The 72,089-nt window shown below is 40.1% G+C and overlaps 2 protein-coding genes across 2 annotated transcripts; one reads left to right on the top strand and one right to left on the bottom strand.

Moving 5' to 3' along the window:
• The first annotated feature begins 1,882 nt into the window (after positions 1-1,882).
• On the top strand, positions 1,883-2,683 carry LOC147630972 (photosystem II reaction center W protein, chloroplastic-like). Its single transcript, XM_086809322.1, has 2 exons — positions 1,883-2,076; positions 2,191-2,683. The coding sequence occupies exons 1-2, from the start codon at positions 1,974-1,976 to the stop codon at positions 2,490-2,492; spliced, it is 405 nt and encodes a 134-aa protein (XP_086665448.1). The 5' UTR covers positions 1,883-1,973; the 3' UTR covers positions 2,493-2,683.
• Positions 2,684-30,779: 28,096 nt separating this feature from the next.
• Positions 30,780-33,721, bottom strand: LOC147630973 (uncharacterized). The gene is made up of 6 exons (XM_086809323.1): positions 33,465-33,721; positions 32,196-32,670; positions 31,743-31,843; positions 31,574-31,657; positions 31,387-31,497; positions 30,780-31,300 (listed from the first exon to the last, which is right to left on the bottom strand). Exons 1-6 carry the CDS (start codon positions 33,645-33,647, stop codon positions 31,256-31,258), a joined length of 999 nt encoding a protein of 332 aa, XP_086665449.1. The 5' UTR covers positions 33,648-33,721; the 3' UTR covers positions 30,780-31,255.
• Positions 33,722-72,089: the final 38,368 nt, after the last annotated feature.

Raw genomic sequence — 72,089 nt, forward strand, 5'->3', positions numbered from 1 at the left:
GGTTGTCCTTGGATAATGATTGGAATGAGTTACATAAGCATTTTTTACACTTCAATCACATCAATGGTGCATACAATCAACATTTGCAAGTTTCACAACCTATGAGCTTCCATAGCCTCAATGTTGCTTTGCAAATCTTTCCCACTTGCTCAAAACTTGTCTCAATGGCTTGCCAATACATCTCTACTCATCTCCAATAAAATTTACACCAAATACATCAATCCCACAATGCCATACATTCACATAATCCTCTTCACAACTTCCATGGAAAGCTTGCAAAAATCTATTTTCACTTGCTTTGAGCAGTCCACTCTTAGCTCAAACTTTGTCAAATCACCTACAATCCGCTTAAGGGTGTTTAGCTATTCTTACCCGCCGATAGACCAAGCTCTCAAATTTCTTGATTTGGTGCGCTCCACAGCTTCTCTTTGCTCCACGGCTTCAATAGAAAGCTCCAAAACCTGAATTTGTTTCTCTTATTTCATCAACACACAAGGTAGAGAAGCACCATAGCTTTCCTTCATTGCACTCCACAAAACACGGCACATTATCCTAATGATAAGTTCACACTGAAATAACCTAAGTCTAATGTCCACACACTTAGCCAGTTGGACGCAGCCATTATTGTCCACACACACGCTACTAGACTAGTGTCCATGCGCTACCGCTATCCACCATATCCCGATGAGCTTGCATTCTCAATAATATACACATATAATTTTAATTAATTAAATTTTAATCTAAATTAAATTTTAATAATTGGGGATGCGTGCTCACTCTTAAATAAGTGTATCTTACATATAATGTCTTTTGTCTTTTCTTTACAATGAGAGAGAGAAAGAGAGGGACACCTACACGTCGAAGTTATTATCATGCCACTCAACTTTTTATCATGAGAGAGAGGATGAGAGAGACACCTACACTTTGAAGTTTTTATCATGACACTCACCTTTTAAGAGGGAGGTCCCTATTTTCTCCCTGAAGGAAATCATTAGGTAAGAAGGGATAGCTCTCCTTTCAAAAATTGAAATGATATGCGATGAGAAAATTCAAATTTAAGAAAGGGACAGTGTAAATCTCTCCCATTTATCCCTTGCCCCTCTCCCTTCTCTCCTTTAACCACGTGGAAGGGGATTAGCTTGTGTTTAATAAAAGTAACTGGTGGGGACCCGCTGTGATGGGGCTGCAACTGTCTGCCCTCCTTGTACACTCCTGCCACATAGCAAAATGAGATGGCATAGACAGTGACACGTGGTGGGTGAATGTTGTGGCAAAGGCCAAAATAGTGAGAATAATAGTGTAGAGATGATAGAGAAAATTACATAGGCATTTAGAGCAAGGGGATATACAACCATCGAACAAGTATAGCAAAAATTTGATACAAATAAAATTTAGCATTGCCTAACCTTGCATTAATAAACAAGCAATATTATTAGAGATGCCATATCAAATGGGACTCTACACCAACAAAGAAATTTATTACTACTTGAAGAAATAAATTTATAGAAAATTTTAGTACATTGGCATGACAGAATTGATTAAGTTTTCCACGCTTGATTTGCATAACATAATAATTTTTTGTCATCACAACTAGTAGATTAGTTGTGCATCCATCTTCATAGCAAAATTTTCAAATTTCTATATAGCCAAAGAGCTACTAAATCTCATCCTAACAAATTGACACCGAACCACTTCGTAAACTTTGTGTGGCCCTCAAACTCCACGGACACGACACCATCCCTAGGGGCTTCACCTTTGTGTGGAGGACAAAAAAGGAAACGGATTGGCTTGTGTTGTCCAACAAATCAAGGCATACATATTTTGCAAAATTACACTATTTTACCATTTTTCTATAGTTGTTATTCAACGAGTGTGATTGGCTAGGAACGAGATTGCACCCTATCTTGCTCACTGTTTCCTCTATCCCTACTACTATTAGCGACCGATTCTGCGTGCCTCTCGCGAGCACAGTTATGGCTACTGCGACAGCCACCTCTGCGTCCGCGGTTCCTACTGCCTTTGTTGGCCAACCCCTCGATTCAACCAGACTGAGGGCCGCAGTAGTGCCAGTTGCCGGTAAGTTTTCATACTCTTCCAGCCGCCTTTCTTAGCTGTTCAACGCTGTGTAATACATACCGATCTAGGAGGGCCTCACAGTGTATGCTGATACGAGCTGGATGCTCTGTGTAGGTCTGTCTTCGCTTTCCAAATGCCGCATCACGGTCTCTGCAGAGAGACCGGAGGTTAAAAGGAGTAGCAATGGGCTGATAGCATTGGCGTCCACATTGGCTTCTGCAGCTTCACACGGCGGATCGGCGCTGGCCTTGGTTGACGACCGGTTGTCCACTGAAGGGACGGGCCTGGGCCTGGGCATTAGCAACCCCTTGCTGGTGTGGATTTTACTTGGCGTGGCCACTCTCATTTGGGCCCTCTTCTTCGTCTACGCGTCCAGCCTCCCCAGTGGCGATGATGACTCTGGCTTGTCCCTGTAATTTCAAGCCTGTAGCACGAACCTCTCCCTGGCTTGTCCCTGTAATTTCAAGCTTGTAGCACGAACCTCTCCTCGTATTCCTGTCTTGGCTTTTGCTGGATTTGTACCCGTAACCTTTGAATACGTGCGACATATAGGTTCAGTTTGTAAACGAAGTTATTTCAATTCCAGTCAACTATATATTGGGACCAATTGGTTGTGGCGATATTAAGCCTGCTTCTGAGCTGCAGATCCCAAACCAGTTGCAGATGGGTAGGTCATCATGATCAATAGACTGTGTTGTTAACGCCTTTCTGCAGAGAATCTGACTTGTCTCCTTGTTGTCTCCCTGCCCATGACTAGCAAGCAATGGGAATGTGCCACTGTTTTTGCCTGTCGACGCCTCCTTCTACAAGATGGGATTGGCATCAGATTGTCTACCTTCACACGAGAATGACGAAGGGTATACGACACGTGGCAGTTGACGGAGGGTGTATGCCACGGGGCAGTTGAACACAATTTTTCGCTGTATTGTCGTTAGCTTGAAGGCTAATCTTCAATTAGGACTTTCAAGGGCTTCTTGTAGGCGGGACATTTGCCTTCGTCCTTTTTGGTGGAGGGTTTTATTGTAGGGCGTGGCATGCATGGACTGATGATCGTGGATGGTGGCCTTGAACCTTTGTCCATCCTGGCATACTCTTCAAGTTCGGTTCCTTGGCCACTGCAAATGTTGTAGCCTTTGTGTTTTGACTGCTACTTCTGGGATTGGAAAAGTTGTTCTGTCATTCTCGTTAATACAGTCACTTCATTCATTAGTAGTTGGATTACCCAAGCCCCGGTCATTCTCGTTAATACATCTCTAGTATGGGTTAGGTCGTTCATGAGTAGTTGGATTACCCATGCCTCGAGATTAACCTATGCCTATATTTAACTTTCTTTGTATTGCCACCCTCCCCGTGTGAAGCAAATGTATGGCCCTCAAGTAATTTCTTGTGTCTTGCTTGGGTGAAGGCAGCAGCCTTGTGTTAGCGACGTGTTTCCAATTCTGTGGAGGGCCATGTTGATAGTGGTGGCTTCATCTCCTCCACGTCCCTGCTCTGTCCGCATGTGGGAGCCGAGGGTAATGGTGTCATTACCATCTATATCGGTGTCTAGGATGGCCTCTACATTACCTAGGTTCCATCGCGGGTGGTAGCCTGTAAAAGGTAATTCAACATCCATAAAAGCATATGAGGAGATACTATCAATGGATTTGGATAAGTCATCATCATTGTCATTATGGTGTTCAGCATCATGATTTTCGACATCATCGTGAATTTCTTCATAATCATGAGCGTGATCTCTAATCTGTGAATCTTGGGTTTCAGGATCTAATAATTCATTATGTGTGCAGGGTATGATTTACTCCCCCCCTTAGAGATCCTTTAGGAATAGTTTCCTTCTTCAAGTCTCTTATCTTCAAAATTTTGTTTGTTACAAGGAGAACTTGAATTACATACCACCATTTCTAATTTGAAGGGTTTAGTTGAAAATTATGTGTTATTCTTTTAACAAGTATTTATCTCTCACTAAGTGCACGCTACAAAAGATAAAGTATTTATCTCTCACATTGTTGTGGTAGTACAAATGTATCTTGAAGACTTGTCCACAACTTAGTGGAGTCAATTGCAACTAATTCACTAATGTCTCTTCTCATTGTTGTGGTTGGACCATTGGTGTGACCACTTTAAACCTTTGCACATTAAGAATGAAAAAGTGTCTAAATCTAACTCCAATTATGGCTTGTATAGTTTCACAATAATCAAGATTGAATCAGCTTGGTTCTCTTGTTCAAAGTTAGACATTACTCCATATTCAAAAGTTGTTCTTTTCTTATCTATTCACTCCACATGAAAATGATGTCCATGCGACCATAGTGCTCCATATTTTTTATACTACATTACATATACAAAAAAACATTTAAAGAGTGTTATTTTAATTATACGTCCAGAAAATTAATCATAGAATATTTGTGTTCGTTTGATTTATGTGCATGCCAATCACATCCTCTTGCAAATTCATCTCTTCTTCGCATGCGTTCACCATCCTCGCATGCTTTCCTTAAAGTTTGTTCTAGTCATCTAAGTGGCATATTGTTAGGGAGTTAAGCAAGCTCAAGAGGATATGGAAGATGTCAATGTCTTCTCCTAAAAAAAATTCATGCATTTAATGTCTCTACTTGTGCCTCTTTATATTTATCAAGCCATTTTTTTTTTGGAGAATTTAATATACAAAATCTATTGATCTTGTCTCATAATATCTCATCCATCTTGCAAGTTAATCAACTCTTTGCCTTGTGATACCTCTCCAACTATCCTCGCATGCTTTCCTTAAAGTTTGTTCTAGTCATCTAAGTGGCATATTGTTAGGGAGTTAAGCAAGCTCAAGAGGATATGGAAGATGTCAATGTCTTCTCCTAAAAAAAATTCATGCATTTAATGTCTCTACTTGTGCCTCTTTATATTTATCAAGCCATTTTTTTTTTTGGAGAATTTAATATACAAAATCTATTGATCTTGTCTCATAATATCTCATCCATCTTGCAAGTTAATCAACTCTTTGCCTTGTGATACCTCTCCAACTATCCATTCATCCTCTTTGTTGTGCTTAAGTCAAGGTACGTCTGGATCAATATGTCTAAGGAACTCGAGGAAATACACTAATGATTCTCGTACTAACCAAACTTTTGCCATGCTCTTTTCTGGCCTTGCCCTTTGTCAAACAAATCCCTTTAAAGTCTGCATGAATCTCTCCAAGAAAAACATCCATCGGCTATGAACAGCGCTAAGAATCACAACCTCCTCAACTACATGTAGGAGCAACTGCATCTAAATGGTAAGAATGCTCGTTAGAAAGTGCTTCTCAATCAAACACGCTACTTCTAAGGAGTTCTTTCTTACATATGCAATTGTTTATGAGTTTATCTCCTTCAAGGATATCCATCGAATGAAGACACTGATCTTGTAAATAACCCTTCTAATATCTTCATTTATGCAATATTTAATTGTAAAAAAAAACACAAATTGTAATGTGACACATATATGTTAGTAATGAATATATATATGATGAAGGAGAGAGAAAACGAGTTGTATATACCTGTAAAAACTTGTGGTAGTTTTGAGACTTTAGGAGATATGTGATAAAGGAGAGAGACGAGTTGTATATAGTTGTAAAAAAGGAGAGAGAAAATGAGTTGTATATACCTACAAAAAATTATGCCATTCTCGTTAGACTTTAGTGTTCACATAAGCTTAGCTTCTTATACAACCCCCTTCTCAACAATGAGCATAATTTGGCATACCAAATAATGGACTACTTTGCTTGATTCATCTACTTGTGCCCATGAAGCTTCCATCTTTCTAACTTCCTTCAAATCATCTCGAGCACCCTTACTGTCTTTATCTCTAATCAAATGTTCCCAAATGATGCTTCCGATACTTTCGAATATATTCATGGGATCCAAAAGATGATTGATGAATCAATCATTCTAGTAAGAGAGTTGGTGAAAATGGGAGAGTCTCTTCATTCCATCTATAGGTTCTTCATTATCCTTACTTCTCGATAATTCCAACCAATCACTTGCTTTCACTCTATGAGGTGGTCGATTGAGATTTCCATCCCATAGTGGATAATGCAACATGCCCCTGACAGATCATCTTCTTTGGAGTTGGAGAATGATGCACATCCACCAATCGAGGTCCACATGCATGGTATTAGCTAGTAGCAAGGTCTATGTACACCATTTAGTTACATTATGATCATGTGAAAATCTATCTTTACTGTCATGGAAATTTGAATTTGCTACTAACCTGAGCACTAGCCTAAGCCCGAATAGTCGTGCATAGTCCACAACAGTATTCCCTTAATAATTGCTGATCTATTTTGAGACGTTTAGACATGTCATGAATAGGGATGCCTACCCATAAGGTTTGTAATTCTTCTACTAAGGGTGCCATGTACATGTCCATTTTTTAACTTTGTACTTTCCACGAAATAATAAACCAAGCAAGATATGTCTCTTTTTAATGGTCAACCATCGATGGATATTATAATTTACCAATATCACTAGCCAAGTGCTCCATGATGTGGAACACAAACCAAATGGGTTAATCCTATCCATTGCCAAACCAAGATGTATATATCAAGGCTCTTCCTTTAGGACATGTCTCCTCAATGTGTCCATGTAGCGCAATCAGCAATGCATAAGATGCCATCTGTGGATTGATTTTTAGCATGCCAACAAGTCATGAGCTCTGCTATGGGGACTTACACTTAAACATGTGTTGGATTCTTAGGATGACTGAGAAGTGTACAAGGAATGGTTCCGTCTTGTAAATCTTATCTATATTGTTAAGAGGACCACATTTTAGACATGTGGAGAGTTCACTAAGATCTCCAAAAAAGAGGATGCAATCATTTAGGCATGCATGTATACAAATGTAGTAAGTTCTATACCAATGGAACCATTAGGAATTTTTTGGACCCAAAGAGGGCCTCTTGGATTAACTTGATTAGGAATGGACCAATAGGAAGAGGGCTGGGTGCACATTTTTTACTTCTTTGACCCTAGGGGGCCTAGGCTTTGGTTTCCTAATGGGGCCTAATTACTACTCTTGTCCCCCTACCTCTTGGGCCCAAACTTAGAGGTCCCCCCACCTAGAATCGCGCAGATTAAAAACCCTAAAAATTGAAAATTTTTATTTTTTTCCCAAAAGTGTGTTTTCCCTCTCAAACTTCCCCCCAACATACTCTAGGTTTGGAAAGCTCATTTCGAACCTCTTTCTTCCTCTTCTAAGCTCTCCATTGCTGCAGAAACTTCATACCTCTCAAGCTCTCCCTCCTTGTTGTCAAGCTCCCTCAGTCTCAAGCTCCCTCTCCCTCTTTCTTCCTTTTCTAAGCTCTCCATTGTTGCAGAAACTCCATCCCTCTCAAGCTCTCCCTCCTTCTCAAGCTCCCTCCCTCTCTCAATCTTCCTCTCTCTCTCTCTCTCAAGCTCCCTCCCTCTCCATTGCTGCAGAAACTCTATCCCTCTTTATTCTGAAATCTTAATATTTTTGCAAACTATAATTTTTTTGTCTAGCGGTCTAGTGTGAAAAGGCCAAACTTTCAATTTTAACTATAAATAGCCAAAGATGCCTTCTTTCTCATTTTCACGCGATAGAAACCAAGCAGCACGAGCTCACACTATCTCTTTGCATTCACATGGCTACCCACTTTGACAACTTCTGTGAGTTCCTCTCCACCACCCCGTGGGTGAGCAAGAGCGAGCTCTTTGTCATGTTCTCTCGTGAGGGTGAAGTCGACTTTGAAAAGTTGCTCGCCCTTGCGTCCCAACATTATGAGACGCAGATTGCATACATGGAGCAATACTTGGCTCCCCACTCCATCTCCTTTTCCCATTGCCCCAATGATCGATGGGTGCCTGTTGAGCTGCTTAAGTACATTCAACAATATGTCTGCCCCTACATCCAGCACCTTGAACGCTTCATCGACATCTATATCCCCGTAGGAGCTTACTGTACCTTCAATAAGCAGGAGGTGAAGAGGTTGGGGAAGGGCAATTTCGGAACTAGGTTCCTCTCATGGCTCGCCAATTTTGTGTTCCTCACACATCAGCGAGATGAGGATTCGGATGAGGAGGTAGAGATGCCTGCATTGCAGTTGACAGGGTATTTGAGAGATGACAAGGAACTGAAGGCAGTAGGAACGAGTGCTGGTGTAGAAGAGCAGCTTGCATCAGAGCACTTTCCAGAGGGTGCACAATCTACAACTAAACAGCCCACTGTAGTAGAAGATGCGGGGCCATCTTCCCCACACGAGGAGAGCAAGGTGCCGCCAGAGCTTATGATCAATCTCTTGAGCACCATTGTGGTGGAAGGTGAAGAATACTTATTTCTTCATGACCTTGAAAAGGCAGCTGGCTTGAGAATGGATGAATTCTTGGGCATTATATGCACGCAATGTGAGGTGGACCTTGATACGTCTAACCTCATCCTCACCTAGATAGTGCTATATTTAGAGAATCTATCGTAGAGACAGTTGCTTTGGTCAAGGAAACTGTGGTTGAGACCGCAGAGCAAGCCCTAGTTCCAAAGGAGGAATTCACAACCTTACAAGACAAGCTAGAGGCTGAAAAGGATACCCTTGCTGTTGGAGTGATGGAGGAGACCAAAGCACCAAAAAAGCATGAGGCTAAGTCCTCGATTGACCTCTCCGCCCCCACCAGCACTTTGGCAAAAGAAGACATTGAGCAAGAGGTAATAATTGACCTTTTACAACCTAGAAACATTTGTAATTATGTATAGGAAAATATTTTGATTTTTCTTTTGATTGCAGAGGGTGGTTGAAATTGACGCATTTGCTGGGAGAGGCGGCGGCCAGCACAGAGACCAGGCCAAGGTCCATGGACATGATGCTGCGTTGGCGCACTATCTTGGTCGACTTCTTGTGGATGGCATCACCATTATCCACCACAGGGACTACACCCCTCAATCTACCTTCACTCTCTTCTTTTTGAAAGCCCTCTCTAAGGTGCTCTGTGTAGCCTCTATGGCACAAAGCACCAAATGTATAGTTCTGATTAAAAAATCCCTTGCCTTCGATGTTTTTGGTTCTGGATTTAGGGGTAAGCTTCTTGCTCGTATAGGGATAGCCAAAAGCATAGGAATAGAGGATCCTCAAGAAATAGCCCAATCACTCCTTGAGCACACTCTGTCCAATAACAAGAGAAGGAAGCTCAATATTGTAAGAAAGCTTTTGTAAAGATGATGTATCACTTCTTATTATGAATACAATACAATTTTTACAAACTTATTTTCATCAAGTATATCATTGTTTTTTCTAGTTTGTACCATCAATGTTTTTGTGAATGCATCAGAAATGACCCTGGGAGCCTGGGGGAGCAGTGCCAGAGAACCAGAGAACAGTGCAAATTTTAAGCCTGCACTGCTATTGTAGAGCCCAAATTCTCGCTGTTTTGGCACAGCTTCCCTAGCCCTTCAGGAGTAATTATGATGCATTGGATGACAAATAATGTATTTTTACACATGATTAAAGGTATTTTTATCTTGTAAATTACTGTTTCTCATAATCAATGTACTCAACTTGATTATAAATGCATCAAAAATGATTCTGAGTGGCTAGGGGAGCAGTGCTAGAACAGTGTGAATTTTGAGCCTGCACCGCTGTTGTAGAGCCCAAATTCACACTGTTCTGGCATAGCTTTCCCAGCCCTCCAAGAGCAATTCTGATGCATTGGATGATAAATAATGTATTTTTATACATGATTAAAGGTATTTTTATTTTGTAAATTACTATTTTTATAATTAATGTACTCAACTTCATTAATACATCAGAAATGATCCTGAGTGGATGGGGGAGCAGTGCCAGAACAGTGCGAATTTTGAGCATGCACTGTCGCTGCAGAGCTTAAATTCGCATTGTTCTGGCATAGCTTTCCCAGTCCTCCAGGATCAATTCTAATGCATTGGATGACAAACAATGTAATTTTACACATGATTAAAGCTGTTTTTATCTTATAAACTATTGTTTCTCACAATTAGTATACTCAACTTCATTATATAAATGCATCAGAAATGATCCTGAGTGGCTCGGGGAGCAGTGCCAGAACAGTGCAAATTTTGAGCCTGCAGCACCGCCGTTGCAGAGCCTAAATTTGCACTGTTCCGGCATAGCTTCCCCAGTCCTCCAGGAGCAATTCTGATGCATTCGATGACAAACAATGTAATTTTACACATGATTAAAGCTGTTTTTATCTTATAAACTATTGTTTCTCACAATTAATGTACTCAACTTCATTATAAATGCATCAAAAATGATCCTGAGTGGCTAGGGGAGCAGTGCCAGAACAGTGCGAATTTTGAGCCTGCACCACTGGCTGCAGAGCCTAAATTCGCACTGTTCTGGCATAGCTTCCCCAGTCCTCTAGGAGCAATTCTAATGCATTGGATGATAAACACTATACTTTTACACATGATTAAAGGTATTTTTATCTTATAAACTACTGTTTCTCACAATTAGTGTGCTCAACTTCATTATAAATGCATCAGAAATGATCTTGAGTGGCTAGGAAAGAAGTGCCAGAACAATGCGAATTTTGAGCCTACATCGCCGTTGCAGAGGCCAAATTCGCACTATTCTAGCATAGCTTCCTCTCAGTACTCTAGGAGCATTTCTGATGCCTTGGGTGACAAACTGGCACATGATAGACCCTCCATGTTAAACAAACATGATGACACCGAGACATTGTAAGAGAAACTTAAAATTTTAATTATCAGAAGGTTACAAATGAAAGCCAGATAGGCTTGTTACAAAGGGGGGTTTGAAACAAAAGAGTTGCTTCAAAAAAAAGGTTAACATCTAAGATCTCTAGATCATGTCTCGCTCGCCTCGATGCGCCGAGCTAGTTGCATGTCCTTGTGGCAGATATGGTAATCCTCTTTGCATTTGGAGGGAAAAATTTATTTTCATCATACATATTGGTTGGGTGGTGTTTTTTCCACCTCAAAATGTAAAATAAAAAATAAAAAATAAAAAATTTTCAGTTTTTGGGACCCACCTAAATACGAGAATGTTTTGCTGATGTGGAAGGGAGATATGGTGGGAGTTAATGAGAAAGGAGATTTCAAACTGACAAGAAAGATTCAATTTGTAGAGAGTGAAGATAAAAAATTCAAAAAGTAAGAGAGAAAGTATGAGAAAAGTCAAAAAGTAAGAGAGAGAGAGTATGAGAATATTCCCTTTAAAAAGTGAAACTAGGGGGTATGGCTGATGTGGCAAGGCAAAAAATAGGGGTCATCATAGCCTTTGTCTCCCTTAAGCCCAGCTTTTTAAGCTCTAATCCCTTAAAATTAAGAATCCTTAGGAGGCCCTTTTTGGGTCCAAAAAATTCCTAATGCTTAGAATCTTCTTTGCATCATCTCGTGACTCAAGCATAGAGTTTCTCTCCGATAATATTATATATTTCAATAACCTTGCAAATTATGACTGACAATGTATGTTAGCTAGTTTGTTTTTTGAAATAGGATGAGATTAAGAAAGAGAAAGAGAAAGAGGAATTGGAAAGAGGATATATAGAATATTACTTGAATAATTCTAAGACGCTTACATCTTACCAACCATAAAGCGATTGTAGATTGAGCAACGCCAAGTAAGCTTGTCACTTTGATGTTTTTGCTCCATCAAACAACCGTATTGAACTAAGAGTTTGAATATGCCAAGTAAGATTGTAACTTTGATGTTCTCTCTCCATCAAACAATCGTATTAAACTAAGAGTTTGAAGATGCTTCCATAAACATCGTGTCTTATCCATCATCCTATGCATTACCATCAAACATTGCTTTGATTAGCTCTTCCACAAAATCTTCTTTTGTGTGTGGTTTTATATCCTCTTGCATTTGTGACTCCATTGTTGAGGAAATCATAGTCAAAGAGTGTGTATTTGTGAGCCTTTGTGTGAGAGAGTGCCACATGTCACTTTGGGAGTTATCCCATAAGCATATGGTACTTGAGTGTGTGTGTTCACTCTATAAGAGAGTGATGTACTTTCTTGCGTGTTCACTCTATAAGAGTGATGTGTTTTCTTGTGTGTCACATCAATCAAGTCAAGCTATCATGGTCTACATGTAAGTACTTGTTCATTGCTTTCATTTCCATTTCATTATGTTTGCCATCTTTCCTTTCTGCACCTAGAGTTAGCTTGCTCTCCTATTCCTTCATGTGGTATCAAAGCCATGCTTCTCCAGGGGAAACCCTTGGGGGTGAAGGCCGACCCACAAATGGAAGTTGGTCTTTCTCCTTTGGTTTCCCACTCCCATGAATGACGACCTCACTCATCGCCTGCCTCTCCCACAAGCTGCCCACTGCCAACAACCACCCTCTCGCCCTCATCTCCGTGATCTTGTCTGTCTTCATGCTGTGCAAATAGCCAGCTTTCTGAGGTGCTTGCCCATCTCCAAGCTAACTACAACCTGCAGAGCTGCTGCACTAGAGATAAGAGCTACTCCCATGTTAAGTACATGAGCATCATCACTATCGCTTAGCTTCACCTATGCTCAACAGCATCAAGCTCCTCGCATCAGCAGATTACTAGTCGTGGCCCTCGTTAGATTCAACTGCGCGACGAGTGTCCTACCAACGAGGTGCTGCTGGCGTGCGGGCCGGAGTGGATGCAGGAGCTGGTGAATGCGGACTCCCTGTGGGTTGTGGGCAACGGCTCAGTGCTCACTACAGAGCGACATCGTGGTGAGCCAGGAGGACCTGTGCTTCTCGCATCTGCAGAGCACTTCACCACAGATAGGGGTGCTTTCACATGAAGCTAAAAGCTTCCTACCCATCTGCTGCACCATCAAGTCTTTTGAGCTGAATTCCATTGCAAAAATAGTAAGTTTTCAGTTCAGATTTGAGTCATGACTTCGCTATCTTCTAGTACAGTGTTCATGGATAAGTTCAAGGGGGAAGGCTTTCCCACATGGCAAACTAAGATGCAGCTACTTAGTGAAGGAGTCTGGGATGTTGTTGACAACACAATTGATGCACTTGATCAGCCACAAAGAAAAATTTGGAAGCAGCAAAATGCAAAAGCCATTGCCCTCATTGGTCTCTGCTTCGCGGAGTCTCTCATTCATCAGGTCGACTTTACATCCACGGCTAAGGAGATCTGGCATCGATTGGAGAGCATCTTTGGTAACAGGGTCACTAATTTCAAAGTTTTTCTGAAATTGAAGTTTTATGAGCTAAAAATGCAAGACGATGAAGAGCTAAGTGATCATCTCTACAAATTTAATTCTCTTGTTCATTAATTATCAAGTTTGAAGAGTTCTCCAAATAATGAGGACAAGATGGCAGTACTAATCAAAAGCATGCAAGGCATTTCTCACTTTGAGCAGACCATTGAAGTATTACGCCTGGCTGCTACTACATATGATGACTTGGTTGCTCTTCTCATTGAGAAAAACCGCCAAAACAAGGAAACCACTTCTACATCCTTGACCTCAAGCACTGAAGAGGCACTTATCTCCACTAGCAGATGGAAAGCAAACAAGAACATCATATGCAGATACTGTAATCGAAAAGGTCATATTGAAGCCAATTGCTCCAAGAAGAAGCACAAGAACAACACCATGCTAATCTTGTTGCCGCTGTGCTACTGATCCACCAAACAAGATTCCCGCCATTGACAACATTCATACACTTACTGCCCATGTCACCCTCGATGAGGATGACAAAGATTATTGTTTCTGATTTCTTCTATGTGTGTATGGGTGCTCTGCCCTTGCATTATGCATAAAATGGATGAAATAGACAATGTGATGTGTGATGGTCAATAAGGGTCCTCTGCCCTGGGTTGTCCCCCAAAAATGTGTATTGGTTTTACTTTGATATGATGTATTGACACCCAGTTCAAAGTAAGGGGGGTGACGAGTGATGGTTCTCACTGTCGGTCTCGCAAGCTGACTCAGAAGTCACTATCACACAGGAGGTGTTGGATAGTTGGACTTGCTCTTTGCAGTATTGCGGTGGAGGGGGGATCGGTCTACTCCTTGCGTGTTGGGTCTCCCACTCTTTGCTTGGAGGGGGGATGTTGAGGAAATCATAGTCAAAGAGTGTGTATTTGTGAGCCTTTTTGTGAGAGTGCCACGTGTCACTTTGGGAGTTATCCCATAAGCATATGGTACTTGAGTGTGTGTGTTCACTCTATAAGAGTGATATACTTTCTTGTGTGTCACATCAATCAAGTCAACCTATCTTGGTCTACATGTAAGTACTTGTTCATTGCTTTCATTTCCATTTCATTATGTTTGCCATCTTTCCTTTCTACACCTAGATTTAGCTTGCTCTCCTGTGGTTGTTTACATGTTCCATTGACAAAATGGAGAGAGATTAAGAGAAATGTAATGGTGGGGATCAAGAGAGATATTATAAAGAAATGTAATGGGGATCAAGAGAAATGTTATGGAGCTCCCTTTAAGTAGGAGTATGAATTATGAGTCGATATGTAGGGTTACTATTTTTCCCATGAAGTTCAGAACATTAAAGAAATTATTGTGCCGATATATGTGTCAGTATGGGCATCGATATAAACGTTGAATACAGGCGCCCATACCGATGATCATACTGATGAAACCAATGCCCATACTGACACTCATATTGCCGACACTGGGTAATAAACATACCGACACTTTTTTTATGTATAAACCGATGAAAATTTTAAAAACCCGAATAACATCACTTTCCTCTTTTTACTTTTGGTTTTGACTAGAACAGAGCCTCTCTCTCCCATCTTACTATTTCTCTCTCTCTCTCTCTCTCTCTCTCTCTCTCTCTCTCTCTCTCTCTCTCTCTCTCTCTCTCTCTCTCTCTCTCTCTCTCTCTCTCTCTCTCTCTCTCTCTCTCTCTCTCTCTCTCAGACCCCTGCCCCCTCCGCACCGGATTTCAGGGAGCTAGTAGCAGAAGTAGCAACCTCTTGTGCAGGGTAGGATTTCCCACTCGGGGCCTCGCCCACCACGAATGTCCGAAAAAGACATTCGTGGTTCCTCCGAAACAGAGACTGGAAATACTTCCCTTGCCTAGAAAACTCGGGCGATTCCACCCTGAAAAATCTTCTAATGAAAATTTTATCTAACGGGTCAAGCCCTTAACTATTCTTTCTATTCTGACCGAACCCGTTAGGTCACATGGCCAGATCAAGGAAGGGACTTGCACTTGGTTTATAGAAATCGTCGCTTTTTTTTCCCTTAAGCGAGGCATAGCCGTTGATTCTTTCCCATAGAACAAGAATCTTCATGGGACTTACTCTAACTAGCATAACTTGAACGTATCTAAATTTATTGTAGGAATCCACCGATCCAGCCTAACCAGCCCATGGGTTAGCCAACCGCCCAACCACTGAATTGGTGGGATCCCTTTTTATAAAAATTTGGTTGTGTTTTATCCCGGGTATCAGGGAAAAGAGTTCTCAGGCCCCCTAGCTGGCACTCAAGCAAAATACAAAATAGACACACCACTTACACACCCAATATGAAATTGTCTTTTTCATAGATTCAGCTGTCTTTAAAATAGAATTGGAATGAAACCATAATGTTTCCATCATAATCCTCAAAATTCTAGTCCAATGTTTTACAATCAAAATGTCATCCGGACTCTCCGTTGTTGAAGACCAACTAGTCAACCAATGAGATCCAATTTTAAGTTCTAGTTCACATAGATAATTCCTTACCAGTCCATCCATATCTTCCTCAACATACGTATGGGTGTCCTAGCAACCCGCAAGCCCATGCATCGCCTAGTTAGAACCCTCTAGGATCCTCCTTAGGTGTCCTAGCACTTCACTCAGAGATCGCTTCGTCAGCCCTCGCCCATCGTACCGGCGGAAGCGCACCATTTTAACTATACCAAGGCTGGTCAAGACCTTGGCAGGCTTTGCCACACGCAGGAGACATCCTTTGATGACTCCCCGCTCTGCTGCCAGCTGTTGCAACATAACTCTACTTAGATTAAACCATAAGCCAGATGCTTCCTCCAGCATTCTGGCGTAAGACAATCCTTTTTCAAAAAATAGAGTTTCTATGCAAGTAAGAATTTCCCATTGAGTTTGATTCCATAAGACCCTTTCTCTCATAATCCAGACTTTCTTAATGAAAATCACAATTCTAGTATCTTGGTAACCCACCCATCAATTACAATGAATTTATGATTTATTTCTCGATGATTCCGCATCTAAGGAAAACTTCTCTAGATCACTGGTAATCCATTCTTCGTAATGAAGAAATGGGAATGGTCACAAGGTTTTGCTTAATTTCTGATTCGAGAGATGGGTAAGCATCTTACTGGCCCACCTTTCTCACGCGGTCGTAGTCTAACCCTAAATTACTCGAATTTAATCCTAAAGATATTTTCTAAAGATAATTCTTTGTTTTTTTTGATAAATTAACTGTGATTTCCATTCGTAAGGGAAAATCCAAAATTATGAGAATTCATTCTTTCTTGGACATAATAGAATTATAAATAATTCTATTTGTGAATAATGAATTTTTATAAAGATAATTCTTTTTTAAATGATCCATTTGTGAATATGCATACATCATTTTATTGAATTATTCTCATAGAATTATTCTAAATTATTATTTTCTCCAATTGAAACTCGGCATCAACATGCCCTAAATTTCTATGTAGAATTATGGTGAAACCTTCTCTTTTAACACCGAAATTACTTTGGGCATTTTCCTAATTAAAGTACGATGAAAATTCCTCTTAAAAAAATATCCATGTATATGAATATACCTATTTTGAATTATGACCAAAATTCCTCTTTTAATATTTAAAATGTTTGTGCATAATATATCATGAAAATTTCTCTTTTTAAATCTAAATTTTTATGCATGTACATATGTAAAGATAAATATAACAAAAATTTATCTTTTCTCTATTTAAATAATTATGCATAAATACCATAAAAGTATTTTTCACAAATGTAACAAAATCATTCTTTTAGCATAAAAATGTTTATGCCTAGAATACGATGGGAATTCCTCTTCTTGTATTAACAAAATTATGCATAAAATTAAATTCATTTTTTTAAACAATTACCATAGCTTCGTTGCATTTTCTGAGAATTCTCAAAATTCTACTTTTAAATAAATACCCATAATTATGAAATGTGGTGGAAATTCCTATTTTAAACTTAAAAAATTATTATGCATACATAGCATAATTATAAACATAATTATAAGCATCATTATAATTAAACCTCTTGATTAATCTTAAAAATATCCATTTATCATTCCTATAAGGCTTACCCTTGGTTTTTGGCTTGATTCTTTTAAAAAGAAGTGAAGCCCACAAGGAAAGCTTGGCCACCAAGATGGGGAGGGTAATCTCCAAGGGAGGATGGAGATTTGTGAAGCTCCAAAGCTTCCCAAAGTAGAGGCAAAATAGAGGGAAAATAAAATTACACTAAAATGAAGATAATACTGGCATGTAAATACACAAAGATGAAAATACAAAGGAATGAAGGTCTATTTAAAGGTGAGGGAGACCACCAACCAAGTCCAATTGGGATCTAGAGGCTTCCAGCTTTAGTTTGATCCATTTTGGACAAGTTTTGGACCAATTTAGCTCACTTTTTGATCCAGTTTGAAAAGGAGAGTTTGAAAAGAAGGAGAGATAAAATATCCTAATTTTTTTGAATTAAAAATAAGAATTAATCATTTGATTTAGGCGCCTCCTTCATGATCCCCCTCCCTCCTTACTAAGGTGTCAAAATTTTCATTTTTTTTTACTAATAAACCTCATTTTTTAACTAATAAACCCAGTACTTGGTCAACTCTTCATCTTATGTGAGCATTTACTCATTTTTGGGGGATTTTCTTTTATTCTTTGCATTTTTCTTGTTGAAACACTTGGATTAATCCTATTGGCCCTTTAGAACCTTATTTGGACCTTAGTCAAAAATTTCTGAAAATGTGGACCCATAAGCTAAGGTCTCTTATACACATATTCAATTAATTTCTAATGCACATTGGAAAAATCTTTTGGACTTCTGTTTTAGGGAAATTCATCTTAAATATAAGGAGAAATTTTTTATCCAAAAATATCTCAAAATTAAATTACCTCTCTCTAGAATATTTTCTCTCTCTATGCCAAAAACAAAGGAAAATACTATTTTCTTGCATTCTGAAATAGGGGATGATTACAGGGGACTGAGAGGAGAGCTTATACATCTTTTAGGACTGAGGAGAAACCTTACACACTCTCTCTCTCAGGGGGTGCACTACTAAGAAACCCTATGTATCACGTGCATTCAAGGGGGGTATTTAAAAACCCCTTACATGTGAATTTTTCATGAATAAAATGACCCCTTTTTCTTTATGGACTTATGGGGTTTTTTTTCAAAATTGAATAAAAAACCCCTCTTGTAAATGTATTTTATGAGGCTTCATAGTTTCGTATAAATATTTTTCATGAATTCATGTCATAGAAAGTGTGTTAATTGTTTTGTTAGGATATCCAACGTGTTTTGACAAAGTTATGTGCTAGAGGAAATTTTTGGTTTTTGTCATTGGAATTAGGAGAAGTTTTGTATGAGAGAGTTTTTCCGTTTTGTACTACATAGAACAACTTTGCTCGAGTGAAAGTTGTGATTCACATTATTTCACATCCGTTTGGTGACTCCAAAGTGAGTTTTGGGTGGTTTTGTGCTAAAAATGTGCCTAGATTTTCGTGTTGAGACATTGCAGGTCCTAAATGGAGGTCAAGAACAAAGATTTAGCCTCGGACGAAGAGATACAAAGTCGAACAAGAGGATACAGTGTTTAAGATGAGCTATTGAGCATCCTCATTGGATCACCATAATCTCATGGGAATGAGTGGTGCACCCTGAGAAAGGATTATTTTCCAATGTTTTTTTTAACGTAATTTCATGGGAATGATGACCGTGTGTGAAGAAAGCTTCCCAAACATGCTTTTTTCACTCAAAAAGGACAACATTACCAAAAATATGGCACGCGGATCGAGAAAGTTCCAAAAAAGGGCTACTTTTGGCTTTCGGCGTGAAGAAGAGATTGTGAGTACGAGTGTGAGTGTGAGTGTGAGTGCAAGTTTTTCATGAGAGTGAGAGTGCGAGTGCGAGTGAGATAGCTCGGGGGTGGTCGGGTGGTTTGAACTCTTTCTTCCAAGAGTGCTTCATATTTGATTGTTGTAAGATTTCTTGATTATATACAAAATTGTTCTCTTTCTGTCTCAAAAAAAAATTGTGCAAATTCTATTTTCTTGAATTATAGTGTGACTATTGAGCCGAAGCCTCACATATTTTTATAAATTTACCTTAAATTTTTGAATTCAAAAACTCCTTCGTTTAAACTCATGTGGTATACTTACATATTTTTAGATGAACCCCCTGAGCTCTCACCCATCCTTCCCTCACCTCTTGCCCATTCCTCCCTCACCTCTTCACTATAGATCTATTGTTTTAAGACTAGGTCAAATTGGCTTTGATAAATATTCTCAAGATTTTATTAATATTCTCAGTATTTTTTAACTAATTTGGGTTTTTTTTTAACAGGCTCTTCTTCTCCCTCATTCTTGCAAGCAAGAGTACCTATAGGGTTAGGCTTTTTTGAGTTTTAGGGTTTTTTTGTTGAGTTTTACAGCTTTATGACTCAAATTAGAGAATGGCTTTATAGCTTCAAATATCTTGCCTTTTTTTAGCCATTAGCTCTTCTCATCAAACTCAAGGTAAGCCTCTTTTTATTGTTTATGCTTTTCTTGTTTGCACCCTGGGGTGCTGGGGTTTAGGATTAGAGAGAGAGAGAGAGAGAGAGAGAGAGAGAGAGAGAGAGAGAGAGAGAGCATGCTCTATACATGCATAAAGCATACTCTTTATACATGCTTTGAGCATGCATACTCTATATTGCATAAAGCATACTCTTTATACATGCTTTGAGCATGCATACTCTATATATGCATAAAGACAGTGAGCTTTATGCATGCATAAAGAGCATGCATGCTTTATGTAAATAAGATCTATGCATGCACAGAGCATAGAGCATGCATACTCTAGCATTGGTCACATGATTACATCATTTTCTTGTATTGTAGGTCTGTCACCTTTTTTGAGCCGTTAGCTCTTTTCAACGAACTTGAGGTAAGCTCTTTTGCTATTTATGATTTTCTTGTTTGCACCCTTGGGTGTTGGGGTTTAGGATTAGAGAGAGAGAGAGAGAGAGAGAGAGAGAGAGAGAGAGAGAGAGAGATAGCATACTCTATGCATGCATAAAGAGAGCGAGCTTTATACATGCATAATTTATGTAATTTTCACCATGATCCCATTTTGCAAATGGGAATGGGATTTTTCCCAAATTATCTAATATGGTGTTCAAAAAGAAAATACAACCCAACTTATACTAGATCATCTCTATACTCGCACAAATGCATTTCTATCTCATGATCTATGCATGCAGAGAGCATAGAGCATGCTAGAGATTGCATGTATACTCTAGCATGTCTCATGATTGCATCATTTTCTTATATTCATTAGGGAAAATTTGAGCATAAAAAGGGCCTTGTATGGATCCCTAATTTTAAGGAATTAAGACTAATTTTATTGAGGCTTAAGGAGACAAAGCTCATAATGACACCTACTTTTGGGCCTAAAAGTAGGGGATCTCTCTAATTTTTGAACTAGGATTCTCTTTCGAGCTATTAAATCCCCCTACTAAGATCACTGATATCTACGCTTTCATTCTTATAATCATATTTGAAATTCCCCCCACATTCCGTTTCTTTCAATCATTACTATTATTCATCACGTTTCCTACCAACCTCTACAATAAGATTCTCTCTCTCTCTCTCTCTCTCTCTCTCTCTCTCTCTCTCTCTCTCTCTCTCTCTCTCTCTCTGTCTCTCTCTCTCTCTTTTTCCTAAGCTCTCTTCTCCTATTGGCGAATACAATAGGACAACCCTGATTCTATCTCCCTCTTCATAATAGAATAGCCTTATCATGAATACAATAGAACAGCCCTGAGTCACTTCAGAATAGTCTCTTCCATTTTCTGAATGGCAGAAATTCAACAAGAGTTCATCAGAAGGTAGACTTGCATACTCGCATATTGAATGAATATGCACCAATCAAGAAAGAAGGTCTGAATGCACATGAGAAGCATGCAAGAAGACAATAGGGTCGGACTAATGTGGATCTTTGGTTTGATATTTATATCCTAATGATCCTTCTTCACATTTTCCTCCACCCTTCACGAATCTTCCTCCATTTATTCACTTTGTTGGAGAGGGTGAGAATGGCCTGCTTGGATATTATAGAAGGTTAAGCATGAGCGATGCATGGAGAATCCAATTCCTCCACTCACAAACACAAAGCTTATAAAGCACTTTGAGTAGTGCGCAATATGCACTACAAGATACACAAAATAATATTATAGAGTTAGAGAAAAGAGACAAAGAGAAAAAGGCTCAGGTTATGAAGCTACAAGATACAATCTCTCGCATGAAGAGCACCCCTGTGGGAGCAAGAGAGCGAAAGAGGACAATCAATAACATTCAAAAAACTTCAAAAACACATAGTTGGTGGTTGTGCTCACAAGCAAAGAATCCATGCAGCAAGGTTTATTTTTTGTTCTTTGGCTATTATTGTTGCAAATAATTTTGATTAAGGTATTTTTGGTTGTTGTGGTTGTTATAAGCAATAGATTAAGGTGTTTTAAGTAATCTTTATTGGTTTGTGATAGGAACTTTTTGAAAGAAACATGTGGTGATAATGGTCCTCAAGATTTTGGAAAAATATTATAGAGTTGTGTGAGGAGGCATGACATTCTTTCCATCATTCGAGACCCATGCCACAAGAAGATATGTCAGGTAATAGCAAATGAGATAATGGATGACATTACCAATCTTCTAAGCATTGAGGAGGTTCAAAATGCATGCGATGAGGTGGGCATTAGCACAAAAGGATATCAAGCCCTCCATCAATGTTGCTAAAAGATACACTCCTCCGCAAACAAGGAATCACAAGGAATATTTTTCATATCCTTAGAAAGATAAGATTAGCAACATGCAATGATGATGTGCAACGCAAAATTGGAGAATACTATTACATCAATGATACATTAACCATTGGAGCTTGGGAAAAAAAGCGAGGCACAAATGGTAAGATTATGTATCCCTACAATGAGTTCAACAATATGTTTGTTGATCTACAACGTCTTCAGAGAGCTATGATCTTATTCTATGGATTGCCTAAACAATGTAAGTAATTTTTTAAATTCTTTGTTGCGAGCTATAAAAAAAATCTTTTAAGTACTAAAACTTATCTACTTTTGTTTGTCATGCAGGGTGACAAGGTAATTTTTGTGTTGAAAGTGGATGAATGTCAGATTGTGAAAGGCAAGAGGTTAGAACGAATGAGTATCACACTTATGAATGAGGCAATGGCATATACAAAGAGTGAGATCAACATGACTGAGGAGACTGAGCTACCTTTGGAAGGTTTTAATGAAAAAGCCACTATTTTTGCAGTAAATCTTTACTTAATTTTTTAACTTATTTTCTATAGTTCTTGGTTCTTAAATCTGAGAAATTTTCTTAATTTGACAGACTCTTAAACCTCATGAGTTTTGGATGTGGAGTGTTTGTGCAAGAGCTATCAATATTATTTTAAATAATTCAATTGCTCCGAATGATCCAGATTCTCCACCACCCCCAAGGCAAGCCTCTCCATCTAAGAAAAGAAGAAGAAAATGCATGTACATTCACCACTAAAACATTTTAAGTTTAAGCAAGGAACTCTACAAAAAGAAACCAAGGGTGCTCCTCAACAAGGCACACATAAAGAAACCAAGGGTACTAAATCAAGAAGTACCTCAAAGAAAAGTGGTCCGCAAGTGGGTTCCAAGAAGGGTGTTGGCAAGAAAGCTAAGAAGGAACTCAAGTTCAAGTTTGCTAGTAAGAATAACACCAAAAACAGTTAAAGGATATGGACATGGAGACAAAGGAGGCCACAAAACCAGAGAAGACAAAGGGGGACATGGAGATAAAGGAGGCCACAAAACCAGAGAAGATAAAGGGGGACATGGAGACAAAACCAGAGAAGATGGAGACAAAATAGAAAGCTTCATTCTCCTCCCTATTTATCATTGTAAATATTTATAAGTTTTCTTCTAATTTTATAATCTTGTTTGTAAAGATTGAGAAATTATATTCTCATTTTGTGATGTTTTTTACTCAAAACACATTTGTACTTGAGTTTGTAATGGTTTTGAGATATTGTGCCATAATTGTCATCTCGTGACTCAAGTACATCTCTGAAAGAAAAATATTAGAACTCTTAAAGGGCTTCATAAAAAGAGCTCTAAATATTGTAATTCTAAAAGAATAACATAAAAATTTACAAAGACACAGCAATCACAAGACAAAACTTTTCATTGATGAATTACGTAAATTTACAAAATCCCAAGAGTCTAAATAGACTTCACAAAAAAAACTCCAAAGCTTTCTTATTAAGTCATGCTTATACAATCATATTCCCAATTAGCATCTACCAAGGTCTTCGACTCCATTCGCATTCGAATCTTTCTTTTCTTTACCTTGAACTGTGCCCCACTTATATCCTCACTTTCCATGAATTTGAGGTGCTCCCTAATATTTAGGAGGCTCCAATGCCTGCTTGCACTTACAATTTCTACCACACCATTGGGCAACCTAACGCATATGTCAAGAGGCAAAACAACTTGTTCATCCGCTTGCAATGGGACCCAACTACTATTTTTCTTCATTCACCATTCATAATAAAAGTGAATGTATAAGGTAGCACGAGCTTTAAGATACCAAAAAGTAACACTGGACTCTACTATTTTGCACTTGAATGTATCATCCTTATGCTGCCCCTCTATAATGTTCCACTGCTCTCCAAGCAAGGCAACCATGTCATCACCTAGTACTTTCTTGCACACAAACATGGTAAGTATTTGTGAGAAAGTAAATTGATTAAACATCTTAGCAAAAAGATGAATTGGACATACCCAACTAAGACCCACAAATCGAGATAGCTTTGCAAACTTCAAAGATCCTTGTATGTCACAAAGCATCTTTGATTTCATGACCATAACCGTCCAAGCATCAGGAGTTGGCCATTCAACAGAAGAGAGAAGAGGATATGTGATGATCTCTAGCTTACCAAGCCCACCGTCATGCATTGGCACCACATAGGAGTGCCGGTAAAAGAAGATCTTTTCGTTAAGAAGGTCTGCACTGGTTTTACAAGAAAACAGTGTCTCACCAATGTCTGCATGGAGTGCTTGAAATGTTCCGGTAAGACTTCGTAATGGTTGCTCCTCTGCTAAGTTGGAAGGAAAAATGTCTGCAACCCAAAAATAAGATCATTAAAGATGAAAGATGTAGCTATCGTAATATCACATGCCTCCTTCCTTCCCTACGATACTTACAGTTGCATAGGAATCGAGTTTGTTTACGAAGATATATGTCTCGTGCCGCGTGTACACATGTTGTATAATGACCACCAGCAGGTCTCCACCATTGCTCGATTTTTTGAATCCCTCTAAATGACCCTTCCAATGAAGCTCCATCACATCTCGTCGTCGAACTCGGTGCGGACCAATAGCAGTAGGCTGCGAAAAAACCCAAGAACCCTTGCGAAATGCCTCTCTCACCCAAGCACCATCATCGTCCCTCTTATTGTACAATGAGATCTCCTCAATCTCATCTTTTGGTCTTCTTCGTGGTGCAGCCATATCAATTGTGAAGCTATAGTAGTGAGATTAGGGTTGGGTGAATGAGATAGAGAAAGAAAACGCGAAGATGCTATGCATATTAGGGTTTCGGGCTTGATGGATATTAAAGAGATGGAAGAGGAAGGGAGGAAGGTTAACAAGAGTTTAATTTGGACGATCAGAGAGAAAGCTGACTTGAAAATGAAACTTATGACTACAATGAAATTTGAGATGGGTTTTTAGGAAAAAAAAGTGACTTTTGGGGGAATCTCAAAAATTTCAAAATTTGAAGGATTTTTTAAGCCACGAAAATGGTGGAACCATACCTACCCTAACCCCCCTACTTTTTGAAAGAGACAAGTGTAATTATTAGTACTGAAAGCCTAGTCCCCCTCCCTACAACCTAGTCTCCCTCCCTATATTCAAAGGAGACCAAATGTGCACAATCCTCTATTCCTATTGGTCCATTGCTAATTACTTTAATTAGCAAAAAGCCCAAAATATGTTCAAATACCCCCTAATGGTAGGTCTCTCACCTTTTTTAGCCATTAACTCCTCTCAATGAACTCGAGGTAAGCTCTTTTGCTATTTATGCTTTTTTTGTTTACACCCTTGGGTATTGGGGTTTAGGATTAGAGAGAGAGAGAGAGAGAGAGAGAGAGAGAGAGAGAGAATGCTCTATTCATGCATAAAGCACTCTTTATGCAAGCTTAGAGCATACATAGTCTAGATGCATGTATCAAGAGAGCGAGATTTATGCATGTATACTCTATGTATGCAGAAAGAGAACGAGCTTTACGCATACTATATGCTCTATACTCTATACATACACAAACCATGCTCTCTTTATGCATGCATACTCTAGCATTGGTCTCATGATTGCATAATTTTCTTATATTGTAGGTCTCTCCCCTTTTTTTGAGCTGTGAGCTTTGCTCAATGAATTGCATGTTAAGCTCTTTTGCTATTTATGCTTTTTCTTTTCTCTTTTCCTCCTTACACGAGCGGCCACTATTCAGTGAAGCTTTCTCCTTGCTGAGCGTAAAGCCTCGTGAAGCTCTATGATAGCTATGATATGAAACAACAATTAGTGAGCTTAGAGCTTCACAAAGCTCGGTAAATTCCACTTGCATAAAGTTGTGTGCATGAAAGCTTGATCGATCTGCGTTGTGCTTACGCTAGACGCACTGTGATGCACTGTACTTCTTTGCAAGCATGATAACAATCTGCCCTTCTGCACCCTCAGTTCATCTTCATGCCAATGAATCGCTTGACAATCTGCCCTGCACCCTCAGTCCATCTTCTTCATGCCAATGAATCACTTGGCAGAGAAGAAGATGTTCTCAGCATTAACAATCGCTTGACGGAGAAGAAGATGTTCTTAGCATAAGCAACGGCGTGCCATTTGGCAATCACCCATTCTTCGTGTAGACGAAGATGGAGAGATTGGTGGTGCGCCAGCCCTATTCACCTATTTTGCTTTGTCCCCTGCTTAAAGGCTCCACAGAGGTATGGCCAATCTTCCAAGAAAGAGCTCAGAACATTGTGCCCACGATAGCTCAGGCCATAGCATATACATTGATGAATGTTGTGAATATCTTTTCCCTTTGCGAAGAGTACAAACTATCCGATGCTTGTGTCTTCAGAGCTATCTTTGAAGAGGTGATGCTCTGTGAAACATTGCTCTTTACTCTTATCATTGCTTTCAATTGCCTTGAATGTGCAATTTATTATTAATCTACCAGTCGTTACCAAGACAGTGTCTTTACTATATCTAATCATAACTTTTTTGTGAATCATGACTTAATCCTCTTGATTAAGCTTTAAGCATACTTAATCTCTATGCATAAGTCCTCAAGCAACATTATTCTTATTCTTGCTGTTAATCAATTTCTTCATAAATGCAATTAATCACCTAGTGATGCAAAATGTGTCACAAAAGATTGCAAGAACTTGATCAATCTTACAGTACTTCCACAAGATACACTAATCTTGATTTTCTTGCATCAATTCAACATGAATACAATAGTTGTGCTTTTTTTACTTGAGTTTTCAACATTATTTATGGTTTCTTGAAGTTTGTAGCAATTTCTTTCAAAGAAACATAACTGCTTGTAAGAAATGATCAAGATAAAGAAAGATTTCATTAAGAATCACTCACTCATATTAAGTCTGCTCAAGATTTGATTTCTACACTTAATCTTTGTAAACTTTATAAATATGTACAAGATTCTTCTAAACTCCACTCTGTACAGCAAACTCTGCCTTAATACTCTAAACTCTAAATAAATCTACAACACAGAACTGCAATCTACACATAAACATACTCAAATCCGCACTAGAATTGTAGTCTGTATACTTTCTTGATAAACTCTGCACTAAGATTCACACAACAACCACTAGTATCTCCCAAACTGCAAAGAATTTAAAGAAACTAGGTAAATGTTGAAGGAAACTAGGATCTATGAAAAGATTTAATGAGAGAAATTACTAATCAAGAAAATTATGAACTAAATTCAAAGAAAAAGATTTTTGAATTTAGTGATTAGTAGTCAAAATAATTAACACTAATCTCATTACTAATCTACACAAATCAAGCAATGCTAAAAACTGTGTAAAACTTAGTCCAAAAATGATTAAGTCTTAATCACTACCAAGATCAAAGCCAAAAGCTACCAAGCTCAAAGCAAAGCTCCAATACCACTGCAAGAGAGGAGCTACTTATTAAGGCATGGAGTAGACATGGGTATAGGTCACCATCCTAAAAAGAATACTCATGGCATGGAGTAGACATACGTGTAGGTAACCAAGCTAAAGATGCAAGGGAAGCCAAGAAAGCCATGAAAGCTTGAGTCATAAGCTCCAAGAAAGATAAAGTGTAATGATCCAAAGATAAGGCCACTAAAGATGCAATGGAAGCCAAGAAAGATAAAGTGTATAATGATCCAAAGATATCAAAAGGATACAAAGGGCATAGGCCATGTGCCTTTTATAGTCCTAAGCCACATATGCCTAGTCTCACATACATAAAGATGCCCTAAACCCCATGTGTCTAGGCCCATCACGTGCATACTAAAATTCATTCATTACATACACACACCCTTGCACATATGCGTGTACAAATACACACACACACACACGCTTGCACATATGCGTATACAAATACACACACACACACGCTTGCTCACACATACACATGCGTAGATGTACACATGCACACTTGTATACGCACATACATATGTACGCACAAATGCATACAAGCAAAAACTTCATGTTGCAGCAACACTCGGGTCACGTACTTGTTAGTCTGTGGTTGAACCCATCCATGAATTACTTATAAATTTTAGTACCTTCATCTGTATTAGTTTGAACAAGGTACTTAAGAGATACGTTGTAGCTATAATAAAGCCACAATTTCCAATGTATGTTAAAACTCCCATCATTTTTGTATCCAAAGATTTACCGCCATGTAGCAATATTGTATGGAAGCTAGAAACTTCCGACCAACTATCGAAAGAACACAAATGCTAGCCAAAATGGAGGAAATTGGGCAAGAGAAGCAAAAATGGGCCAAAAAAAAGGGGGAGGGCAAGTATTACCCTCCCTCAAAGGAGACTTCTCGTCCTTTCTCTGTGTCGAGAATCACACAATAGAAGCTAGATACTTGAATTAGAGAGCTACTTGGCAAGAACATCTCAAATGTGTAGATGATGCCATATCAAACAAGGATTTCAAGCAAGTACAAAGTCTTCATCATAATTAGACTCAACACATGTCTTAAGGTATCACTTGATGTGACATCTTCCTTATATCTTCTCCTCCTTACATAACAAGGATACATGAGGGTCAACAAGAACATGATTAGCTAATTTTATGGCTAGAACTTATGAGAGTTAATCCATACATATTAGAAAACATAAGGCTCAGCTTGCACATGAATGGATGATTAGATATATGACAAGGAAACAACACAACAATAAATGAGGTGATACATACATGACAAGTGTATACATGGTTAGGTTGTTTCTTCTAAGGGTACATGACTAACTTAATGGAAAAGCAGATGATTAAATTTATGCAATGACGCATGACTTATTCAGGAAAGGTCATTTAAATCAATACACAAGTGGCTACATGATATGATTCATGACTAGATATATAAGTCATCGTAGGTCTTGTACTTTAAAGAGAAGAAAGACATTGTAGTGCAATGCCCATTGAGTACAATTTGTTTTTTGTACTGCCAATGCAGATTTTGAATCTCCTGCATATCTTAGACTATTTGTTTCAAGGTTTGATTTCAAAAGAAGCCTCTTAACAGCATTGACCATGGCTTTCATTATATGTAAAAGGAAACCCCAGAGACAATTACGATGACTGGTTAAAATCAAAAAGTAAATTCACAGTTGCCTTCCCTTAAGTTGCTCGGGAGGAACACATGTAGCCACATAGCTCAATCACCAGCTTGTGTTAAGACAACTTAACATTTTGTAAAGACTTGGGGCCTCAAGCCATGAGGGCATGTTCGTTAATTGTTGCGAAGTACAAGGACTAGCCCCACCTTACATCCCCTTGACAGCTTTTCCTACAATTCAACATCTTGAATGCGTAAAGGGGCCTGCACTTTTTTTTATAACGGATTTGTTCTTTGATTGTTTGTCTTATGGTGTGAAAAGAGGGGGAGGAGGAAAGGAAAGGAGGTGGGGGGGGCGGGGGGGGTTGGGCTAGGTGGAGGTCTAACATAACTACACCCATGTATGTAGCTGTCAGAGGGTCTACCTATACAATCTACCACTGGGCAATTCCCCCAACCCAAACAACCCAAAGAGATCTAAAGAACTTGTGGAGAACTACATAAGCTCTTGGAAGACCGGCACCATGTACGTGCACACCTGTGTGTTTGCACACGCATGTGCATGCCAAGAATAAGAGCACATGTGCATGATGGCAGACATGCTTGCATGCTCACACACTAGTGCACCAGCCAACTGGAAAAAATTGCACACAAGAACTAATACGCAGTGTTTAAATAAGAGAAACCTCATATTCAACCCTAGATTATAGGTTCATCTACAATTGCAAACACTCTTGTTCAATATAGAAATGCTTGGTTTACAGTGGGCTTCACAAGCCACCTTTCTAGATGGCTTCATTGAGTTAAAGGTTGCTAGACTAAAGAACTAATTGGTATACACTTGGCAAAGCTGAGAAAATTTAGACACAACTAATACAGTGTTTGTACAAGAGAAACTAAACATTCAGCACTAGATGATTATATTTTCACCCACAATTGCTGACGGTCTCGTTAAGTTAGCAGCTTTACGGTGGCTTCACATGGCCACCACACTTACTCCTTTCCTGGATGGCTGCTTTGAATTCAAGGTTGTACTTCATCTATTTATGACTTCCAGTACTCGAACTGAAAAATGAAGTGTGAAATGGAGCTCTAATATATTAGATAACTACAATCTTAATCATGTAACTAATCACTTATGCTGGCAAAGTGAATAAGCAATATGTTTGGTGCCTACAGACACCAAACAGCTTAACTACTATGTCACTGGATGTGTAAAAAATACCACCACCAAAAGGATAGCACTAAATACAAAATACATCTGCCTGCCATGTTTTGCAGGCCACTTCAGTCCAACTAACTGCACCCAATTCAGAAAGGCCCTAGGAATGCAGAGGGGATCCATTTGCACACCCAAGAAGAGAAAAAAATGTGCATTTCACTTAGTAAGTGACTAAGTAACCATTCCCTTCAGCAAAATATCAACGTATGTATTCAGATTTATATTCAGCATGGGCATTATCATATTTAAACACAGGTTAAGATTTACAGCATGGGCTTTATCGTATCTGAACGCACAATAAATTGAATTCAATACTTACATCACTTCAAAGGTTCTTATTTATTTATCCTTGAGAGTGTAGTGCATTCATATTGGCCATCATTAACCCAAGGGCAGTGGCAACACATTGTTAGAGAAGCATACATACTAGATTATACTAGGAACAAACCCTACCATGACCTTATTTCGAAATGTTTTAACCTCCTGGTGAGACAAATCATGAGAGTTGTACATGAGGAAAAGCAGCATTTTTGCCTTTTCCAAACACTTTAAAAAAGTCCTTAAGGAAAGTCCTCATTTGTAAGAACACCAAAATACATGACTTGGCAGACTGTCGCTTAGAAGGCCAAAACCCCTTCATCCTATGCAAACAACTCCCTGCTTCAGCTTTATGCTTGGCAGGGATCATAATTATTTAGGCCCGTCAAGAAGTGAGCAAACCCAAACCCTAACATATTGCACTGGATTACCCAGGAACACAATGCTGCTCATTATCGTACATAACTGCAGGTATGACCTTGTTGTACCTGTTCCATGCTGTGTCTCAGTCCATTCTCATAGGTGAGCTTGGAGATTTATCAAAGCGAGACAAACTTTCTACCCTCCGAGATTCAAAATTATACCACCTACAAGTTCACACCAAACCGGTCTCGGAGAAAAGATCCAATAACGCCAAGGTCTACGTGCATCAAAACGACGGTAATCAGTTGCCAATGACCTCAAGGAAAATTACCTCAACAATTAAACCACCCAACAAGAGCACACCTCAGGAACAGAGAGCTGCAGACGGAATTTAGGTCCATCATAGTGGTGAAGAACTGGTCGAAAAGAGTCCTCTTCCAAAGGCTTGGAGAGTCTTCGCACTCTTATGCGGACCTGAAAAGGTAGTGGCACATCAACCCCAAGCAGAGGACTGCAAGTCAAATGTAAAGCAGCATTAAATCGCACTAACCTGCGCTGGGAACCTAGATTCCCCTTTGCATTTCTTGTCTTCCCACGCAGTCGGATCAATATTGGAGCCTCCAAAACTTGCTGCCTGAAAGTAAGATCAGTTGCACACTGTTGAAACCAGGACAACAGAATGTAAGACAGCATTAATTGAGCTTGCAAAGCATAATTACCTCATAAACACCATGGAGCTGGTGAGTTGTGTAGTTGTATAGAAACAATGGCAGGCCTGGTTGTATCGTACGAACAGAATCACGGTACCTCTGAGGTAATCCTGAGAGAAATGATGATGACAAATGAGAAACATGTAGATGTGTTTGTGCAAAATGATTAAGTGACAATTCAATGACCTCGTAGCTAAGGAACAAGCTCAACAAGGTGATTATATGGTCAATGTAGCAAAACTTTCTTTTCTTTCAACTGGCCTTAGGCCCAATATCCTCCAGTAATTGTTATTTTTCACCACCCATAGGCGCTTTTTAATCACCCGTTGGCAGAGCCACCAAGGAAGCACCGTGTGAGGTTTTGAACCCACCTGGTCCTAGATCACACACCTTTACAACTTAAGCTATCACTGGAAGCAAAACTTCAGCACACAGAGGAGAGCAGAAGGAGAGTTTGAATACCGAATAGCTGCCGCTTGAGATCTTCAGCCATTGTATCATTATTGCACACAAAAATGTAGCCTCCCAAAGTTTCATTTCTGGGAAGGGTTTCTGCAGGTGGGAGCGACTTAAACCGCTTGTCTGCGCTGCTCACAAGCTGCGATGGGGCAGACAAGTTCAAATTCATACCACCTCCAAACTTGTGCCCCAAATCCCCAAATTTCAGGTCCAGATCCAAGAGCTTCTGGTTCAGCCCTTCCCCTTTCAACACTTCATCTGACCTCAGCTTTGTCCGCCCTTTCACTTGCTTGATGTTCTTGTCGTGAGGGGCTACTACCTTGACATCAGATCTGGCCCCGTCAAATTTGACCCTCATTTGATCAGCGAAAGCAAGCTTTGTTGCGGCAAGCTTCCAGCTGTGTTCCTCTTGCATCTCAGTATGACCTCTCTGATCATCACCAAAACTCCAGAAAGAAAACATGTTTTCCATCAAAACCTGCTCAAAATCAGTCCCAAACAAGGGGCAAAACATGTTCAACATCAGTCCCAAACAAGGGGTTCGGTGGCAAGCCTCAAATCACAGAAACGATGTTATCAGAAACCGATTTACAAAGATAATCCTGGCAAACTTTCAGCTAAAACCAGATTAGGCTCTAGTCCCTGGAAAAGCCTAAATTAAATCCTGATTAAATGATATACCTTCAATGACTTTGACAGACCGTAAATTAGATAACTCCACAGACGGACTCAGGCGAACACTAAACGAGAGGGCTAACCCAAAATCCTAGGCCCTAACAAAGTCAAAAAATGCGGAAATTTACAAACCCTAAATTAAGTGATTTACCTTCAATGGCTCTGACAAACCCTAAAAAAGATAACTCCACAGACGGACAGAGGCCTAGAAGAGGGCTAACCAAAATTCTAAGCCCTAACAAAATCAAAAAATGCGCACATTTGCAAGCCCTTGCATCCCGTAACATGGATGTGGCGCATTAAAAGACCGGAGTTGAGAAAAAGCGGAACCTCAGACAAAGCAGTCAATTGAAGGCAAATTTGGAGCTTGACAGGGGAACTGAAAGGCTCAGATCTTATGACGCTGATCACGCAAAACCCTAAAAATACTAAGAAGCACTTTAGCTCATTAACCCGCACAAACTCAAAAGAGGGCACACAGACATGCAGATCTGAACAAAACCTAGAGTTTGCTATGGAAAATCCGAAAACAGAGAGCTATAACAAAAATGAGCTTCCAAAAAACTGCCGAAGAAAATCGAACAGACTCGGACTGACCTGAAATGCTGCAGAAAGCCTACAGCGGTAAAGAAGCTTGTCTTTCGAGATGCGTTTCTGGGTATAAAAGTTCAGTAAACCTAGAGTTTGCAGAAACCCTAAAATCGGTTTTTGGTGCTCACGAAGAGGACTAATTCTGTGGGCTGCGGTTTCTTTAAATTGGGCGCGGGTAGTCGCCAGCATAAAACCCTAGAATCTGCTGTCCAGCTCAAAAGCAGCACGAGGAGGACCACAAGATTTTGAAATGTGAACTTCAAAAAAATCAATAAAAAATCTTGTAGCATATATCAATATTTTATTCATGATTATATTCATTTCTTCAAACAAACATTTGGAATGTTAAACTTCAATTTAAAGAAAGCTTGAATATATATATATATATATATAAGATCAATATATTTATTTATTTATTTATTTATTTGTGTGTATACACACACACATATATCTCAACAAATCAATAAGCTTGGACCTTTGAAATTTTGGAGGCTTTTGTAGAGAATTTGCAAATTTTAGAGCTAGGATATAACTAAAATGCCTTAAATTTTGTAATTTTTTCAAATTTGAGAAAACAATAATGCTCGAGGCCAAATGTATATAATTTGTAGAATTTTTTTGTTAACACTCAATTGCCAACCCTTCGTTGGGGCACTTAAGATGATTCTTTCTCAAGCTTTCTTATGTAAGGGTGACAATCTCAATATTTCAAGAAGGCACTAATTCTATACCCATCTTCAAAATGTTACTCTCTCTCCTAATGAGAGTTAATTTTTTCCTTATGATGGGGAAGAACTTGTGTCCCTAGTTGGCACTACATTAAAGTTTAATATATTTATCTTAAAAAACTCGAGTTAACAAAGTGTAGTCAAGCCAAGAACAAGCCTCACGATGGCAAGTATCATTTCATGTCTATACAATTTGTCTCCAAAACTATTTTCTAGCACTTCTCATGAGTGTATTTTCCTTAAGCAAATCGATATATATATATATATATATATATATATATATATATATATATAGTTTTTAAACCCCAAGTATAGTTGTGAGGCAAAGTTATCACTTTGTTACTTGAGGTAGGATTATCAAGTTTTACCAAAATCTTTTCTCTCCATCATCCAAGGGTACAAAATGATATAAATATATTTTTACTCAAGAGCAATTGAGAAGCTTTGCATGGAATAGTTGTTTCTATAAATTTTGAATCAGCAAACAGACTAGTTATCATCGAACCTTGTGTAGACTTGTTAATTCTACAAAGGGTGAATTTACTAGTTTGTAGTGAGTAACTTCTCATGATTTCGGTTTAGCATTTATGTTTTTAAAGTATAGTTCTCTTACTATATGCTCTAACTTATCATTGTTAGCATTTTTGCACTTCATAATCTGTCCACTAATCCAAGTGTCATTGTGAGCATTTCTCTTCTTGCTAATGTTTCTTAGTATTCATATTGCAGTAGTGCCAAGTTAATCAATCTTGTCTTCTAGTCATAGTAAGATATAATGCTTTACTAGTAAGACAGTGATTATTGTGATTTAAATTCTTAATTAAGCTTTCTGGTCATAGTCAGATATAATGCTTACTAGTAAGACAATGATTATTGTGATTTAAATTCTTAATTACGCTTTCTAGTACCCAATCAATTAGTCATTAAACAGAAAACCAATCTGGATCCCTTAAAATGTTCATATCTATATAGAATAAAAACAAGTAACCTTATTGAGAGGATATGGTATATTAGGGGCCCTAAATGAACTCTCATTTTCATTTCACGCTTTATTGTATGTTGATATTATTTTTTGTGATATTTTCTCTTGGATTATGATTCAGAAAACAAGTCAAGCAAGGTTCTTGATTTTGGGAGGCCTCATAATTTTACTACATAAAAGTGAAGTCTTATGCAAGTCCACCTATACAAAGTTTACATCTTAGGAATGAGACTAATTTGAATATTATATTTACTCTCAAACACTTTAAGTCACATTTCACGTGTTAAGGTTTAAAGTGCCAACCCACCATCAAATTGTGCAGCCACGATACGTAAGCCTCACGATAGAAGCGAGCGTATTTACATACCTTCATGGCCCCTAGGAAAGGTTATGAAACAATAAGAAATTGTAAAAACCCATAATTCTTATCCATCTTGTTGCTTGCATGGCCGTCACAAATAGTGCTTATGTAATTTATGGCCTTGAAAGTTTTTCCGTGCCACAAATTAAGGGAGACTCACTAGATATTAAACATGTTGATTGTGATAGGCCGCTCACAAGGCTAAGATGTTGGACATTCGACATTATTATTTAAGTAATGCATTGTTATAGCCCCCAACTCATTTACTTTCTACCATTTGAAAAGGTCATGTAAAATCATCAAACACAAAGTATATGACAAGCTTACAAAGTATGGTTCTACTTTTGTGCAAAATATGACACTCACTTAAGGTGCTGCTCATTGTGTCAAAAAGGTTATAATCCTATAATCCTTCATATCTTTTGTGATCCACTTCTTTGCATTCTTCACACCTTAAGGTGTTGCTCATTTTGTCAAAAAGGTTATCATTCTATAATCCTTCGTATCTTTTGTGATCCACTTCTTTGCATTCTTCACACCTTAATAATATTCTCTCTCCATGCCCCTTGCCTTTTAGAACATCATGGACTCACATGATACCCACTAAACCATGTGCAAGGCCTTAAAACAAAGCCTCTAAGTTGCTAAGTTATGTCTCCTTTCATAGGTGGCTCATAATTTACAAATCTTATGCCTCAAGGAAAGTTTTGTCAACTCAATAGAAATATAACATAAATTTCCAAGGATTAAGTTCTTTGTCGACAAAAAGAAGGTGCACAATTGGTTTCATTGTTGCAACCAAAATTCAGCTTTAAAGGAAGTCTTCAAGCATATGACAATAGCATTTAAAATATGGCTCCCCCTTTACCATGCTAAAGGAGTTCATGACAGCCTTTGTTCGTGCTTTTATCAACATTGCCATGAGGTAGACATGCATTTCATTTTTGTAAGCAAAGACACATGGAAACCAAGTTCTCTCTTTTTTCACTTTCTATCATGCATATAAATTTTCTTTTTGTATTGTATGGCTCAATACATCTTTGTATACAAGATGCTATAACTTCAACAAGCAAATGCCTTATCCTTTGCCTTTACATGTGGTAAGTTTTGCATTAGGACTTAAACACAACAAAAAAGAACCTTGCCTTCTAAGTTTCGTAAAGCTACCATTAACAAGATAGTGAACTAATTTTAAGAGTAGATTCTTCAATTATCAGTCCATCTATAATTTTTTTAGTGTATAACTATCCTTTTAAAAATGATAACTACCCTTTTCTAGTGATAACTATCCTTTTAAAAATGATGAGTTAAAATTTATCTTTGTGATTCCTTGAAGCCATGCTTGTTATTCTCTTTAAACATAAAACCTTCTAAATACATACTTGACATTAGAAGCACTTGAACGTTGAAATGAGTTAAAATTTATCTTTGTGATTCCTTGAAGCCATGCTTGTTATTCCCTTCAAACATAAAACCTTGTAAATACATACTTGACATTAGAAGCACTTGAATGTTGAAATGATAATTTTATTAAATAAGCTAGTAGTGAGAAAAAATAAATTCACAATCATTTAAAAATGAATTGTGTTGGCATTGAAGGATTATTCTAAGTGTTAAGTATAATTGACATTGTTGACACTCTAATGAAATCTAGTATTAAAAATAAATTGCATCTATTATGAGGTTAAACTTACAAGGGGGGTCCACATCATGAACACATCTTGTTTAGTAGAAAAGGCTCTCCTCCATAGACTCTCGTTCACAATAGGTGGGCATTTTATGAGAACATGGCCCACTAAGCAAATGAGATGGTGAAAGTTACCCTTTAAAAAATTATAAGCCAAGCTTTGCCTTTGTGATGCCTTGAATCCATATTTGTTATTTTCTACATTACATGCTTGAGAGAGAGAGAGAGAGAGAGAGAGAGAGAGAGAGAGAGAGAGAGAGAGAGTGTGTGTGTGTGTGTGTATGTGAGAGAGAGAGTGTATGTGTGAGAGAGAGAAAGACAGTCAGTTGTTGGCAATTGCGGCCGCATGCAGATTTATAGCCTGCATAGTGTTTGTGTTTGCCCTAATTTCTTCGTGGGTGAGCCTGAAGCGGTTCCAACAGCTATGCTATAGTTTTACCCCCCTTTCAGAGCCATTCGTTTCAGACAGATTTTATAGTCGGGCAGTGGAGAATTTGCGATCGCGACCGCATGTAGATTTACAGCCCCTGCACAATGTTTGTGTTTGCCCTAATTTCTTTGTGGGTTCCACTAGCTTTTACCCCCCTTTAGAGCCATTTGTGTAGATAGATTTTCCATTCGGGAAGTGGATCTTCTCCTCTTTGTTTGCAGGGCTGAAACATAATTCTTCTCCTTCTTCTGGTGGAAGCATTAATTTTTGGTGTGTTGAGTAGTGGAAATGAGTCAGAGAACCATAGATATGAATTTTGTAGAGGCACATGTCTCACCTGAAGATGCAAAGAAGTTTGAGGGTGGAGGGCCAGAGCCTAAGCCTGAAGATCAGGCTAAAAGGCAGAGATTGATCGGAGGTGAATATGGAGGGAAGGAGCCTTCTTCAGGAAATGGGATACCTTGCTTCTTGATGCACCTCAGGAAGAGAACCATGATGTGGCTTCTGACTTTTAGGTTGCATAAGCTAATTAGATTTTACAGCCATATGTGATGGCAAATCATGTTAGGGCTACCAAGGTTCCAATAGAGGAAGTGGTAGATGCTCAAGTGAAAACATGGCGGTTTGTGGCACAAGTGGAATCCTTTCATAATAACAAGGTTGCAATTTTCTTTTTTATTGGACGAATTCCTTTCTTCAATAGGATTATAGATTGGTTACATGATTTATTAGATGGTAATTTTGTGGAGAAGATCTTTGACAGTCCTAGAAGATTCTATGAGGTCCTATTCTCATCCAAAGAAGTTCGAGATTTGGTTATGCAGAAAATCCTGTTATTTCTAGATGGCTAGTTGGTGCATGTTGTACCCTAGCGCCCTATGGCAGAGTATAGAGATATGTTGCACCTAGCATGCCCTATTTGGGTTGAGGTTATAGACTTTCCATCAATTATGTGGAAATTGTTATTTTTGGCCATGCGTACTATTGGGGAGGTGTTGGTGGAGCCCAGAATGTTGTCCAAAAATAAAAATAGGGTTTGTATGATGTGGGATACTGGGAAGCCTCGACCTTGACAATTGAGGTTATGTGTGGATGGATTTGACCCTTTGTATTTCGAATTAAAGTGGGGATCATTTGCAGGCCATTGCTTTGTTGTGGGGAGATGGGTCACTTCATTCCAGAGTGTCCAAAGGAGGTGAATGCTTTAGCCACAACTGAATGTGAAGGACAAACAAGTATCAAAACAAAGTGAACAAGTGATAGATAAAGGTAAACAAGTTTTGGCCAATACAGGAAGATAGACCTTGGCTTGTGGTGGCGAAGAGAGGCACTTGTGAGACAGCTACTTCTAGTGGTAATCAAAATGTGGGTACTGGTCATGGTGTCTCTTCATCATTTTGTCCTGGTGCCACAAGATGGACTCAAGAGAAAGATAGCCAAGGCAAGGTATCACACTCTCGATATAATCTGAGACCTCAAGTTACGAAAGGAAATCAAGTAAATTTTCCTCTTCTATTTGATAAAAAATGGGTGTCTCAGCTTGGGACAAGAAGTATATGGATGTCAAGTGGAGATTTGATACATCACCTAATGATGCCCATACTTTAGGTGAGAAGGAACGGGTGGATGTTTTGCTACGAAGAGTATTATGGGAAGATGGAGAGAGAAGGCATTGAGGATCCTATGCAATATTTTAAGGAAAGAGAGGCCGATAGTGGTACCTCTCATTGATTGGCTTTTTGTTTTGGTGGATTATGAAGATTGCTCTTTGGAATGTAAAAGGTGTGTGTTCACCATCCAAGAATTATTGCATGTGGCGTACTGTGTTTCAAGGTCAATGGGATATGTTTTGTGCTGTGGAGCACAAACAACATTCCATGGCTGTGGACAAGTGTATGATTACAATGAATTTCGTGTGTTTTATAGTGGGCACCTCACTACACAATCAGGGGTCATGATTCCAGTGAAATCTTAGTTAAAGGCATCATTGGTTATGTAGGATGTCCGGGGTGGTTCATTGTTGTGGAAGTGGAGTGTGATTTTTGAGGGAGCTTTTCTTGGCTGTCCTCTCTTTCTACTTGAACAATCTCTCTCTAACTATTGCCACCACCATCTCCGCCCACCACCACCCAACCAAGCCCACACCACCAACTTTGCTCCTTCCTTTCTCTCTCTATCTATTTCCACCGTCCCTTCCTCTCTCTCCCTCCCTTTCACTCTCCCACCCTCCCTCTCTATCATCCCCCTCTCTCTTCCCTCCCCCTCTCTTGCTCTCCTTCATCTCCCTCTCTCTCCCTCCCTCCCTCCCTTTCACTCTCTCTATCCTTCTCTTCTCTTTACTCACTCTCTCTATCCTCCCCCCTCTCTCTCTCTATCCTTCTCTTTACTCACTCTCTATCCTCCTCTTGGCTCTCTCTCTCTCTCTCTCTCTCTCTCTCTCTCTCTCTCTCTCTATCCTTCTCGTTAACTCTCTCTATCCTTCGCTCTCTTTGGTAGCTCTCTCTATCCTCCCTCCCTTTCTCTCCTTCATTTCCCTCTCCCTCCCTCCATTCACTCTCCCACCCTCCCTCTCTCTCCTTCTCCCACCCTCTTCCCTCCCCCTCTCTCACTCTCTTTCATTTCCCTCTCCCTCCCTCCCTTTCATTCTCCCCCTCTCACTCTCTCTATCCTTCTCTTTACTCACTCTCTCTATCCTCCCCCCTCTCTCTCTCTATACTTCTCTTGGCTCTCGCTCTCTCTCTATCCCTCTCATTCTCCCCCTCTTACTCTCTCTATCCCTCTCATTCTCTCTTGGCTCTCGCTCTCTCTCTATCCCTCTCATTCTCCCCCTCTTCCTATCTCTATCCTTCTCTGTACTCACTCTCTCTATCCTCCCCCCCTCCTCTCTCTATCCTTCTCTTGGCTCTTGCTCTCTCTCTATCCCTCTCTCACTCTCTCTATCCTTCTCTTTGCTAACTCTCTCTATCCTTTGCTCTCTTTGGTAGCTCTTTCTATCATCCCCCCCCTCTCTCTCTCCTTCATTGTCCTCTCCCTCCCTCCCTTTCACTCTCGCACCCTCTCTCTCTCTCCTTCTCCCACCCTCTCTCTCTCTCTCTCTCCTTCATTTCCCTCTTCTCTCCCTTCCTCTCTCTCCTTCTCCCACCCTCTTTTCTCCCCCCCCCTCTCTCTCACTCATTTCCATCTCCCTCCCTCCCTTTCACTCTCCCACCCTCCCTCTCTCTCCTTCTTCCACCTAGCCTCCCTCCCTTTCACTCTCCCACCCCCCCTCTCTCTCCTTCTTCCACCCACTCTCCCACCATTTCACTCTCCCACCCCCCTCTCTCCTCCCACCCACCACCCTCTCCTCTCCTCTCCCTCCCTCCCTCTCTCTCTCTCTCTCTCTCTCTCTCTCTCTCTCTCTCTTTGTCCCACCTTCCCTATGCATAATCTCTTCTTCCCTCCCCTCTGTCCTTGTCTCTCTTTCACCTCGTTTTCCTCTCTCTCCTTCATCTTCACATGACTTTGCATAGCATTACATGTGAGTTTATTTTCTACATTTTTATTTTTGCGTTTTCATGACTGCCTCCTCTTTATTATCCTTTTACATGTCAATGCATGTATGTGCCATTACAATACATTGCATGCTCTTCTATCATAACTAGTATTCAAAACATGACAATAAATCAAAAATTTCATTTAATTAATCAAAACAACAACAAACCAAAAATTTGACAAGGCAATTAATACAAAAGACAAGGCGATCTATAGTTGATACCATTTTATTCCATAAAAGTAATTACATCATCCTCTCGAGCTAAAGACAACTATGTATTTATAAGGGTTACTACAATCAAACATTGTTTATAATTGATAACATACCATAACTACTTGCGGTTCATACACTTATGCGCTTTTTTGGGCTACTCTATTCTTTAACTCCTCTCTCGTAGGGGCTTCTCCATCTCTTTGGCAATGTACCTATAACTCCGCCAAGTGCTAATAGCGCTTCCAATATTCAATTTACACACATACAAATCACTAGAATCAATAGGTTCATCTACCAGCATCTTGCTCCAAAGATTGCGAGCCTTTGTCATGATTCTGAGATATTTTGTCGTATCTCTACTCGTTTTCTTGCATAAATCTTCGCAAACCCTATCTAGGGTTTCCTTCAAAGTGTAGCTCAGGCTATTAAAAGAAGCCATTGGAGATAAAAAAGGTTAGTTGATTATGGTGAGGGTTATAATAAGGAAGAGAATGATGGTGAGGGAGAGTAATACAATGAGAGGGAGAGAGAGGCAATAAGATTTGGAAGTGAGGATTAGAGTAAGAGTCAGGGGGTCATATTTATAGATACACAAAGCTAAAAGCTAGACGATACTTTGCATGACTATCCACTAAATTTAGAAAAGTAGATGCATGGCTTTTCCCTAAATTTAGAAAAGTGGATGCATGAAAAGTAGATAAATGAAATGAACATATTCAAGTCATTGATATACAACTATATTGATTGTTTTGCTAAAACATTTAAAAAATGAAAAGTAAATAGTCCTTGATAGAGAATTGAGACAAAGGACATTTTATTATTGCAACATGAAGGATCTTTTCAAAACTATAGTATAATGTCATCATTACAAAATGAGGTCCTTTTCACATTGTTCTCCTCTTGTTGAACATTTCATTAGGTCCTCCTTTTTTAGAGTGGTTTGATGTATAAACATATTATGGTTCGTATCTAACCCAAAGATATGCAAATATACAAAATAAAGGTGCTTGCATACACAGTATGGTCGTCCAGCACCTACCCTGATTTGAAAATTGGAACATGTGCATGATGGATTCTTTCCCATAGTCACCCAGTATTTTTCATTGCATACTGGTGATTCCTTAGTCTCAATTACAAACACTTCCATTTGCCTGACCTTAATGAGCAAATGCTTAAAGTCTATAGCTGTGCTTGAAATTATCGAATCTATTCTCTTGATGCCATATCCAATATACCACTTCTGTACCTTGTTGACCAATGGCCTACATCATTTGCTTCCTAACATAGTTCCTTTTGCAACACAAACCCACCAGCCTCCAATGCTTGGATCTCATCCATAGTCAAGTTTCCCACTGCCAACAACCGGGGGTCTAGCAGGTGATTGGCAGATGGTGTTACATACTCTCCAAGTATGATCCACGTTGTTGTTTCAAAACAACATGAATTGATGCTTTTGCTGCCCAAACCATTTGATTACAAGAGAGAATTAGTGTGGATTACAAGAGGGAATTAGTGAGGTCTACAACATCATATAAAGAGATGATTCCCTTGAAACCTTCTCTTGCTAACCACCTTGCATGTTTTGTTTCTGCTAGATTGGTGGTTGGCATGTGTGACACATAGGTGTCGTCGACATCTTACAAAATAGGAGATGAAGTTAATTGCAAGCTCCAACCACATTCCATAACCAGAAGATTAACTTGACAATTTAGATTCCAAATGCAAGCTATTCTTTTTGAAAACTAAGAAAGTAATACTTACCCCCTACAAGGTGTTTCCTCAAATGGGGATATCTAGTATGCCACCAAATAAGCCAACAATCCATGGCTGTAGGTTTGCATCAATGACTTCGCTTGTTCTCTTCTTGAAAATTTCTAACTACATATTATGATGTATGGATGTTCAAGATTTGCTCCCAATGAAAAAGACACGAACGCTACGACCTTCCAATATATTCTCTGGTCCATTATTATAGACTATCCTAATTGCCCTCCAATTGGCTCTAGCCTCATCGACCATGAAGCCAAAGAAATCTGGTTTGGAAAAGCCTTTTTGGACCACAACATTGTTAATCATTTCTCAGAAAAGCACTTGTGCCACTGTGTTCTCCTATTTCATTTGTAAGTTACAATTGTCATGAGCTCTTGCAGGCTGTATGCCATCATACAATAGTTGCAAAAGTACTGAAAGTAAGATCAAATTTATTAAGAACTTTTCAAGACCAAACTATACCTTGGATCATACACATGTGCAGCCGTTGTTGTCCTTCCTTGCACACGCCTCTGACGTGATTAAAACAAATCCAAGTCCTCTTCAAATCACGATCTTCTATTTGTGCATATGGTTCACGAGATCCAAACCCAATGCAGGCCCTGTGGTTGACATTTTAAACACGTAACACCACTCTAACTCCTCTAAATCTTGCCTAAGAAAATGACTACCATGGAAGAACTCAAAAGCACATTGTCTCTTCAATTCTAGGACACTTGACTCTACTCTATGCATTGAACCGTTGATCTTAGAAGCATGTACCATTCTCCTCAATCTACAAGAGAATTGGACAACTTAAAAAACTATGTAAACTTAAGTTCACAAGAATTACCAAACAATTAAAATCAATATGGAACTAACGTTACCTTTGGCATTGAATTAGGGATTCATGTGTTTGAATAATAGTGACAACTCCATGTTGCTAATATTTGATTCATTCTTCGTATGCTTCATGATAACTACATCCAATACGAGTTGTTTGGTAATATCCATTTATATCTTTCTCTGGACCACTTGTAGCCACCTCTGAAATTGCCTCTTGCACAAGTTCTCTTCTCTTTTGCCTTGATGTGCCCCTTTGCACCTCGTGCAAATGCTCCCCTTGATGTATCATCAATCTCGTCTATGTAGGTCAGCAGGCATACAATAGTACACTGTAGCACCACACATTCTTTATACATGTTTGTTCTTGTAGCAGAAACAAGCTAGTCATCCATATCCATCTGTTGTTAAGCCCAAAGAGGGAGGCTTTTGTGTGAGCTTGCCTATTATGTGAAAAATTACAAAGTTTCAATAAATACTCTTATTAATCAAAGTTTACTGAAATTGAGCCAAGATAATAAGTTTACTGAAATTGAGCCAAGATAATAAGCTTACCAATCCATGAAGTATTCGGTGTGCTGTTCATAGTTCTACTTCCACACAAGGCATAAGTGCACTCAAATAAGCCTCCGCAGACAGGAACTCTTTCGTGCACTCACTAAGTTTCCTTGATCTCATTGGATATCTGTATCAGTGATCACTCCTTCTCATTTGAGCCACTCCCAAGTCTCAGCTTCATTTGTGATACTTATGGTACCTATTCTCTCAAGCCATTGGGGGGCAACCTACTACCCTTTCCTACAATAAATTACAACATGCATGATATGTGATGTTTACAAGGATAAATTAACTAAACTTAGTGATGCATGGCAAACAAAAAACTTACAAATCGTGCAAATGAAGTTTCCTTTCCTCTGGAGCCATACTTTGCTGCACCATGCTTATGTAGCCGACTGGCATGTGTTGCCTTTTGCTAAGGGTATTGAGTACCCTCCTGACTTCTTTCTTTGTCTTCTTCCCACATTGCTATTATCGATTTGAGGAATCCCTTCTACTTTCTCAATATGTGTGCTTACTAATAACATTATACAAAGAACATCAGCATGAGATTCCTCAAACAATACTTGTATTTGACCACACTCTTCTGAAGTGGTGTACCGGTGGGAGAATCTTCTATTGTAAGATCAATAATGACTTCTTTTGGGGTGCTTTCTGTAGTGTTGCTTAACTCTCCTATTATTGGAATAACAAGGTAGTTTGTTGCTATTTCTTTATCAAAGATATAACATGGTTCCTCTCTAGCAGGTCTAACTGATTGGATAGATATAAGATGATCTACATCATCTTGTGGTTTGACTACAAAAACTTTTAATCCACAATGAGGACATAATATTGCATCAAAATCATCAACTTTAGTGATATAAAAATGACCCTGTACAGTTTTAACAATAGGATCACTCTCCAAACCTCCTACAAAAATGTGAAAAAAAGTGTTCACCATGGCAAGAAAAGCTCTCAAAAAACGAGCTCACAAACACACAATAAACTAATGATAAAACGAATTCAAAATCTAAACACTAATTCTATACATATTAGAAAAAAATTTTAAAAATACATTCATTTTTAAAAAGTAATCATTATTCTGACAAACATAAATGCATTCTTCAATCATTATAAAAAGTGTCATTAATTTATAAAATCTAAAATTTATTTTTAATAATTATATTATATAATAAATGCTTGCATAAATAACTCCCATTTAATGATTATTCCATAACTACTCCCATTTAATGATTATTCCTTTTTATGATTCCATCCATTTTTATTTCCAGTAAAGAGTACATGCCCTGGTATAGTTCTTAAGCCATTGATTTTAACCCGAAGTGACAAGTACATACCCAATTATAGTTCTTAATTGATACGTTTTTTAATCCCTTGTATCTTTGTATAATACTTAATCCATTCATTTTTATTTCAAGTAAAGAGTACATGCCCTGGTATAGTTCTTAAGCCATTGATTTCAATCCGAAGTGACAAGTACATACCCAATTATAGTTCTTAATTGATATGTTTTTTAATCCCTTGTATATTTGTATAATACTTAATCCATTCATTTTAATCCCAAGTAAAGAGTATAGAACCTTGTGTAGTTTTTAAGTGTCCAGTTCAATGTTAAGGTCAATAAAAAAATATTATAGAGTGAACATAATAATTACAAGTCTGATTTTCTACATTGCTAAGAGTACTTTTGTACTACGGAATACATGTAAGTAAATGAAAGAGAAGATAAAGAGAGAGGAGGCCCATGGCTCGATGATGATAGCGATAATGGTGTTGATGAACCCCCCTTGCTTGCTGAGAAGCCCGCCTCCTTTGCCAAGACCCTTAGTTGGGGGTCGAGGTGTGCCACCCTCACCCTCATTAGGGGAAACCATCGCCCTTAGTGAGGGCCCTTACTAAGGGCGATGGTCATCGTTAGTGAGGGCCCTTACTATCGCCCCCCTTAGTGAGGGCCCTTACTATCACCCCCCTTAGTGATGAGGGCCCTCACTAAGGGCGATAGTAAGGGCCCTCACTAAGGGTGATTGTACGGTCACCCTTAGTGAGGGTGAGGGGTGGCACACCCCCCCCAACTAAGGGGCGACCTTAGTTGGTGTGGGGTGTCCCACCCCCCACTAAGGGTGACTGTCGCCCTTAGTGGGGGCAAACAACAGCTTGCCCTCCCCCCCTAAAATGTGCAGCACGCGCCTTCCCTTAAACGCCAAATGCGCCTACCTCCTTAAACACAAACGTGCCTTCCCTTAAACGCAAAACGCCAAACACGCAAGCCCATGGCTTGATGATAATGATGGCGATGATGGTTTGGATGATGATGACGGCGATGATGCCAAGATGATGATGATGGCGATGATGCCAAGACGATGATGATGTCGATGATGCCAAGACCTTAGTGGGGGGGTGTGCCACCCCTGACCCGACCCTCACTAAGGGTGACGGTCGCCCTTAGTGAGGGTCAGGGGTGGCACACCACCCCCAATGAAGGGTGACCTTAGTCGGTGGGGGGTGTCCCACACCCCACTAAGGGCGATCGTCGCCCTTAGTCGGTGGGGGGGTGTCCCACCCCCACTAAGGGCGACCGTTGCCCTAAGTGGGGGACAGACAACAGCTTGCCCTCCCCCCCTTAATAAATGCGAACACGCCTCTCCCCTTCAACGTGAACACGCCTCCCCCCGAACATGCCTCAAAATGCAAAACGCGATGCACTCTCTCCCTCCCTCTTAAATGCAAAATGCTCCCCTCCCTCTCTCCCTCAACTAAAATGATAGCCCCCTCCCTCCCTCTCTCTCATAGACTCTCTACCTCTCTCTCTCACGGATCTCCCTCTCTCTCACAGACTCTCTCCCTCTCTCTCACGGATCTCCCTCTCTCTCTCTCCCTCTCTCTCTCTCTCTCTATTCCTTTTCCTCTCCTCTCTTTTCTCTTTTCTTCGTTGCTTCTTCCCTCTCCTCTCTTCTTCTTCAAAACATTAATTTCAAAACCCTATTAAAATATATATATATATATATATATATATATATATATATATATATATTTCTTCTCTCTATTTATATCTATCCCTCTGTTTATATCTATTGCTTTTTTGCTCTATTTTTATCTTTTACTCTATTTATAGCACCTCTTCTCTTTTTTATATCTTTTAGTACTATTTCTTCCTTGTTCAATGTCCTTCTAAGTGATTGTATTTGGCAATCTATTTCTTCTCTCTCGTGCTACTTGCTTATCCTCTTTTTACATGGCATCTCCCCAATTCTAAAGAGGGACATGCGTGTCCTTGATGTTCAACGGTACCAAGGTAGGTAGCTATTGGGACCGTTTTGCATGTAGATGTCGATGTGTTTAGATTTTTGCAAACACATAAAGGAAACCCCTGATCCAAAAAGCGTGCAAAACACATAAAGAGCACACTTGCTAGACAAGCAAGCCAAGAAGTGACAAGTACGAAGAAGAGGAAGAAAGTGCAAGAGGAAGATGATGATGATTGGACTCCTCCTCGAAGGAATCTAGGTCGAGTGACAAGTACAAAGAAGAGGAGAAAAGTGCAAGAGGAAGATGATGATGATTAGACTCCTCCTCAAAGGAATCCAGGTTGAGTTGTTAAGTCTTCAAAGAAAGGTACTTTTTCAAAATCCATTAAAGGAACTAAGGAAGTAGGAGAGGCGGACGAGGGAATTGAAAGAGAAGGCAAGAATGAAGAGGGTTTCATGGTGACTTATGCAACTCGCTTGTGATTGAACTCTTACAAGATAGTCTTAACACAGTGAAGGTAATTGTTATTCACTTTTTATCAAATCTTACGCAAGGTATTTTTGGATTACCAAGCATAACGTGTGTGTGTACATTGCAGGTAATGAAATCCACTCCTTCCCTAGTGGTGCAGACTTGTGCCTTACCCCTCCATACGAAGAGTGCAGTTTAGGTACAAGAATCTGGCAAGGGAACTCTATACGAATGGCTATGATGCCGATAGATGCAGGTTCATTGCTCTATCTCCTCATCCCATAATCCTGTTAGAGAAGTGACTCAAGATGATGTTATTGCATGGGATGACATTTGGCAGTTGAAAAATGAGGAGTTCGAGAATATGATCAAAGGCACAGAGTGAGAATCCATGAGCAACAAGATGTTGTATGTGTGGGATGTTAATCATTGAGCTATGGCATGGATGGAGGAGATTAATAAATGCGAGTCTACTTAAATTGCCTACTTTTTGAATGTAGTCTTTAGTTTTATAAAATAGTTTTAGGACTAATTAGATTTGCACTATCTAGCTATCTAACTATAGCATTCAAGAATGTTGTATCAAGACATCCTTGTGTTGACGCGAGGGGGAGGTTCTCATAGTGATAGCTTGCTTAAACAAGTAATAGAATATATGTCTTAAGTCTCTTTGAATTTGGAATGTTCAACGTACTATGTTTTAATCTTTTATCATAACCTTAATTTTTTTTTGCCATAGGATGAATGAAGTGGGCTATGTTTCTTCGTCTCTTATGGACAAAATGTTCCTCAGTAGGGCACTTGGACTGGAAAACAAAGAAACAATTATGAAGCACACTAGAGAGATGAACAATGCATGGATGGATAAGCATACCTCGACACAGAAAAAAGGGTCGCCCATCCTGGTATAAATGTGAGCTTTCGGAACTTTCCCAAATAGTATTCCGGGTAAACCTTCAATCTTTTGACACTTGCAATATATGATTAACATTTGCATTTTATCAACCAATGTTGTAATTCGTGAATAATAGGGTGAGTATCTCGCATCCACAACCGAGATATTGACCCCCTAGTAGAGAGCTTGCCTGCACATGAGTTTGAAGAGAAATGGAGAACTGCATTTTATAAAGATGAAAGAAAGTGGAGGCATGCTACAAGGCGGTTGGTGGAGGCATGCTACAAGGTGGTTGGTGGTGATTGCAAACCTTGCACAAGGGGAAGGTTTCTTTGAGTAAGAAATCCTACACTTTTTCCTCTTTCTATTTCATAGGCAACAACATTTTATGGTTTTAATGTTGTAGTTTAATTTTGGTGTTTGTTTTGCAGATGACTAGTGCAAGTTAATTGGGACAAGAAACCAGATTGTTTGATAGAGGATAGGCATGCTATAAGGCGATTGGTGGAGGCATGCTACAAGGCGATTGGTGGTTATTGCAAACCTTGCACAAGAGGAAGGTTTCTTTGAGTAAGAAATCCTACGCTTTTTCCTCTTTCTATTTCATAGGCAACAGCATTTTATGGTTTTAATGTTGTAGTTTAATTTTGGTGTTTGTTGACTAGTGCAAGTTAATTGGGACGAGAAACCAGATTGCTTGATAGAGGATAGGCTATACAGCTTGGCATCTAGTTCGTTTTTGCCACAAAGCACACAGATTTTGAATATTTTGATTGATGGCAATTTACAGAGACTGAAGGATTCACAAATTCCTAAAAATAAGTAATAATTACTTTCCCTATCTTCTTGATATATACAAAGCACTCTATTTTGTTTGAAGAACAATTTTAATGGCAACGCAGCACCAAATGTAAGTTTATTTAGGGATTGGCTTCAAAGAGAAGTCATATGTCATGAGATTGGAGCACAGGGTGTAGCCATCCTTGTAGAAATATCAGAAAAGTACAAGATAATTTTCCTAGATACATTCCTAAAGGTCCTCGCCGATCTTAAGAGACTGTATTTTGGGGAGCTATTCGAGGAAAGCGTGCTATATTTAGGTGCGTAACATTCTACAAAGGTTACTTACTACTTAGTTGTACTCTTATATTCATAAACTGAATGGAAATAATAATGTGTAGATGGATTTGTAAGTGCCATGCGCACAGATATATATTGCAGATGTGCCTACAATCTTAAAAGATTGGCGCAATCCAAAACATGAGAGCACTATATGTATACATAGCAACTTCGAGACCTTTGGGATGCAGGGATATATAAGAGATGCCCATTGTTTCTAAACTTTCCAAGTGGCAATTTCCCAAGAATGACAAGGAAATGTATACTCGGGCTTGTAAAGCGAAGCAATCAACCATGGTATGAACTACACAATTAGATATTTCAATTTATTTTAAATATTATTTCTTATATCTTTTTAAATTGTAAATTCTATTGTGAAGTCTAGAAGTCTACGTGACAAATCACGTGTTCAAGGCAAGGACAAAGGTCTTACGAAAGATGAAGGGGATGATGAAGATGAAGAGGATGATGATGAGGTGATGAAGGGAAAAAAGTGCCAAAGAAGGATGTAACAAAGGGAAAGATAAAAGGAAAGGTGAAAAGATGCAGGGGGGAAGAGAGCTTGAGCTCTTGCAAGCACACACACACTCACAAAACCCTAATAGAGAACACACAAGGTGAGAGGCTGAAAATCTTCTTCTTCTCTACTCAACACTCAACACACCATATACAAGAATAAGAGTACACACAATATGAAAAGTACTCAACCAAATACATACACGGGTTCTCTATAGTGTGAACCCGACTAAATGAGCTGGCGCTATAACTATGCCAGTCTCTAGAGTGGCTGTCACACAGCCTGTCATCCCACTGGCCGCATATCACCCAAGATCTCACCAACCATGCCAGTGGTGTAAGTGCGGGGCCTATCCCCCAGGCGGGTCATCAGTGTCCACCGCCTCACTAGAGCTCGATATCTCAACACTCCCCCTCGAGCTCAACTCCATCTCATGTACACCAAGTGAAGCCCTGAATCTGCGGAGCTTCTCTGTACCCAATGCTTTGGTGAAGATGTCAGCTACCTGATCCTCTGTGCTGACATAAACAAGGTCAAGGTCTCCTGCCAAGACCTTCTCTCTGACGAAGTGGTAGTGGACCTCTATGTGCTTCGTACGAGCATGAAAGACTGGGTTCCTGGCCAACTGTATACTACTAATGTTGTCACAGAAAATGACAACTTGTCTATCCACTGATAGACCCAAATCTGCAAGTAGCTTTCTCAACCAAGCTACCTCACATGCTGCCATAGCAGCTCCTCTGTACTCGGCCTCCGTACTCGATAGAGCAACCGTAGGCTGCTTCTTGCTGCTCCAAGTCACAGCAGCACTCCCCAAAGAAAACATGAATCCACTGGTAGATCTTCTGTCTGAGATACTACCAGCCCAATCAGCATCTGTGTACCCATGTACACATATCTCTGTCCCAGTCTCATAGAATAGTCCACAATGTAAAGTAGACTTCACATACCTCAGTATGCGTCTCACAGCATCCAAATGCGGTTTCCGTGGAACCTGCATAAACTGACTCACCAATCCAACAGCATAGCTCAAATCTGGTCTGGTGATCGTCATGTAGATCAAACTTCCTACTATGCTCCTGTACATAGTAGGATCCTCCAAGATCTCTCCTGAATCTGCACTCAACTTGCCATTTTGATCCAATGGCACAGAAATAGGCTTACAGCCTGTCATACCATACTTGGACAACATGTCCAAGCCATACTGTCTCTGCAGTAATCCAATGCCATGTGGTGACCTAATCACCTCAATGCCCAAGAAATATCTGAGCTCCCCCAGATCCTTCATCTCAAACTTCTGTCTTAGCAAGATCTTTACATCAAAGATCTCTGCATCATGGTCCCCCGTAATGATCAAGTCATCTACATAGATGACAACAAGCACAACCCCTCTATCACCATGTCTCACATACAATGAGAAATCTGCATTGGCTACATGAAAGCCAATCGTGACAAGATAGTCAGAAATCTTGTCAGACTATGCTCTTGGTGCTTGCTTTAAGCCATACAAGGCTTTCTTCAACCTGCAAACATGCTCGGGGTGACCCACATCCTCATAACCAGGTGGCTGCAACATATACACCTCTTCTTGCAAATCCCCATGCAAGAATGCATTCTTTACATCCATCTGATGTAAAGACCATTTCTTTGACGCAGCCACTGCTATCACAACTCTCACCGTTGCCATCTTGGCAACTGGGCTGAAAGTTTCTTCATAATCAATCCCATATGTCTGCGCATATCCTTTGGCTACCAATCTAGCCTTGTACCTGTTTATGCTTCCATCACTGTTATGTTTAACTTTGTACACCCACTTGCATCCAATGGCTTTCTTGCCTTCTGGCAATTGCACTAAATCCCAAGTTTCATTTCCATATAGTGCATCCATCTCCTCATCCATAGCTTTCTCCCAACACACATTTCCAATAGCCTCATCAATGCATGTGGGCTCAACAACCTGCACAACCTTTGCCATATATGCATAGTGATGTGCCACATAACCATCATAGGTAAATCTCTGCACAGGATTTCTCACTCTCCCAGATCTTCGCAGCTTCTCATTCATGGCTTCCATAGCCTTCTTTACACCAGGTGTTCTCATAGCTGGGATCCCAAGCTCCTCATCAAGGCTCATATCTGAGCCACTAGACTCTCCATCAACATGAGAATGCCCTGCAGAAATGTCAGGCATACCAAGGGGCTCAACCACTTTCTCTTTTCCTTTACGTGATGTAGTAATCACATTTGCAGGGCTGGTATTATGACGCAGCCTGCCACTCCATGGTCTATCAACAGACCCACTAGATGAGGACTCTCTTGGTCCACTCAAAGACTGTGATTGCTGACCTGCATTCTGTGCAACCACACTTCCACTCAAATCAGCCCCAACAGCTTCTTTTTCAGCAGCATACCAGCTGCTCATCTCATCAAATACAACATCCCTGCTTACCCTCAACTCACGTGTAGCAGGATTATAACACCTGTATCCCTTTTGCTCAAGGGAATATCCAATAAACACACATTTTTCAGCTTTCGGATCCAGCTTAGTTCTCAGCTCATCTGGCACATGCACATATGCAATGCATCCAAAGACTTTCAGATGAGATAAATCTGGTTTTCTGCCAGTAAACCTCTCCTCTGGAGTTACATCATGTATGGCTGCAGTTGGAGTCCTGTTCATGATGTATACTGCTGTAGAAACAGCCTCAGCCCAATAGCAATGCGGCATATTCTTCTCTTCCATCAATGCTCGCGCAATCTCAGCAATGTGCCTGTTTTTCCGCTCAGCAACTCCATTTTGCTGCGGAGTATATCTGCATGTGAATTGTCTCCGAATACCATTCTTCTTCAAAAATTCAGAGAACTCATTGGAGAAGTATTCTCCCCCTCCATCTGACCTTAGGCACTTTACATATTTCCCTGTTTGCTTTTCAACCAAAACTCTGAAATTCTGAAAGTGAGTGAACACCTCACTCTTCTCCTTCATGAAATATACCCACACTTTCCTTGTGTGGTCATCAATAAAAGTGACATAGTACCTGCAGCCTCCCATAGATACGGTCTTCGTAGGACCCCATACATCTGAATGCACAACATCTAGTGCATTTTTGCTCACATATCTGTTACGTGGAAATACATGCTTTGTTTGCTTCCCAAATTGGCATGCTTCACATATTTTCTGCATACCTTCCACTTTAAATTTTGGCAGCCCTGTCACAATTCCTTTTGTCTGCATAGACTTCAATCTCTGCACATTTACATGTCCAATTCTTTTATGCCATATGTCTGTGTCTGCAACAACTCCTGAACCATTTGCAAACATCGCAGCACTCATTTCAGGCATGTCTACATTCAACGTAAACATTCTGCCCACTCTGTTGCCTTTTGCAACCAACCTGCACTTGTCTTTGAAATCTTCAACATAACACCCATCAGGGTTAAACCGAACCTGCAAACCCTGCTCAATCATCTGGCCAACTGAAACCAGATTCTTTGTTATGTTCGGTACATGAAGTACATCTGCAAGGTACTTCACTTTGCCATCCTGCATAGACAATGGCACATCTCCAACGTGGGCAATTGGATGAGCAGTGTCATCCCCTATTTCCACAAAACCTGGTCTTTCCGGGTTTTTCATCTCCTTGAACCACTCCCCATGACTCGTCATGTGGTTCGAAGCGCCTGAATCCACATACCATACATTATCCTTTTGTGTTGCATCAACATTTTCAGACATGGCATTCACGACATGCTGCATAACAAACAATCTTTCATTATCCTCATTATTTTTGCTTGAGGATGCATAGTTGTTTTGCTGCAATTTTTCATTTTGTATGTCAGCCTGCTTCTTATAACATTCTGACTGCACATGTCCAGGCTTACCACAATAATAGCATTCACGTGCATCATTATATTGCCTTTGCCAATTTCCACGGCCTCTTTGACTCCCCCTGCCTCTGAATCTGCCTCTTCCACCTGCGTGTTGTTGTTGTTGTTGTTGATTCTGGGACTGTTGTTGCTGCTGCTGCTGCTGCTGGCCATAATTCTGATTACCTGTTCGGCCACCTCCTTGACCGCGTCCACGGCCTCCTCTACCTCGTCCTCTTCCTGAACTCGTGTAGAAAGCCTGTTGCTCTGAACTGTTTTTACTTTGTGAAGACTGTTGGTCTTCACCCAAGTTCTTCTCTTCGATAATCAGCATAGACACCAAATCTGTAAAGTTGGGAATGTTTTCCCGAGTCTGAATAGACGTCTTGAACGCCTTGTATTGTGGCCCGAGACCACGTAGACAGACTTCCACCTTGTCATCATCATCTACTGACACACTAATAGATGCAAGGGATTCCACAATACCCTTTATCTTCAGCGTATAGTCATTCACAGACATGCTCTTTTTCTCCACAGTATGAAGTTCATTCTTCAACTGTATCTTACGTGCCTTGGTATTTGTTTCATAAAGCTTTACCAAGGTGTCCCATGCCTCCTGAATGTGCCCAATCATGGTGTCCTGTATACTAATGGAAAGCCAATACATAACCTTCCTGGCTCCTTGGTTCCAGTCTTTAAACTCTTTCACATCTTCAGCAGTCGAATTTATATCCGGTATCTCCGGTGCCTCTTCATGCTCACCTTCTATGTAGTCCCAATAACCTTTTTCCATCAGGAAATTCGTTAGCCTGAACCTCCAAGCATGGAAGTTATTCTTATCCAGCTTCTCAGCCACAATCTGTGTTATGCCATCATTAGACATCTTGCCAAACACACAATTTTACCAGAAACTGCACTCTGGTTTTTTCTGCACAACTGCTGTATTTTCTGCACAGCGGTACTGCAGTCCACTCAAATGTCACAACCAGTGACCTCAATGTGCATACATACACCCAATGGCAACTGTAGACCTCTTTGCAGCACCCACAGTGTACAACCCAAGAAGTGCATGAGGAACATCAACCTCAACCTGGGCCTAGTGTTAAACAAAATGAGGCTAGTACGACTGAGGATAGTTCTGGGGGTTCTGTTTTTGTGGATAAAGTGAATGAGACTCTAGAGGCCATCATTGATGCTCATAGAAGTCGCATTGCAGCTTTATCTGAGCTACCCAAGAAGCTTCAAGAATACCCAAACCCTCGTGAGGAGAAGATCAATCTAGCTGTACATCAGCAACTCATTAGGGAAGCTCAGTCAATACTTGAGGGACCACCACCACCTATTCCTCGGGGCCCAACCTCTCTTAAGCCAACATTAGAAACCATACCAGAAGTGTGATCGAGTCGAGAAATGAAAAGTGAGCTCATTTCACAAGCTCATAGCGAAAGGTCTGCACCAATTGACACCCAATTGAAAGGGAGTAATCTGCCACCACCTAGCCTTGTCTTCCCATGCAATGATGAAGTTATTGATGCTAATGAGGACATGGCAAATGAGATGTGGGCCGCAGTTCATGAGAAAGTTAATGAGAACATGTCCTCTATTAGTTCGCCTCCATTCTCTGAGGTGGATTTTACCGGGGGCACGGAAAACAAATTTAGACACCCAAGCATCCAGGAGGAAGTTCAAACAATTGTTTCTCCTAGAAGTAAGCATACAATGAAAACCTTACCATCATATCTGGGAGAATATGAGAACTGTTCTCAAACCTTGAGGATACCCTCCATGCATAAAAGGTTGACAAAGGAGAAAGATATGAGTATGGTGCAAGCTATTTTGTCAGCACCAGTGGCTTGTACCTTACCTTTGCTTGATTTGATAAAAATTCGACCTGAGTTGTGGAATGATATTGCCACATGTTTGTCAGAGCAAGTATTGCTACAAAAGGGTCACCATGAGTGTACTATACACCCTGAGACAAAGCATGTATTGCCAGTTCCTATCAACAAAGTAGGAAAATTTTGTGAGGACGATTAGGGAAATGCTACCCTCCCATTAGAAGTGCGAAAAGTATCTTCAACTGCAATACTTGATAGTGGTGCAGGAGTGGGCATTGTGACAAGGTCCATTTGGGAAAAGTGGGGCAAACCAGCTATTAGGAGTACCAGGATGCGCTTGCAGCTAGCAGATGGAAGCTTAGAACATCCCCTTGGGTTGCTTGAGAACATATTGGTCACCACATGTGGGATTGAATATGAGCACACCTTTGCAGTAGTGGATTTTGGAAAACATCCAAACTACAAAGTGATATTGGGTAGACCATTCATGCGACAATTTCAAATGATTCAAGATTGGGGATACAATTATTTGTATCTCCGACATGATTCTGTCATCACAAGGGTCAACCTAAGGAATCACTCATATCGGGATGTAACAAGGTCTCCAATAGATGAGTTTGATTCTGCTTCATCTGAGGGCTCAAGAGTTACATTGTCCGATGGGCGAGAAGATCTATGGATGTATGGAGCCTCATGTAGGGATTTCAACACTGAGAGACTTAAGGGTAATCGAAGTGTATCAGACGAGGCATACATTCCACAACCCTTCCCTGAGCATTTAATTGATCCATTAGAATGGAGTCATGTCCTTGCAACATTATCGACATGTGCTTTACCGAAGCCAATTCAATTTTGTGACTCAGATGGATATGATATTATTCCTATACGAATGGTACAACCACGTGACCTTCTAGATGATTTGTACTATAGGGATATATCCACAACAGCACTGCAAGTAGAGGAAGTGTCACGTAGGCTGTAAAGCCTGTGACCGACGGCAGACCGGATGGCCATATCCGGGGTTCAGTGGGAGAGGACGCCCATGCGGAGTCATGGGCGGCCAGGCTAGTGTGGACGGCAGGCCACACACTATATAGCCTGGGGGATGAGGGGCAATCCTCATTCTTCCTCTATGGCTGGGTGGTGAGCCAGAGGCCGTCCCCTCTCGTGGTAACGCCCGTAGCGGCGTTACGGTTATCTAACACTGGTATCAGAGCATGGTTCGAAGGGATCGTCAGAGTCCGCGCGCGAACGGGGGACCGGAGCCCACTCAGTGGTTTTCATCCACAATCTCCTCACCCTTATCTCCACAAGGGAATGTGTGGATGAAGGAGGGCCAAAACTTTGAAGGGAAGAACTCTTTCTCTCTCTCTCTCACTCTCTCTCCCCGACACACACAATCGCAGGTAAGCAAAAATTTCTTTGTTTTCTTTGTTTTTCTGCGTTGAATTGCTTCGCAATATTCTGCGTTGAAGGTTTTCAAGGGAAATACCTGTGTGTAGAGGTGGGGGGGGGGGGGGGGGGGGGGCGCACATTAGCCCCATGAGAGCCTTGGAAACACACGAGCTCTGTTTTGAATGGGCAGACCACCCCCACCACCAGCAGCCCGTGTGCGTGGGGCGGCGAAACCCATGAGCTTAGGCTGTAAATGTCGTAGCTAAAGGTTCACGTCTGCTCTTTACTGCTGCTGGAGTTCACGTCTGCTCTTGACTGCTGCTGGACTCGAAACCCGGTTGTTACAGACCACCGTTTAAAAAGCGTGTCTGTGCAGCCGAGATGGTTGAAGCAAGGCAGTCGACCTGAAATTTCCGTGTGTGTGGGACAAAGAGCGTTCCCCACGACCAGCAGAGCCCGTGTGTGTTTGGGGGCGAAGCTGATATTCTGTGTGGAGGGGCGAAGACCCCACGAAAAATGTTTGAGCTCGTGTGTGGGGCGAAGGCCCAGGACCATTAGCGTGGGGGGGTGAAGAGCAAATACTTGACCTGCGTGTGCTCCGTCTGAAGATACCCGGCAGCCAGCCAGGCCAGCCGGTGGAGGCCAGCCAGCCCTGAGCGGCCAGCAGGCGGCGGCGCCAGCCAGCCCTGGGCGGCGGCGGCCAGCCAGCCAGGCCATGGGCGGCCAGCGGCGGCGCCAGCCAGCCAACGGCGGCGGCCAGAGCCACAACGCCCAGCACACGCCAGACGCCCACCAGCGGCCAGAATCAACCCCAAAAAAAAAAAAAAAAACCATTTCTTTTTATATATTATATATATTTTTCATTATTCAATTTGAAAAAATTAAAAATGAAAAATTCAAAGACCCTCTCTCTCTCAACTGGGGAGGAGAATCATCCCCGAAAAATCCCGGAAAGCAATAAGTGTTTCCAGAGATTAATTTTTGTTATGAGTTGCAGGCATTTTCTCGCGGATCGGAGCATCCCGGAAGCGTCCTTGTATAGGCTCGCAACGCAACAAATCGACAGGCGACCGTAAAGGGGGGTGACTATTATTCTCTCTCCACCATTGCTCATTTTTATTAGCGTTTTTTTTAGTAATTTCCGAGTTCTCGCATTATTTTTGCAAGAATTAAAATGTCTGCTAGGCGTAGTGTGTCTCCACCGCCTTCTACTTCTCTAGGTTTTTCCAGTCTCTTGTCCTCGGTCGCGGGTTTGACCCCGACCGAATTGTCAGGCCGTACACGCCCGACCGTTGTTCGGTCCGGAGCGCGCTTATCGATCACTCGTGATCCGCCAGCGCCCTCCTCGTCTATTGACCCTGCCTTAGGACCCAGCGAGCCCGCAGCGGCCGCATTGGCTGATGACCCCTTTCTGGCCGATGAGCCAGAGGACATGAACACTGACGTCGCCGAGGGGACCGAGGAGGACCTCTTGGATTATGACGACGATGACTATGACCTACTAGACCCTGCTGATGTCCTGACAGAGACGGAGCTCTCTAGTGGACTGTTTAAATATCTTAATGCCAAATTGAACACTATGAATAAAGTCCAGGCTGATTTAGTCACGATGTTACAGAGCATCTCCACACGGTTAGATGCACTGACAGCCGCCTCGGCTAGTACTCCGACTCCTCGTAGTAGCCGAGCTCCTACAGCACGGGTGAGCGTAGCCTCGCCAGTGGTTGTAGGAGTACAGGCCGATGCGCCTGCGGGGCCGTCCGTAGCGACAGCTTCGTCGTTGTTAAAAGACTTAAAGCCGCCTAGTTTTGGTGGCGAGGAAAAGGAGAGAAATAAGGACTCAGTCAATATGTTTCTAGCGAAGTGGTCAGATTTGCACGCGCTGCGACAGCAGCCTAGCCGTATACAGCCCGTAGAGGCTAGCCTCTCTTTAACCGGCAAAGCGTACAAGTGGTGGATGAGTCTGACAACTCGCCCTGCCACTTGGACGGAATTTGAAACGATGTTTCGAAAAGAATTTTTGCCTGTTAATGAAGCAGAGAGAAGCTGGGAGTTATGGGACAAGTGCTCAATGGAGAACAAATCCCTAACTCAGTACATCTCAAACTACAGGGAGATAGTACTCAAGTTAAAAGGGATCGATGCATTCCAAACATTGCGGGGCTTTAAGAGAGGCCTCAAAGATGATTACCTTGAGTACGTAGAACCCCTACAGCCTAAAGACTTAGCAGAGGCAATTCAATATGCACAGATATTTGATGACATCAAGCGCCGTAGTGCGCGTGGTGGTTCTAGCAGGGCCGAGGGTAGTGAAAAGAGGAGGTCAGGCCTCAAAAGAAAAGGGTTCCGCAGTGAGAAACAAGGGGATAGGACGGACCAGGAAGGACAGGGTGGTCATTGGTCTAAAAAACCGCGACCATCCAGAAAAAAAAGAGACACCGAAAACCAAAAGAAAGAGCAATATATTAAAGCGCGAAAGGAAAATCGCTGCTTTAATTGCAATGAAGTAGGACACACGAAGGCTGAGTGTCCAAAGCCTAAAGCCAGCACGAGTGGCAACGAGCCCAAGAAAGATGGTAAATCTTCTAGGCAGTTGCATACAGTGCAGAGACTCCCTCTCAGTTCCGCAAAGTTCAGAGAGGTGACAGTGTGTCATAGTGATGAGCATCACGCTTGTTCAGTGACACCAGCGATGTGGCAGCCTACTGTAGGTCCGCATGACATGGTGCGCATGTATGGCACCATAAGTGGCCGTAGAGTCACAGTTTTTATTGATGATGGAGCTAGCCACAACTTCTTGAACTATTCGTTAGTCAAGAAGTTGGGGTTGACTGAGACCTGGAGTGATCATGAATATACTGTTGGCCTAGCCAACGGATATGACAAAACGGTATGGAATACCGTAGTATTGGGGGTCCCATTATCTATGCAGGACTACAAGGCTCCGCTTGACTTTCAGGTCATGCACTTAGCCAGAGCAGACGTATATCTAGGCAGGGAGTGGCTGTATAGCTTGGGCCCTAGTCTAGTTCGGAATTACTTACATAACACGCTATGTTTTGAGCATGGAGGTAGAGTCATCACCCTGCAGGGCGACCGTACTGTCCCTGCCACACCACTTATTTCCTCCATGGAATTGTGTACAGCGGTCCGCAGAGACCAGATAGCGGAGGTATATGCTTGTTACCCTCTTTTGAATTCTGTTTCCGTAGATGAAACGATAAATGATGTTTGCGTAGACAAACAAGAAAAACAAAATAACCTTGGACGAGACCCACTGTTTGAAAACCCTGTTTGGCATGCATGTGATTCAAACAAGAAAAAATCCAAGGTGAATGAGACATTAAAGAAAAAGTACGTAGATACTTTAAAGAATTTATTAGAGGAATGTCAGGATGTTTTTCCTGATGATTTACCAGATGGTTTACCACCATCTAGGGAAGTAGACCATGGCATCGAAGTTATGCCAGGATCAAAACCTATAAGCAAACCTGCTTATAGATTAAGCCACTCCGAGGCACAGGAGGTGGAAAAACAATTAACGGAATATTTGAACAAAGGCTTTATTCGGCCTAGTTCAAGTCCGTGGGCATCGCCTATTCTTCTGGTAAAGAAGAAAGACGGATCTATGCGGATGTGCATAGACTATAGGGCTCTTAATCAGATAACGATTAAGAACAAGTATCCGATGCCACGCATGGATGAGTTGTTTGATCAACTCTATGGATCGAGATACTTCACAAAAATAGACCTGAGATCTGGGTATCATCAGGTTAGAATTAAACAAGAAGATGTTGCGAAGACAGCATTTAGGACCCGTTTCGGGCATTTTGAGTTTTTGGTTATGCCGTTTGGGCTAACCAATGCTCCAGCGACGTTTATGACGCTGATGGATAGTATTTTACGTCCATATCTGGGAAAATTCGTAGTAGTTTTCCTAGATGATATTCTTGTGTACAGTAAGACACAGAAAGAACACATAGAGCATTTGCGTCTAGTGTTCAAGTTGTTGCGAGAGCACAAATTATTTGCAAAGAAAAGCAAATGTGAATTTTTTGAAACAGAAATTCACTACCTTGGCCATATTATATCCGCCGATGGTACGCGGATGGAGCCAGAAAAAGTAGAAGCTATTCTTAAATGGCCAGCGCCGAAGAATCTCGAGGAACTGCAGATTTTTCTTGGCATGTCGGGGTTCTACCGACAGTATGTGAAGGACTACGCGAAGATCGCAGTCCCGTTGACTGACCAGTTACGGTCAAAAACAAAAAACATTAGTTGGGGGGACGCCCAACAGAAGAGCTTTGACAAGCTCAAGGTGACCGTAGCAGCTGCACCTGTTTTGACAATTGTCGATCCAAATGAGCCGTTTGTTTTGGAAACAGACGCTAGTGATGAGGCCATTGGGGCCGTACTTATGCAAAGGGGACGCCCAATTGCATTTGAAAGTAAAAAGTTAGATCGTGCGCAGCGTAACTACTCGGCTTACGAGCGAGAGTTACTAGCGATAGTTCATGCACTGAAAAAGTGGAGACACTATTTATATGGTGCCACTTTTGAGGTCCGGACGGACCATGAAAGTCTGAAATGGCTTTCAAGTCAAAATGAACTGAAGGGTAGAAAAGCTCGGTGGGCGGAGACTCTACAAGAGTTTGACCTTCAGATACGTTACCAGAAAGGTAAGTATAACGTGGTGGCAGATGCACTTAGTCGCATGCCACAGATTAATGAACTTAGTTTCACAGTCTTCAAGAATGATTTCTTGGAGTCCCTACGTGGTTTATGTGAGCACGATCCATCTTTTACAGAGGTCTGGCGCGCTGTACGCGTACGCACTTCTTCACAGACGCGACCACCTCCCTCGTTGGCACGTATTGCTAGTCCGGAGAGACTGGCCGAAGGTGCAACGGGAAGGGAAGCGAGAGTTAGTCCGGAGAGACAAGCCGTGTCTTCTGGGTATAGTTTGGAACCGGAGAGTTCTGACGTAGGCCCTTCATCACCTTTGACTGCCACGGCTTCAAAGGGGAGTGATAAACTTCGTCGGGGGGAGAAATATGCTAATTACTCCATTGACGACGGGTACTTACTCTACAAGGGTAGAATATGTGTACCAACTATTGGTGACTTTCGGGCCCAAATTCTTAAAGAAAGTCATGATAGTCCAAGTGCGGGTCATCCCGGGATTCAGAAGACCTATGCACTAGTAAAAAGACAGTTTTATTGGCCTAGTTTGTTTAAGGACGTCCAGACTTATGTGCTGAAATGCAATAAGTGCCAGGTCAATAAACATGAACGTCTTAAGGTTGGAGGACTACTCCATCCGCTGGAGATTCCTCAAGGGAAATGGGAAAGCATTTCCATGGATTTCATTACCGGTTTACCCAAGACGAGTCGAGGGAATGACTCGGTGTGGGTGGTAGTGGACAGGTTAACTAAAATGGCAAAGTTTATTGCCACGAAGAAAACTGTTAAAACGCCAGAGTTGGCAAAACTCTTTATTGAACATCTCTACAAGCTATATGGCCTGCCCGCAGATATAGTGTCGGATAGAGATAGAAAATTCAACAGTCATTTTTGGAGGGAAGTCTTCAAAAAGCTGGATACTACTCTGAGTATGAGTACGGCAGATCATCCGGAGTCTGATGGTCAAACTGAAAGAGTTAACCAAATTCTAGAGGATATGTTGCGTTCTTATGTTAGTAAGAAGCAATCTAATTGGGAAGAGTACTTACCCTTACTGGAGTTTGCCTATAATAGCTCCAAACACTCAGCGACTGGATTTACACCATTCATGTTAATGTATGGATTCCAGCCGAGATCTCCAACGGCTGTAGGCCTAGAAAAGGAGAAGATTCAATCTGTCAAGGATTTCCTTGAAGATATGAATGATATGCTCAGAGCCGCACGTGAGAGCATTCGTAGCGCTCAGGATCGCGCTAAAACTTATGCGGATAAAGGACGAAGAAAGGTGACCTTTGCAGAAGGTGACTTTGTATTCCTCAAGGTTCCTGCGCAGTCAGAAACCATGAAAACGGGAAAGTGTGATAAACTTTCTCCGAGATATTGTGGTCCTTTTAAAATCCTTAAGAAGATTGGGGACGTAGCATATAAACTTGAGTTACCGGAGAGTTCTCAAGTCCATCCTGTCTTCCATGTCAGTAAACTGAAGAAATCAGTTCACGGGTTAGAGAACGCAGTTTCTCCAGAGATTTTGGTGGACTTGATAGAGCCACCAAAGATACCACATAAACCTGAAAAGATTCTACAGTATCGTGATAGACAGACCCGACATAAAGTGTACCAGGAGGTACTTGTTAAATGGACAGATAGGGATGAGGAGGTAGCTACCTGGGAACGCCGTAGTGCAATTTCCAAAAGGTTTCCCCAGTTTGTTTTCGAGGAAGAAAACTCTTCTTAAGGGGGGGGTAATGTCACGTAGGCTGTAAAGCCTGTGACCGACGGCAGACCGGATGGCCATATCCGGGGTTCAGTGGGAGAGGACGCCCATGCGGAGTCATGGGCGGCCAGGCTAGTGTGGACGGCAGGCCACACACTATATAGCCTGGGGGATGAGGGGCAATCCTCATTCTTCCTCTATGGCTGGGTGGTGAGCCAGAGGCCGTCCCCTCTCGTGGTAACGCCCGTAGCGGCGTTACGGTTATCTAACAGGAAGTCTCTGCTAATCCATGAGCTTTATCGTGTCAAAGGGGTAATGTTTCTACCTTACCCAACCCACAATCAAAATCTGCTCTTGAAGCTCCAAAACAAATGGGCGTGGATATATAGCCCTGCAAACCACTTATGCTGTTGTCTCTCCACTAGGTTAGGAAAATATAATTCCTCGAAATGGCGTGCAAGTCTTGCTCGGTTTGTTCCAGTTGAAGCGGAAGAGATGAGATGCTCGAAGGCAAATGCAATCATATCTTGAGACTGGGTGAGGTCGGGAATACCAGATAAATGGGAAACTTCCATCTATAAAAACAATTTCTTTGATTAAAATTTCTTCATTAAAGAAGCTTACGGAATGAAAATTCATTATGAAAATGCTGTTTCTGAATTCTTATTACTAATTTCAGATAAGAATTTAATTATCTTTATTAGCGTTCAATTTCGCTCTGATACCAACTGTAAGATCCCAGTCTCCACCGCGCTACGGATTCGGGGTACTAGCAGCGGAAGTAGCACATCGTGCGCGGGGAAGGGGTCTCACACTCGGGGCCTCGCCCTCGGATATCCGGACAAGAGACTAATCTGTCGGTTTATCCAAAACCGAAACCCGAAAAACTTCCTTTACCCGGAAAGCACGGGCGATTCCACCAGGATAACTCTTTACTCTAACGTAGTCAAGATCATTACTGATCAAACTGATCCGACTGCACCTCTAACGGTACTTGGTCAGATCAAGGAAGAAACTTGCACTTGGATCATTGGGATCAACGCTTTTTTCCCCAACCATCAAGAGGCACAGCCGTTGATTCCTATCCATAGAACAATTACTATTCGGGATTTACTTCATCTATCGTAATAATAGAAATTAAATCTTGATTTACGGATCCATCAGTCCAGCCTAACCCCATCCAATCCCATGGGTTAGCCAACCGCCCAACCACTGTAGTGATGGGATCCAATTAAGAATTTGGTTAGGTTTTGTCCCGGGTACCAAGGAAAAGAGTTCCAAGGCCCCCTAGCCGGGACGTTCATGCAAACATAAAACTAGTCACACCACTTACACACCCAATATGAAATTGCCTTTTTCTTAGCATCAGCTAACTTTAAAACAATCCTTTAATGAAACCATTATGTCACTGATGACAATCCTCAATCTGTGGTTGAATCCTTATTTCCAGACATTCATTCATCGGTATACTTATGGCATCATTGGTAACCAGAACGCTCACCACCTGTTCACTCAGGGGCCTTTTCCATAGTTCCTAGCTCATAGTAACCGGTAATATATTCATATAATAGAATGGAATCTCCGTGGAAGATCAGCAAGATCAACCCACAGATCCATATAAAAGAGCCATGGACTCATCCATTGAGGACCAGCAAGGTCAATCAACCAGATCCATGCCCGGTTTCAGAAAACAACTCATATTCCTTGTTCCAATATCTTCCACGACGCACGTGTGGGTATCTTCGGCGACCCAGAGCCCGAGCACGTATGGTCAGCACCCTCTAGGATCCTTCGCAGGTGACCTAGCGCTTCACTCATAGGCTACTTCCTTGGTCCCTAATCCACCGTACCAGAAGCTCACCATTTAAATTGAACCGAGGCTAGTCAAGACCTCGGCCGAGACCTTGCTACGCGAGACGTCCTCCATTGACTCTCCGTCAGCAGTTGCAACTTTATCAGTTAGGTCTCCATGACCTTAATCCACAAGACGATCAAAATGCTTCTCTAGCATTCTTGACATAAAACAGTCATTTACAAACAGTCAAAAAATACAGTTTCTATATCGAACTCTCGTCTTTCTACATTATCCCTCCACAATCCACTTTACTTAATCCACGTTCCATTCAATGTGTATTCATTTTCATCCATTTACTCATCGACGACACATTATTTTCCATACACATTCACGTTCATTATTCCACATACACATCCATGCATACATCCATTTTCACATCCTCATTCATACATCCACTTCCACATACATAACCATACATCCACATCTCCATGCATACATCCACATCCATAATCACATTCACATCCATACATCTACATCTACATGTATACATCCGTTTTCACATTCTTACATCCACATACATTCATCCATTTCCACATTTCCATTCATATAGCCTCATACGCCTTCACATCTATTCTTTTACATCACATCCATTCTCGCCCTATCACAACCCATATACATCTTATCTCATCTCATACACTTCTTATCTCATCCCATACACATCTTATCTCATCCCATACACATCTTATCACATCTTAACTTATCTTATCACATCCTAACTCATCTCATATGCATCTTATCACATCTTATCACATCTCATACACCTCTTATCACATCTCATACACCTCTTATCACATCCTAACTCATCTTATATACATCTTATCACATCTTATCACATCTCATACATCTCTTATCACATCCGATCCCTTCCTATATCTATTTATAGAATACAAGGGAATTCTTATATTTGATATAAAATTTCTTTACGCATCTAATTATACATAAATTCCATTTAAGGAGACTAACACTTCCGAAATAAAAATCAATCTTTTATACATCTTCCTATGCATAAATTTATTTTAAATGAGAATGACACTTTGAATTAAAATTCTATCTTTTATGCATCTTCCTATGCATAAATTCATTTTAGATGAGAATGACACTTTTGAATGAAAATCAATCTTTTATGCATCTTCTTATGCATAAATTCAATTTAGATGAGAATGACACTTTTGAATTAAAATCAATCTTTTATGCATCTTCTTATGCATAAATTCAATTTAGTAGGAATTACACTTTTAGAAATAAAGAATTTCACTTATGCATCTAATTTATGCATAAAATCTATTTATGATGAAAATCACACTTTTAGTATAAAAATATCTTTTATGCATAACTCTATGCATGAAATTCAAATGTGATAAAAGTAACACTTTCACAATAAAATAATCATTTTAAAAAAACATTTTTATAATAAAATAATATTATTTTTTTTTCACCTCCATGCACGAAATTCAATATGAAAATAATAATCATTTTTTTTCTTTACAGTTTTATAATAAAATAATCATTTTTTTTCATACCCCTATGCATGAAATTCAATATGCTAAAAGTAACACTTTTGATATAAAAATTTATCCATTATGCATACTTCTAAGCATGAAAATAAAAATGATAAAAGTAACACTTTTGATATAAAAATTTATCCATGATGCATACTTCTATGCATGAAAATAAAAATGATAAAAGTAACACTTTTGATATAAAAATTTATCCATTATGCATACTTCTATGCATGAAAATAAAAATGATAAAAGTAACACTTTTGATATAAAAATTAATCCATTATGCATACTTCTATGCATGAAAATAAAAATGATAAAAGTAACACTTTTGATATAAAAATTTATCCATTATGCATACTTCTATGCATGAAAATAAAAATGATAAAAGTAACACTTTTGATATAAAAATTTATCCATTATGCATACTCCTATGCATGAAAATAAAAATGATAAAAGTAACACTTTTGATATAAATATTTATCCTTTACGCATAATATAAAAGCTTAATTTCTCCATTGTTACAATGAAATTCTTCCAATTAATCTAGGATGATAATTCCTAGAATATGGTAGGAAGTCCTCTTTTTATGCTTTGAATGAAATTATTTTATGCGTAATTTCTTATAAAAATTTTGCCATAGCTCCGCTGCTATGACTGATAAATCTTAATTTTTCTAAGAGATAAAGCTTATTATTAATGAAATAATTAGAATGAACTCTAATTGGATCATTAATCCATAATGGATTGAATCATCAATATACATAAACTAAAAGCATAGAAAAAAGCCATTAATTTGGCCTCAAGCATAGCTTAATCTTGGATTAAGGAAAAGCTTTATGAAAAGCTTCATTTGGATTGAGAATGGGTCATGAGTATGACCATTTCTTGAGTGAGAGAGAGCATTTACATAAAAACCATTTGAATTAAGCATAAATGGAAATTTATATAATTCTTAACTATCATTAATCAATTAACTTCAATAGCATTCATCAATTTTATGTAATTCCTAACTATCATTAATCAATTAACCTCAATAGCATTCAAAAACCATTCTAATTAAGCTTCTCAAGCTTGAGAGGGGTTGAGAAGGGAGAAGCATTGAGAAATTATAGAAAAGATCAAAATTCACCATTTACCTTACAATTTGCTTGATTCTTTGTTCATGGTAGAGGCCCCCAACCAATCAATTGGTTTAGTATGTTGATGGAGCCACCAATGGGGATTGAAGAAAGAGGGAAGTGCCAAAAACTAATGAATTATTAATGAATTCACAGTTCTTGGCTTAGGTGGAGTAGAGTAACAATGCATAAACACTATATATTTTTCAACAAGGGGGAGGCTTCTATTTATAGGAAAAATTGAGCTCCTAACCAAACAAACTGATTCTAGAATTTCCTAAATCAGTTTGGTCAATTTTTGACCATTTTTAGGTCAGTTAAGCTAACTTTTTGGAACTAGACTTGAATGAGGAGAGAGGAGAGATGAAATATCTCAATTTTTATGAGTTTAAAACTCATTCAAGCATGTGAAATATGCACCTCCTTTAAAGAACTTCCCTTCCTTACATATGTGTGAAAATGGAATCATTATACCCAAAATATCTCATATTTTTAATATTGCTCATAGTTTTTTACTAATAAACCTTGTACATTTTCAACTCTTCATCTTGTGTGAGCATTTACTCATTTTTGGATACCCAAAATATCTCATATTTTTAATATTGCTCATAGTTTTTTACTAATAAACCTTGTACATTTTCAACTCTTCATCTTATGTGAAATATGCACCTCCTTTAAAAAACTCCCCTTCCTTACATATGTGTCAAAATGGAATCATTATACCCAAAATATCTCATATTTTTAATATTGCTCATAGTTTCTTACTAATAAACCTTGTACATAGTCAACTCTTCATCTTATGTGAGCATTTACTCATTTTTGGGTATCTTCTTTTACAAAATTGGATTTATCTCCTCCCTACACATGGATTGATCCAATTGGCCCATAGGAACCTTAATTGGACCATAATCTAAATTTTTTGAAAATCTAGACCCTTTAGGCTAAGGTCCTTTATACCCATTTCCAATTAATTCCAATTGCACATTGGAAAGTTCTTTTTGAATTTTTGTTTCAGGGGAATTCATCTTAATTATATGAGATATTTTTCTATCCAGAAATATTCAAAATCTGAATATTCTCTCTCTAGAATATTTTCTCTCTCTATGCCAAAATAGTCAAAGACAAGATCTCTTATATTTCTGAAGAGGGAATTGATTACAGGGGAATATGCTGGACATTTTGAGAGGCTAGGGAGGAATCTTACAATTGGTTCATCAAATAGGATTCCCAGCAGTAAACAACATTGATCCAGCAGGTGTTGATTTTGTTGTGCCTGTAATCAAAGTTCGGTTTGAGGGCAGGATTTTTGCAAATGTATTGTTGGATGGAGGATCCGGAGTAAACATTTTATCTAAAGTTGTTTATACACAAATGGGCTTGGGAAAGTTGGCCCCAGCACCTTTTCAGGGGAAGATGGTAGATCAAATAAGCGTACAACCATTACGAATTCTCAAACAGCAACATATTGCAATTGCAGGTATGACCTTCTTGGTCAATTTTGTGGTCATGCGAATGTCGAATTCAGCGTCCTCTTATGAAATGGTGTTGGGAAGACCTTGGCTCAGAATGGCCAAAGTCAGACAAGATTGGGGAGAGAATGTGGTTGTTATAAGAAAAGGGAAGAAGAAAGTGACTATACCTATGCAAGGGAGGAAGAATATTCCACTCAAGGAGAAACCATTGTTTGCACAAACTATCAACTTGGCAGAAGAAGTTGAAGATGATGAGGAAGAAGAATTTCTGAAGGGAAATCCAACAATTGTTCCAGTATTTGACGTGGATGTGGAACAAATATTACAGCCGGATAAAGAACAGGCTCAGGACAGGTCCGATGTAGCACCCGGACAAGAGATTTAGGGAACAGAATTTCGACAGCTAATGGAACACACAGCAGAATCTTCTACCAAGGAACAGATTGAGCAGGAGGAGAAGGATGCAAGAATTATGGCTGAAAGAATCTATGACAAGAAGTTTGGCACTTCTAGTAAGGTTAAGGAGGATGAATTGAAAGAGATTAATTTGGGTACAGAGGCTGACCCAAAAATGGTAAAGGTAAGTGTCCATGCTGAAGGAGAATTTTTGAGAAGGAGTTGTTACAATTGTTGCAAGAATACATGGATGTATTTGCTTGGGAGTATTCTCAGGTGAAAGGTATAGACCCTGCATTACATCAACATCATATTAACTTGCAGAAAGATGCAATTTCGATTGTGCAGCAAAGGTACAGAATGAAACCTAGTTTTGCAAAGCAGGTTAAGGAGGAGATAGACAAGTTGTTGACAGTAGGCTTCATCAAGCCAGTGAATGAAGTGCCATGGTTGTCTCCAATTATAGTGGTACCTAAGAAGAATGGTGGCAAGCTGAGAGTATGTGTGGACTATAGAAAGCTTAATGCAGCAACTATTACTGATCCTTTTCCAATGCCCTTTTGTGATGCAGTTTTGGATGCAGTTGCAGGGCATGAAATGTATAGCTTTCTGGATGGATTTTCTGGGTATAATTAGATTCACGTTGCTGAGGAGGATCAATACAAAACATCCTTCATTACTGAGTGGGGTGCATTTGTGTATACAGTAATGAGTTTTGGCTTGAAGAATGGACCACCATCATTCAACTTTGTCGCCCATAAGGTATTTGAGCCATATTTACAGGATTTTATGAGGGTTTTTGTAGATGATTTTTCGGTTTTTGGCAAGAAAGACTTGCATTTGCTGCATCTGAAGTTATGTGTGGAGAGATGTAGACAGTTCAGAATGGCACTGAATCCGTACAAGAGTGTCATAGCTGTTAGAAGTGGGGTACTACTGGGTCATGTGGTTTCAAGTGAAGGGATGGCCATTGATGTAAAGAAGATTGAAACCATCCAATCTGCAAAGGCTCCTATTAATGTTAAAGAGTTGATGAGATTTGTGGGTCAAATTAAGTGGCATTCAAGGTATCTCAGATATTTAGCTAATGTGTGTTTACCACTAACACACTTAACTAAGAAAGAAGTAGCTTTTGTTTGGGCTGATCCTCAGAAAAGATCATTCCAACTTTTAAAGAAGATGATCTCTGTTGCACCGGTTCAACAGTCTCCGGAGTGGTCTTTGCCTTTTCATATCTTTGTGGATGCATCTGATGTGGCCGTAGGAGCTGTGTTGATGTAGGAAAAAGTCAGAGGTTGGTTTAGGCCAGTGTATTATGCAAGCAGAGTACTCACATCAGCTGAGAGGAATTATGCTGTCACTGAAAGAGAAGCATTAGGCATGGTATATGCTTTGAAAAAATTTAGGCACTATTTGTTGGGAAATAGGGTAATCTTCCATGTTGACCACCAAGCTTT

Source organism: Cibotium barometz, chromosome 15 (assembly GCF_041138505.1).
Source record: "Cibotium barometz isolate CiBa-2024 chromosome 15, ASM4113850v1, whole genome shotgun sequence".
NCBI classification, from domain to species: Eukaryota; Viridiplantae; Streptophyta; class Polypodiopsida; order Cyatheales; family Cibotiaceae; genus Cibotium; species Cibotium barometz.

Coding starts and splice junctions, on each gene's coding strand:
- LOC147630972 (XM_086809322.1), top strand. CDS start 1,974: ATGGCTACTGCGACAGCCACCTCTGCGTCCGCGGTTCCTACTGCCTTT. Junction 2,077..2,190: donor CGCAGTAGTGCCAGTTGCCG/GTAAGTTTTCAT, acceptor TGCTCTGTGTAG/GTCTGTCTTCGCTTTCCAAA.
- LOC147630973 (XM_086809323.1), bottom strand. CDS start 33,647: ATGCTGGCGACTACCCGCGCCCAATTTAAAGAAACCGCAGCCCACAGA. Junction 31,658..31,742: donor AGCTCCATGGTGTTTATGAG/GTAATTATGCTT, acceptor TCTTACTTTCAG/GCAGCAAGTTTTGGAGGCTC. Junction 31,301..31,386: donor TGCAGCTCTCTGTTCCTGAG/GTGTGCTCTTGT, acceptor TGATGCACGTAG/ACCTTGGCGTTATTGGATCT.